This window comes from Squalius cephalus (assembly GCF_949319135.1).
Source record: "Squalius cephalus genome assembly, chromosome: 5".
NCBI classification, from domain to species: domain Eukaryota; kingdom Metazoa; phylum Chordata; class Actinopteri; order Cypriniformes; family Leuciscidae; genus Squalius; species Squalius cephalus.
In genome coordinates this window covers 31,649,983-31,715,831 of record NC_137126.1, presented here as the reverse complement: position 1 = coordinate 31,715,831, position 65,849 = coordinate 31,649,983, and the positions used below count along the sequence as shown (strand labels likewise).

At 39.4% G+C, this 65,849-nt stretch overlaps 1 protein-coding gene across 1 annotated transcript; it reads left to right on the top strand.

Annotated features, from left to right (window-relative positions):
- The first annotated feature begins 10,373 nt into the window (after positions 1-10,373).
- On the top strand, positions 10,374-53,172 carry LOC307159133 (uncharacterized protein). The gene is given in 83 exon segments (XM_079872345.1): positions 10,374-10,463; positions 10,594-10,633; positions 11,619-11,833; positions 11,921-12,064; positions 12,148-12,304; positions 12,411-12,438; positions 12,608-12,710; positions 12,888-12,980; positions 13,106-13,169; positions 13,263-13,361; positions 13,442-13,545; positions 13,628-13,766; positions 13,986-14,104; positions 14,201-14,350; positions 14,431-14,601; positions 14,694-14,994; positions 15,094-15,158; positions 15,257-15,344; positions 15,459-15,576; positions 15,659-15,782; positions 15,888-16,024; positions 16,113-16,368; positions 16,459-16,701; positions 16,808-16,984; positions 17,073-17,218; positions 17,309-17,399; positions 17,484-17,873; positions 18,579-18,705; positions 18,921-19,039; positions 19,132-19,328; positions 19,412-19,595; positions 19,701-19,866; positions 20,335-20,459; positions 20,578-20,886; positions 21,017-21,220; positions 22,047-22,172; positions 22,268-22,438; positions 22,523-22,630; positions 22,634-22,846; positions 22,947-23,078; positions 23,297-23,310; positions 26,892-27,119; positions 27,489-28,204; positions 41,348-41,562; positions 41,665-41,808; positions 41,892-42,048; positions 42,152-42,179; positions 42,351-42,462; positions 42,617-42,709; positions 42,823-42,886; positions 42,981-43,079; positions 43,161-43,264; positions 43,354-43,492; positions 43,644-43,762; positions 43,859-44,008; positions 44,093-44,263; positions 44,355-44,676; positions 44,679-44,735; positions 44,738-44,820; positions 44,911-44,998; positions 45,089-45,206; positions 45,301-45,424; positions 45,529-45,665; positions 45,771-46,026; positions 46,980-47,222; positions 47,328-47,504; positions 47,597-47,742; positions 47,828-47,918; positions 48,010-48,399; positions 48,475-48,601; positions 48,809-48,927; positions 49,141-49,337; positions 49,424-49,607; positions 49,706-49,871; positions 49,955-50,079; positions 50,184-50,492; positions 50,619-50,822; positions 51,894-52,019; positions 52,108-52,278; positions 52,390-52,494; positions 52,584-52,679; positions 52,796-52,927; positions 53,050-53,172. Coding segments are annotated over 83 exon segments (12,879 nt in total). The 5' UTR covers positions 10,374-10,388; the 3' UTR covers positions 53,065-53,172.
- Positions 53,173-65,849: the final 12,677 nt, after the last annotated feature.

Sequence of the window (65,849 nt, the reverse complement as noted above, 5' to 3'; positions counted from 1 at the left end):
AGCATTGTCTTAAGTTGCCTGGCCTTTAGGCAAGTTTACTCAATGAATGGTACAAAAAAAAAATTGAATAAAGAGATGTTTAAATGTGGCAAAAAGGTGTTTGAAACCAACATAGATAACATTGCTAGACAAAAAGCTTTTATGCAGAAGGGCTTGTCCTCTGTCCCATGACTCTGCTCAAATTATGGGAGTAACTTCTGTTAAACTGTAAACAATCAGCAAAAGGTTTGCTCTGTGAATGCAATAATATCCATTTTCAAAAACTGGGTACAATGAGATGATATTATTCTACTGACCCTTCAACCATCGAACATTAAAAATAATTTAAAAATATTTCACTGTATTGTGTAACATATGTTGCCTTAATCCAAAATGTTCATTACCTGGAATATTAAGTGATAATTTTGACAGTTAATAAATATTGTGTTTCCTGCTTTAGAAGCATTCCAGTAATCACTTCTCATAAAAATCAATATTATTTTTTGTATTATTATTATTATATTATCAATACAATTACATTTGAATGCATCTGTGAAAACAAACCTGGAAGGAGATGTGAGGATTTGTGGAGAAAAACAATTCTTAGTGCATTTCAGTGAATTATTCATGGTTATTTAATAAATCGAGGGAGCAGACCATGCGCAGTATATGTTGTCTTTATTCATACTGTTACAGTGGAATACAAAATAAAAAAAAATAAAAGAGCTCTTGCCATAGATATTCTTGTTACATGTCATCCTCAACTGACAGATAAAGATTATTTGTAGCACAACCTTATGATTTGAAATTATTTGTTTCAGTGTTTTTGAGTGGAACTTCTCCAAACCATAAGTGCTCCCATAATCTAACAAGTAGTAGGCTTATTAGGAAAAAGGTGCATAGCTTTTGTGACAAATAACCTCTGCTATAGGAATACACACACATGCATTCACTACATTTACATTTACATTTTACATTTAGTCATTTAGCAGACGCTTTTATCCAAAGCGACTTACAAATTAGGACTAAATTAACCGAGCCATCGTGAAGAGGCAAAAACAATGCAAGAAGTGCTCAAAATACAAAGGACAGGCATTGCTCAGAATAGCATAAGCCAGACAAGGGAGGATTAAGGGAAAAGGAAAGGATTTTTTTTTGTTGTTGTTTTTTTTTTAAGAGGGTAAGTGCTCCACTAGTAGCCACTTAGTATGTTCATTCTTAAGAAAAATGGTTTTAAACAGTACCCGATTAGGGTCCCTTGGCTTGTAACAATAGCAGAACTATTTTTGCAACTATTTTTTCCCCCATAAAGAATTATGTTTTGAACTGTGCTATAAAGGACATTAATGGTATATGGTGTAATAAGCAATACATTGTTATAAGCAATAAGCCCCAAGAAGCCATGGTTTACAATGAATTTAGAACAGCTAAGGGTCGTTGTTAAATCAACTAAAACACTCTGTTCTAAATTCACTGTAAATCACAGCTTCACTGTTCTTATTGCCTTTATAAAACTGTTATTTTGCATACCTGGCAAGGTTTCATAAAATAAACACGCAGACACAAAAATGTAAAACTATTGATAAACAAAATATTCTTCCACCATGCAGTGTAGTTCTTCAGAAGTGGAATGGTTGCCAAACAACGGACAGACGCTGCAGCACAACACAAGACAGTGGTGCAGTAATACTGATGTAATGAGGCCACAGGTATGTTTGTTGATTAATTTACAACGGCTTTGAACATGGCTCAACCAATTATATTAATCAAGGACTGGAGCTATCCATTTTGCAAAGAACCTTTTGAATAATACTTTATCATTTATTGATATTATTATTATTATTATTTATTGATAATGTTTTGATATCTTCAAAATCCTCAATAATGTCTTTACATCCTTCATTATGTGTGTATTTTGGTATAATTGAGTGCAGATGATAAGGTTGTTGGTCATCTCTCTGGGTAGAAATACACCTGTTTTTTTTAGTCTTTGCATCTCTTCCATTGTTTAAGTAAGAGCAGTTATTGTTATGATTGCCAGAAGAAGCAATTGTAAAATGACAGTATGTGAACCCTTCATGCTGAAATATCCCAAACAGTTGCCTCAATGTTGAAAGCGCAAAATTCTCTGGAATGGAATGCTGTAGTAGATCTGCATTTTTTTTTTTTTTCTATAATAGCCAAACCCATTATTTATAAGAGGATGTCCATATATTTCTGGTCAAGTGTACATTTTCCAGGCATGCATGCAAAACATTTTTGATGTCTTCTTTTTGTGAAGTTTTGCTGCTACAACATTGGAATTTTCCCACCCACAGAAATGAATAAAGATAAAATCTATTCACTTACACTTCCAATGAAAGTGTGCTTTAATGATTTTCATTATTTGTAACTTCACCATTATAACACAAGTATAACGTTCAAGCTGTATTTATATACTGTACCTGGTAGACAGACAGAAAGTCCACTGGAGAGTTCCTAGTCACTGCAGTACCCAGTCAGATCAAGAATGTCTGTTTTAACCAGTCTGAGGATTCTGTTGCATTTTATTGAAATGTTCACATAAATACACAACATAATAAACGGATTACAAATTATCATTGTGTCATTCCATCCAAATCATAACTAAACTTTTAATTTAGGCAAGCTAATTACTTTCCCTGATCATGTTCACAGTGTGTATATCTATTGGTTGTATAAGCTGAAGTTTTTTCATCAATGTACATAAAATCCTAAACCATTCTTTTGCCTTATAAAACAATGAATTAAAACAATAAATAAGAAAATGAAACACCAACATGAGTATCTTCCTGTATGTCTAAAGAAACAAAAGTGTTTTCCAAGCACATGTTTTTGCTAGAGTGGTAGATGAACTAAAAACACTTTACCATTTACCCTGGCCTCAAGTAATATCAGGTCATTTTTACCATCATGCAAGTCCATCATCATGCAAGGCCAATGTCCCCTTAATAGTCCTACTGATTACATTTCTTTCACATTGTTGATTTAGCTATTAAAAGACCCCTTGAATATATACATGACCCTTGATATTGTAATTACGAACAATAACTTAGAATTGATATTAAAATACTTTTTTTGTGTGGGTCCCATTATATTGTTAGTTGTATTAAGGTCATTGCACAATGAGTCAGAAATTTTCGCACATAAAAAATAAATACGACCTCACGTTGTGTCAATCACATTTGCACACTGCCTCCGAAACTTTCATCCGTCATAAAAAAATTCGGATCAGGTTCAATTTTCTGCGTTTTTCGCATCCGTAGCAAGCATTTTGAATGGTGTTTTGACAATTCAGAGCCACCGAATCACAAATACTCAGTGTGCAAGGACCTTTAGCCTTGCAGTTCAGTGCAAACTCACTAAGGGTATGTGTGCAGAGTTATTTACACCATGCCTATTCCATGTCACATTCAAAAATCCTGTAAAAAAACGGTAAAAGTCTGGCAGCAGAGTTTCCAGATGGATTCCAAAGTGACTTATACCAATTAAGAGAACAATAGCAACAACAAGTGCAGTGACAAGTCCCAGTTAGTCTAGCACAGTAGCCTACACATAGCAAGTTGTTTTAAGTTTTTTTTTTTTTTTATTAAAACAAAGATTTAGTATCATTGGATCAAGTGTTTACGAAGTGTTTATGATTTTGTGTCTCTTTGGGATGATGGCACCACAAGGCACCATCCACTTGCAGAAAACAAGCTTCTGGAGGACACATAGATCTGAAGTAGTGAGTATAGGTATAGGGCTACCTTTAAAGACCACTTTTGCTGCAGCATCTGGATCAGTTGCAGAGGTTTGACTGATGCTGGAAGGCCTGCCAAGAGAGCATTACAATAGTCTAGTCTGGATAGAACAAGAGCTTAGACAAGGAGTTGTGTCAGCAGCCATATCACCCTGTAGCCCAAGACTGGTCGCCCACTGAAGCTAAGCAGGGCTGAGCCTGGTTAGTACCTGGATGGGAGACCTCCTGAGAAAAACCAGGTTGCTGTTGGAAGAGGTGTTAGTGAGGCCAGCAGGGGGTGCTCTCCCTGTGGTCTGTGTGGGTCCTAATGCCCCAGTGTAGTGACGGGGACACTATACTGCCAAAAAAGAGCACCGTCCTTCGGATGAGACGTTAAACCGAGGTCCTGACTCTCTGTGGTCATTAAAAATCCCAGAATGTCCTTCGAAAAAGAGTAGGGGTGTAACCCCGGCATCCTGGCCAAATTTGCCCCTTGGCCTCTGTCCATCATGGCCTCCTAATCATCCCCATATACTGATTGGCTTCATCACTGTCTCCTCTCCACCAGTAAGCTGGTGTGTGGTGGGCGTTCTGGCGCAATATGGCTGCCGTCGCATCATCCAAGTGGATGCTGCACATTGGTGGTGGTTGAGGAGATTCCCCCATCTATGTAAAGCGCTTTGAGGTCTCAGAAAAAGCGCTATATAAATGTAACAAATTATTATTATTATTATTAGCTCCGATAGGAGGGGCCGGATCTTTCTGATGTTGTATAAGGCAAATCAGCAGGATCACACAGCAAGGATGGTTTGGCTGAAACCATAAGCAGTTCTGTCTTGGCAAGGTTGAGTTGAAGGTGAAGGTCATTGCAGCAAGAATTTTTCATCAGGTAGGCTGAGATGCGAGCAGCTACCGTCAGATCATCTGGCTGGAATGAAAGGTAGAGATGTGTCATTAGGATAGTAGTGATAGAAAAAGCCATGTTTCTAAATGACAGAGCCTAGTTAAAAAAACTAAAACAAAAACAATAGATGGGTGGAATCTAACACAATCATGGTCTTACTGTAGCAAAACCAAACTTTGTGCAGCCACAGTGGCCTCACAAGGATCAAATGAATATGGGAAAATATACATTATAAACGGATTAACTTTTTTGCCACTTTTAGTGCAATCATATGTAATCAGAAGACTCGGCCATTACGAATTTTTTAAGTTACTTCTTCCCATACCTTGTTTGCCATGATCACCTGCTTTCCACATGACCTGAAATCACACACAAAAAAAAAAAAAAAAAAAAAAAAAAAAAAAAAACATTTTTTTTTAAACTCAGTATTACATTTACACAGATCTGGAAGCTGAGCAGGAAAGGCTAACAGTTATGTTTTGAGCTGCCATGTGATTTTAGCTATACATTTATAGAAAGTAAATGTATATGATTTACTGTGACTTAGCTGCATCAGTTACACCTAGGTCATCAGTGTCCGTCTATATGGATCAATGCAATTTTCATAACCAATGATCAAAAGTATCCTATTATAAAGGGTGCCTATGATGACCCCCAGGCCATCCAAAATGTAGATAAGTTAATTTCTTCATCAGAACACAAGCATTCTATACATTTTTATTTGATAAGCCTAATATATGCACCTATATGCATTATATAGCTACGTGTTGGCAAGCAGATGTGGCCAGAATATGCAATTCATCATGCTGTGTTCTAGTCTTCATGTTCTAGGCTATCCTTATCAACAAATACAGTAGTTTACTGAATCCGATTTCTTAAAGCTCCAATATGTCATTTTTTTCACCGCTAGGGGTCGCTAACCTCTTACAATAACAAAGGCGTAGGTTGATGACGCATAAGCGGAATTATGGAACTTGTCGTCATTGGATGGATCTAATAATGTTTATGGATGAGTGAATACATTGATGTTTTTTAACATGACTGTGGTATGAAGCAGATTGCGATTGTTAATGAGAGACATATATCAGCACCACACGCGAGTCCCGTGGATATAAAGAAATAGTAGTGGTGGGCAGATCGAGGCTTCGAGAACACTGAAACAGTTGAAGCAAATGTGCCGTATTGTGCCGAGGCTTGGTGACCCCTAGTGGTCAGAACAGTGTAAATGCAACAGAAACCCGTGCCAAACATGCATAAAAACACCATTTCCAAATCTATTCCAAATCTATTTTTTTACTGAAAGCAAAATCTTTCAAATGCAATTATCTAATCATCTAATAAGATTATCAAGTGTATATTGTGACGTGCCTTTAGGCCCGTACTACTATAGCGGGTTGTGCTATAGGGGACTTTGAGGTAATCATAATGTGAAACACCTGCAGAGAATTATAAAAGGTGATGGTTCTTTTATCAATTAATTATTTTATCAATTGTCAGGGTTTAACAATCAAAATAGTTTTTTTTCCTATGAATGGCTCAGCAAAACAGGCCAATAAGACTATTAACTACCATTATTCATTTTAATTATACTAATGTCTAATTAAAACATCTACAAATGTATAAAACGTCTACAAATGACACTTGTTCATTGGTTCTCAGTGACTCCTCGTGATTTATGGGTTGACAGAGATCATCAAGTGTTTCGAAACAGTTATGACGTAACAAAGCCTCGTTTACTGAAATCACGTGACTCTGGCAGTTTGAAACACGCTCCGAACCATTGGTTAAGAACAAAAGATTTGTAAAGGCTTCAAAGATTTTTGTTTTGAAATTGCCATCACTAGGACATTTCACCTGTCTAATAAAGTACATGCAAGAGCGTCGTCTTTGTGAAGTCGAAGTTAGTCTCTGCATCTCGAAAACGCCATGCCAATATTGATCCTCGTTTTATTTCTCCTTTTGTCCCAAAGTCTGCTTGCCATGATCCATAATGTTGGAATGAAACAACAACAGCGTGAGCTTGCCGCTAGACGTTATGCAGTTGTCCACGTCTGTCGCCATAGTTACTATTGCAGTACAAGCGGAAACCAGGGATAACGTGGATATTACGTCATTGACAGGCGACAAGTGACCAGGGACAGCCATTATTTAAAATTGGAATTTCTCTGAAATTAAAAATCTTGGGAACTTTTGGGATATTGTGAGTACACAACTGCAGGAAATAAATCACACTGTGCAAGTGATTTTTGGATATTTTATCACAAAAATCTTACATATTGTACCTTTATCGGTCTTGATAGAGTTAGCCACGTTGACCCTTATGAAAATTAACCATGGTTTAACTACAAAGAAAAAAACTAAACAAAAACATGGAAGGCCTGTTTGTAGTAAAACTGTGGTTATTAAAATGGTAATAAATCCGCCAAAAACGTGATTACTACAATTTTACTATAATAAAACCAAGGATATTTTTTAAGAGAAGAGTTTTCAGCTTCCAGACAGTGTTTCAAAATGTCCTGCAATTTTAGAGATTGATTTACTGAGGGATACTATGTATTAACGAAGATTCTATACACATTTGAACGGACTTTGATATGAATAACAAGTCTACTAAAGCTTGTTTTTATGGAGGACAAAACCTGTTCAGAAATTAAAAATGAATAAATAAATGAAAAAATAAATAAATAGATAAATTAATAAATAGATCAATAAATGTGATAAATACAGATATGAATCTTAAGATGTGGAAAAGCATATTGAGGAGGCTGAAATTACAGCTTGGTTAACTGAAAGGTCAGGCTAAGGGGAATGACTCTGAGTATACTTGCATGAGGTAAGCTTTCCAGCAGGATCAGGGGAAGGTATCTGTTGGTATAGAGTGTTATGAGTGTTATTTTTTTTATGTAAAAGAAATAAATAAAAGAAAAAATCTTGCATCACAATAAGTGTATTGTGATTGTCAAAACATGATCAGTTCACGTGCCGCTAGGGATCTGTCACGTCACATTTACAAGCGGTAATACCAAAACGGTATTTATTGTTTGAATTCCGTAATAAAATTGACAGAATCTGAGAGCTGAGATAGAGACAGATTTAAAAAAAAAATGTATATCATAAGTAACCTGCTCTGTCTAGTCTGTCGGTCTCAGTGTCCTCTTTGCTTCGCGATTTTTCTGTGCATGAGAAAATGAATGTGTGGCGTGAGAGCGTGTGAAAAGTGTCAATTGCGTGAGTCTCACTGTGAATGCGTGAGAGTTGGCAGCTCTGGATCTGCTACGCTGCTGCTGCTGCTGCTGCAGAGCAAGTACCGAGACTTGCTACTGCGAACACCTTCACAGATGTTTATGTGAGCATGTAAGACATGCTTCTGCTGCTGCACACGTAAAATACACGAATTAACCCTGTAGCAGATTTATACAGGCCAAGCTGGGGAGGGGGGAGGGTTCTGAAAGACTGCAGACTGTAACAGCAAACAATGCAAACTATTTTAATGTTTGAGCAGCAAGCCAAGCTCATTGGCCGCTGATGCAACAGCAACCAATCAGCTGTGCTATGTAAATAACAACATGATTGCTACCAATTCACCTTATTCTTTGCCCGTTCTATTTCCCATGATTCATAGTGGGTTCAACTGACTAAACGGTTTTCTACTTCCGGTTGAAGTGTTTGTTTACATAGAATGTTAGTACTAGCGTAAAGGCTATGGTGATCGTTTGTAGTTATTAAAAGTAGTAGATAGGGCTGTAGTACTCGAGTCCGCTCTTGGACTCGAGACCGTTTTTCTATGGTCTCGGACTCGCTGGCATTCGGACTCGGACTTGTCTCGGCCATTGGTCTTGCCAAATATGGCTTTTGGTCTCGACCGAATCCAGGTGTCTTTATTATGTTCCCAGTAAGCACACATACGTCGCCGCGATATTAAAACAAAATATTATCGGAGGGAAAGTGAAACACTGGCCACCTAATAACTTGCGATGGGCATTTCGGCTCTTTTTCGTGTCTCGTTTGACTCAGCTCACTGAAAAGAGTCGGTTCTTTTGACTCACAAACGGCTCTTTAAAAAATAAATGTTTAAATAAACTCACTGAAAGTCCACCGCTAGTGCAACGTGAATATTCACATTTTTAATTGTCCATAACAACCCCAAAACTTGCCTGCTTGCCTTGCACATCTAATTAATGGGCAAAGTTTTCCGACTTTTTTTCTTATGCTTCAGTTTTAACGCAGCTAACCACTCTAAACGTTTACTCTCTGGCATTGAATGTATCTGATACGGAACCGGACATGGACATTATCTCCTTCTTATCTTATGCTCGAAACACTCAGTTTCTAAAAAGTTTGAAATCTTCTTTGAATTGTTAAAACAACCAACAACAGCACACGTGGAGCCTGAACTCATTCTCTAGCTGCTAGTACAGGTCAAGCGCTATGAACCGGAAGTAGGCAACCGGAGTCGTCGTTATGGCAGCGCGCATTGTTTAGAGCAGAATAAGGTGAATAAGTTAAAGATCTATCAGCCTGTACCATTCAGACTTTCATGCCAGAACTACGTAATTAGTAGTCACAGAGGAAGGCAAAGACTGTTGCCAGTGAGAGGATGGTTGTGGTCACCCTTTGACCATTGGTACTTTTAATTGAGTCTAGTGGGCTTCTGGGTGTTTAAATTATAATTTTATCAGCCATGGTTCACTTGAACATTCCATCAATGTAAGTCTATGGGATTTTTCTGAGTATTGATCATCATTTTAGGAAAACCGAAAGTCCAATCAGTTAGAAAAGATATAACAACCCAAGTCAGAACAGTCTGAAGGTCTGAGCTGAGTTTGGTGGATGTAGCTTTAAACCTCTAGAAGGAAGCTCTAAGGCCACCTAAGCACTGCAGCTAAATTCAGCTGTCAGTTCACCTTTTAGTGCTTAATCCTGTTCTGTACACACACAGTTTAGTAATTTAAGGTAGTGACAACTGCATTTACAAAAATTTTACAAAAACTGAACGTCTCGTGACGTACAACAAGAAATATGAGAGACAGCAGATGAGATATTCTGTTTACTGCATGGTAATTAGCATTGTTTGCTGGCTTTGACCACTCAAGGGTGAACATGTGGCTGAGGCTTAGACTGTAGCTGTTGAAGACCAAGAAATGTCTACAATCTTTGAATATTTGCAGAAATTATAACAAAGGGATTTTTGCAGGATGGGAATGTGCCATTTTTTATCAGAGTATACTGGCTTTCTTCTACAAAGAAAAACTGACACTTGTTGTGTGTTTTCACTGTATTAGACATATTTTACAGTGTTTTTCTATATTCTTGAACAATATATCTTGTCAGGTCTGTAACATATTTTATTGTTTAGCCCAATTGCTGCCATATTAGCCTTCTACAAGAACTTCCATGGGTGAAAAGGTGAAATGTTTTCTGATTCAAAAAAGGGGGAGGGGGGGGGGGGGGGGGGAGGGGTGGCTGAATGTGCCCTCATCCCAAAAAAGGATTTATTTACTCCAGTGTGTGTCATATGTCAAAGTAAGATATTAATAGACTAAAAATAAATAATTATAATACACATGCACTTTGAGATGGAAGCTGTGACCGATATATTTTGAAGCAATAAAGGTTTGACTTATAACTGATTTCATTGGGTAGGATGTCTGCTAGTCTGTCCATACATTTCTTGTGTCAAGAAAGCTCATGGGTCAAAAAAACGGGTCAAGAAAGCTCATATCAAAATATATGAGGCTGCCCATGTATAGATTCTGCTTAGTGTGCATGATCAGCTTCTATAAAAGCCAAGAGGGTAGACCAGAAGAGATGCAGAGAAGACCTCAGAAGTTCCATCAAGTGGTAAGAGCCTATGCTGACTGTGACTGAAAGGAATTTAACATCATCACTTATGCGTCTGTACTCAAAGTAATTGTGTTTTTATTTATATTAATACAATTTAATAAATTGATTTTTTTTTTTTAAATCCAAGGGTAGTGAACATTTCATCTGGTCTCAAGGACAAAAGGCAAGTAAGTTTATGATTCAGTGTGTGGATTAGGGTAGAGGAAAACAGTTGTTATAGTCTGTATTATAGACGGAAACTGGTGAAGCATGCTGTTTTTAAAAACCTGTAATTTATTTACAAAGAAATGTGTTTAAAATGTATTAGTAAGATGAATTTAAGGAAGGGGTCCCATTGACCCTTTATTTTGGTGCCAAATATACCAACTATTGTATTCGCTTTTATTGTGTTGTATTGTATTCTGTTTTTCTTCTTCCACTTTTGAGTCTATGAGAGCCCATATAACCCCTTGTGGGAAAGTTATACAAATTTGGCCCAAATGCAGAGGACATTTGACACATTTATGTCCAGACTCAGTCTGAGGAAACAGAAAAAGAAGCAGGAAAGGGCCAATTGATGATGCTATAATAGAGCAAAACATGAAATTGGTTCAAACTACAGAACTGATGGTCTGATTAAATTCAAACTTGGGATGCAGTGTTGCTATCATAATCCATCATGAGATTTGCATAAATATAAATCATTAGAAAAGTTAATATAATGAAACCAAATCTGTGACAGAAATTTCGTAATATTTGTCAGGAAATATTTGTCTGTTTCATACATACTCGTAGCAGGAGGATGCACTCAGGCAGAGAGACCACAAGTGAGACTCATAGTCGGCAGTGAAAATCTCTGTATTGTCCTGAAACTTCATATATGCCACAATTCATATTGTACTGTATGTGCCATCCCCTGACACCAGCATTTCAGTTTCATCACCAGAAAGACATATTCAATCGACATTTTTCCCATTAATGGGCCCCTTACCTGCTTTTCGCTTGCTATTTAAATGTTTATCTAGTATTGTTTTATGTGTCTGTATTCATGTGTAAGCCTACACTTAGGAATATGCCTCTTTCCTAACACAATTCATGTTTTTTATATTTTATGTGTCTTGCCTTTGTTGAATATTTATGAAATTTGTAATGGATAAGTCTCTCTTTAGTAAGCCGCCACCATGAGTACAGACGCGGAGATGGCCGCTTATGGCAAAGCTGCCATTTACCTTCGTAAGCCTGAGAGAGAGAGAATGGAGGCTCAGGCCAAACCGTTTGATGCCAAGGCTGCCTGCTATGTGGCTGATGTCAAAGAGTTGTACCTCAAGGGAACAATCAAGAGCAAAGACGGTGGCAAAGTCACAGTTGTTTTGCTTGACACTAAGGAGGTAAATTTGAATTTCCATTTCATGTAGATGCTCATTAAATTACTTATTACATTGTTTTCTTTTATATCTAATATATCAAATTTATAGGAGAGAGTTGCTAAGGAAGAAGATGTCTACCCAATGAATCCTCCCAAGTATGACAAGATTGAGGACATGGCCATGATGACCCATCTCAATGAAGCCTCTGTGCTGTATAACCTCAAAGAGCGTTATGCTGCATGGATGATCTACGTAAGTTCTGAAATGACATATAAAGCATTTAACTTATTTTTTTCTGTGTTGTTGCAATCTGACCATGTCTCTGCTCATTTCAGACCTACTCTGGACTCTTCTGCGCAACTGTGAACCCCTACAAGTGGCTCCCAGTGTATGATGCAGAAGTGGTGGCTGCCTACAGAGGCAAAAAGCGTATGGAGGCCCCACCCCACATCTTCTCTGTCTCTGACAACGCATATCAGTTCATGCAGTGTGGTAAGACATTATGGAATTAAATTCTACAGAATTAATTAAGATGAAGTAGATATTGCTGTTAATATAATAAATATTAACTGGATATTTTACAAATTTCAATCAACAGATAGAGAAAACCAGTCTGTCCTAATTACGTAAGTATTTTAATTTAATTTCAGACCATGACACAAATGAAAAGTATAACAGATGGAACATTTATGGAGATATTTACAAAACAGAATTTAAGACTGAACAAAGATTGAATATACTTTGATAAGTCTACATGTCTTTCAAACTTCTGTCTTCTAATCTCTTATAAACCAGTGGAGAATCTGGTGCTGGAAAGACGGTGAACACGAAACGTGTCATCCAGTACTTTGCCACAGTTGCAGTGTCAGGTGTCAAGAAAGAGGCCAGTAAAATAAAGGTATGATATACAAAACTATGTCATATATATTATTTTAAAAGATGATGATTTACACTCATCTCACTAACTATATGATTTGTGGATTTGTGAATTTGTGAAATGCCTATAAATTGTGTTTAGTCATGAAATAGAAAAACATAAAAAAAATAATAATTGAAAACCCTTCAAACATCACAGGGCTCTCTTGAGGACCAGATCATTGCTGCCAACCCTCTGCTTGAGTCTTATGGTAATGCAAAGACTGTGAGAAATGACAACTCCTCTCGTTTTGTAAGTTAAACACTGTTTATTTACAGTACAGATGATCAGTTGTGTTAAATTTTACTGTACAGAGTTTTCTACAAAGAGATTATAATAATTATTATTTATGTATTATACTATTATGATTTAAACAGGGCAAATTCATCAGAATTCATTTCGGCACCACTGGAAAACTGGCTAGTGCTGACATTGAGACATGTAGGTGGACATGATTTCATTGATCCATCCTGAACAGTTGTCTTTGTCTGTCACTCTTCAGATGATTGTGACTCAAGTACATTCTCTCAACAGATCTGCTGGAGAAGTCTAGAGTGTCATTCCAGCTTCCAGATGAGAGGGGCTACCACATCTTCTTCCAGATGATGACCAACCATAAGCCTGAGATTGTTGGTAGGTGCACATATTTCATTCATTCAGTGTTTCAGATAATATTGTAAGATGCTCTTTCATTAATGCTGTGTATTTGACAGAAATGTCGCTCATCACCACCAACCCCTATGACTTCCCCATGTGCAGTCAGGGTCAGATCACAGTGGCCAGCATTGATGATAAAGTTGAGCTGGATGCTACTGATGTGAGTCATTGCTATTTAAATATTGACATATTCTCTTTAAATATGGCAAATCATATATTTTATTATTCTCTGTCATTTACAGGACGCTATTGACATTCTTGGTTTCACAAGTGAGGAGAAAATGGGCATCTACAAGTTCACTGGAGCTGTGCTTCATCATGGTAACATGAAGTTCAAGCAGAAGCAGCGTGAGGAGCAGGCTGAGCCTGATGGCACAGAGGGTGAGACTTGTGTTATCCTGGGCTTTAATATAGTAACAATTGCACTGACTTTGCTGATAACAGAAACTGTGTATAAAATGTGTAAATATAAACTAGAAGTTGCGAGCATATCAATAAATCTACAAATAAAAGGGAAAGTACCTAGTGCCTGATTTATTATAATTTTACACAAACGACTCTATAGAGCAAAGATAATTTATTTTAAAATGTATTTAACAGAGGCTGACAAAATCGCCTACCTTCTGGGTTTGAACTCTGCTGAAATGCTGAAGGGTTTGTGCTACCCCAGAGTCAAGGTCGGAAATGAGTATGTGACCAAAGGCCAGACCGTGCAACAGGTATAGTAACATTTCCAGCATGCCATGTGTTTAACCTAAAATTCTGGCTAATTACTGCAGAAGCAGAATAAAATATCCACTCTATTCTACTTACAGGTGTACAACTCTGTTAGCGCCTTGGCCAAATCTATCTATGAGAGGATGTTCTTGTGGATGGTCATTCGTATCAACCAGATGTTGGACACAAAACAACAAAGAAATTTCTACATTGGCGTGCTGGATATTGCTGGCTTTGAGATCTTTGATGTAAGAATGATTCTTTTATCTCTTTTTATGTCAAAATATTCAGAAGGTAGTAAATGTTTCTGTCATTTTTTGCCCTCCAGTACAACAGCATGGAGCAGCTGTGCATCAACTTCACCAATGAGAAACTGCAACAGTTTTTCAACCACACCATGTTTGTGCTGGAGCAAGAGGAGTACAAGAAGGAGGGCATTGTTTGGGAGTTCATTGACTTCGGCATGGACTTGGCTTCTTGCATTGAGCTCATTGAGAAGGTTATCAATGGTTTATGAATTTATTAATTTCCATTGATCCTATCCTCAAAATCTCCAATTTTTGATAATAAACAACATTTTTTTATAAACAGCCCATGGGTATCTTCTCCATCCTTGAAGAGGAGTGCATGTTCCCCAAGGCTTCAGACGCTTCCTTCAAGAACAAGCTATATGATCAGCATCTTGGCAAGAACAAAGCTTTCGAGAAACCAAAGCCTGCCAAAGGCAAGGCTGAAGCCCACTTCTCCCTGGTTCACTACGCTGGAACTGTGGACTACAATGTCACTGGCTGGCTGGACAAGAACAAGGATCCACTGAATGATTCTGTTCTGCTGCTATACCAGAAGTCTTCTGTCAAACTGCTGGCTACTCTCTACCCACCTGTTGTTGAGGGTAAAGAAAAAATGTATTTAACAAAACTTTGATTCAGTTTTTAACTAACTTTCTTGTTTTTGCATTTATACATGTTCCTTTGCATTTTTATCTCAATAGATACTACTAAAAAGGGAGGCAAGAAGAAGGGTGGCTCCATGCAGACTGTGTCCTCCCAGTTCAGGGTATGTATAGAGATGACATCACAGCAATATTGCTTTATTTTAGAAAAAAAGAAAATAAAGAAATACAAAGCATGCCAAACTTTTTCTATTCTCCACAGGAGAACTTGGGCAAACTCATGACCAACTTGAGGGCCACTCACCCTCACTTTGTGCGTTGCCTGATTCCCAATGAGTCCAAGACTCCAGGTAAAGACGTAACGTACAGATATTACGTACAAAAAAAACGTACAGATATTTTGGTTCTAAATATATATGATGAAGTTAATTTACCAAGTTCATGGTGTAAACTGTTCGTTTTAGGTCTCATGGAGAACTTCCTGGTTATCCACCAGCTGAGGTGTAACGGTGTTCTGGAGGGCATCAGAATCTGCACAAAGGGCTTCCCCAGCAGAATCCAATATGGTGACTTTAAGCAGAGGTAAATGGGACCACATGAAAACAACATTTCCTACGAGGCTCCTAATTAAAAGATATGAAGTATTTTGATATATTTTCCACAGATACAAGGTGCTGAATGCCGCTGTTATCCCAGATGGACAGTTTATGGATAACAAGAAGGCCAGTGAGAAACTCCTGGGATCCATCGACATTAATCATGACGACTACAGATTTGGACATACAAAGGTTCATTATTTAGCTTTACAAATTTCAAAGATTCAGTGATCATGGTCATTTAGCTTATACAGTTTAAATCAATATATTTTGATTTACTGTTTTACATAAATTCAGGTGTTCTTCAAAGCTGGTCTTTTGGGTGTTCTTGAGGAGATGCGTGATGAGAAACTGGCTGCTCTGGTCACAATGACTCAGGCTCTCTGCCGTGGCTACGTGATGAGGAGGGAGTATGTGAAAATGACGGAGAGGAGGTGATTATTGTCATGAGTAAATATGACATCAATGATAACTGTGCAAACTTAATAATGATTATGCCATTTAATGATGAATTATTCACAGGGAGTCGATTTACACCATCCAATACAACATCCGTTCATTCATGAATGTCAAACACTGGCCATGGATGAAGGTTTATTACAAGATTAAGCCTCTGCTTCAGAGTGCAGAGACTGAGAAGGAGCTGGCAAACATGAAAGAGGACTATACAAAATGCAAAGAGGCTTTGGTTAAGGCTGAAGCCAAAAAGAAGGAGCTTGAAGAGAAGATGGTAGCACTGTTGCAAGAGAAAAATGATCTGCAGCTGCAAGTAGCATCTGTGAGTATATTTTATAATTAACTGAATTTTGACTACATTAAAAATGAGCAAGGTTGTTTCCAATGAAATAACAATCTATTTTACTAACAGGAATCTGAGGGTCTCTCAGATGCTGAGGAGAGGTGTGAGGGTCTGATTAAAAGCAAAATTCAGCTTGAAGCTAAACTCAAAGAGACAACTGAGAGACTGGAGGATGAGGAAGAAATCAATGCTGAACTGACAGCCAAGAAGAGGAAACTGGAGGATGAGTGCTCTGAGCTGAAGAAAGACATTGATGACTTGGAGCTCACCTTGGCTAAAGTGGAGAAGGAGAAACATGCCACTGAGAATAAGGTTAGAGATTGAGTTGGTTTAAGATTAAATTTAATCTCTGTTTTATATATTGATATAGAATATGAATTGTAATATTTAATCTTATTTGGAACAAAAAATCCTACAGGTCAAGAACTTGACTGAGGAAATGGCAGCTCAGGATGAGAGCATTGCTAAGGTTACGAAGGAGAAGAAAGCCCTCCAAGAGGCACATCAGCAGACACTGGATGATCTTCAGGCTGAGGAGGACAAAGTCAACACCCTGACCAAATCCAAGACAAAGCTTGAGCAGCAAGTTGATGATGTGAGTTGATTATGTAAATTAATTATATTAATTCATCAAATCAGCTGTTTTCTGCTCTGAACATATTTTATATATCATTGTCCTGTAGCTTGAGGGTTCCCTTGAACAAGAGAAGAAGCTCCGCATGGACCTGGAGAGAACCAAGAGAAAGCTTGAAGGAGACCTGAAATTATCCCAAGAGTCCGTCATGGACCTGGAGAATGACAAGCAACAATCTGATGAGAAAATAAAAAAGTAATTAAAGCAGGAAATCTTTGAAAACATTGAACATTTTTATTGTTGTGTTATGTTTTTTTTTTTTTACATCTACTTTTTGTTGAACAGGAAAGACTTTGAAACAAGCCAGCTGCTCAGCAAGATTGAAGATGAACAATCTCTGGGTGCTCAACTCCAGAAGAAGATCAAGGAGCTTCAGGTATTTTGAGATTTTTTTCAAACATCACATCATTACGATCAAATACAGATAACCAAAAATCTAATTAACTACTTACCACCATAGGCCCGCATTGAGGAACTTGAGGAAGAGATCGAGGCTGAGCGCGCTGCTCGTGCCAAGGTTGAGAAGCAGAGAGCTGATCTCTCCAGGGAACTTGAGGAGATCAGTGAGAGGCTTGAGGAGGCTGGAGGAGCCACTTCTGCTCAGATTGAGATGAATAAGAAGCGTGAAGCTGAATTCCAGAAGCTGCGTCGTGATCTTGAAGAGTCCACCCTCCAGCATGAAGCTACTGCTGGTGCCCTCCGCAAGAAGCAGGCAGACAGTGTGGCCGAGCTGGGAGAGCAAATCGACAACCTGCAGCGTGTCAAGCAGAAGCTTGAGAAAGAGAAGAGCGAATTCAAAATGGAGATTGATGATCTTTCCAGCAACATGGAGGCTGTTGCCAAAGCAAAGGTTGGGAAATATTCTAAAGAATATATGTGACCCATGCTAGCAAAATGTGTCGGAATACGCATAATTATGAGCTACAGGCAAATGTAAATTTTGGTCGAATTTCATTTTCATTCACAAAAATTGGTTCATTAAGCCCTCTTCTAGCGATCACAATGCTCCAAATTGTAATTAAACATCTAAAATGATCTTTATTTTTACGTTTTCTGAGAGGTGTACCTTCTTAAATCTTTTTTGTTCTAATAATCCATGAAAAATTGCCATTTTTCTTTAATCGCTTCTCAATGACTGGTGCTTCCCCTCAGCACAAGTTTTAATATTCATAGCGAATTCTCGATGGCTTAAGTCTGAACCAATGAAATATGATTTTCATGCTGATGTAAACAAAATGATCTTACTTGCACTGACTGACAGATAAACACAAAGCACAAAGACACCTCTCAGACAGCACGCAATCCCAATATACACATGTCCACAGAATTGCAGTATTTCAAAATATCTGTCTTGGCGAATATTCTTGGCGACTGTAGCGCAGTCCTTTTTTGTCTGATTCCAACAAATCATACATCATCATACATGAAGGTTTTTTGATAAGAATAAAAGTAAATAACAATAACAAATTTTTGAGCACGGCTAATTTGCCAGCACGGGTCACATACAACAAGTCTTGAAGTTCTTTCAAATATGTAATGACTTTTGTATTTACAGGGCAATCTTGAGAAGATGTGCCGCACACTTGAGGACCAACTTAGTGAAATTAAGTCCAAGAATGACGAGAACGTTCGTCAGTTAAATGATCTCAGTACTCAAACTGCAAGATTTCAAACTGAAAATGGTAACTCATGAACAAATTAATATTATATCAAAAGTAATTAATGTAAATAATTAACAATAATTATCAACAATACTTAATCAAAAATAATAGTGTATTAAGATTGTTCAGCTGTAAATTGCTGACTGTAACACTGATACAATCTTACATCTATTTGTTTTTAAATAAACTGAGAGAGACATAGAAAAGTCTGACACAGTGAATCTAAATCTATACAGGTGAGTTTGGCCGTCAGCTGGAGGAGAAGGAGGCTCTGGTTTCTCAACTCACCAGAGGCAAACAAGCTTCCACTCAGCAAATTGAGGAGCTTAAGAGGCATATTGAAGAGGAGGTTAAGGTAATACAGCATAATCAATTCATGCAAATACTTGTCAATTACTTTACTGTAGAGACAATAATACAATAATATTATGTGACTTTGTCCCTTAGGCTAAGAACGCACTGGCCCATGCTGTGCAATCAGCCCGTCATGACTGTGACCTGCTCCGTGAGCAGTTTGAGGAAGAGCAGGAGGCAAAGGCTGAGCTGCAGCGGGGAATGTCAAAGGCCAACAGTGAGGTTGCTCAGTGGAGAACCAAATATGAAACTGATGCCATCCAGCGCACTGAGGAGCTTGAAGAGTCCAAGTATGTATATTACTGTATAATATTCCTAACTCTCACAGCTATTTTATAGATTAGAATTAAAAATAATGTGTATTACTTAACAGGAAGAAGCTGGCTCAGCGTCTGCAAGAGGCAGAGGAACAAGTTGAGGCCGTAAACTCCAAATGTGCATCTCTGGAGAAGACCAAACAGAGACTCCAGGGTGAGGTGGAGGACCTCATGATCGATGTCGAGAGAGCCAATGGTTTGGCTGCCAACCTTGACAAGAAGCAGAAGAACTTCGACAAGGTAAACAGTTTTAGTCATATTATATTATCTTTGTAAAGTATTGCTGGAATGGGCTTTGTTCAACATTTTTTAAACAAACTCTATCCTAAAATATCTCCACCAAAGGTCCTGGCAGAATGGAAGCAGAAATATGAAGAAGGTCAGGCAGAGCTGGAAGGTGCCCAGAAAGAGGCTCGTTCACTCAGCACTGAACTGTTCAAGATGAAGAACTCCTATGAGGAGAGCCTGGATCAGCTGGAGACCCTCAAGAGAGAGAACAAGAATCTGCAACGTAAGAATGAAACTGTTAAATTAGAAAAAAAACTTAAAGGGATTGTTCACCCAAAATGAAAATTCTTTTACTAATTACTGACCCTAATGTCGTTCCAAACTCGTGAGACTTTTGTTCATCTTCGGAACACAAATTAAGATCTTTTTTATGAAATCTGAGAGCTTAATTCATATGGATTAGTTTTATGATCTGTTTATAACCTTTTTGAAGTGTCAAAGAATCAATTATGTAGCTGTCTATGGAGGGACAGAAAACTTTCAAATTTCATCAAAAAGATCTTCATTTGCGTTCCAAAGATGAACGAAAGTCTTATGGTTTTGTAATGACATGAGGGTGAGTAATTAATTAATGATAACATTTAAATTTTTGAGTGAATTGAGTTCTAATTCTCATTGAACATTAAAAAGTAAGCACATATGATTAATGCGTGTGCATTATGATACATATTATATGTTTTTCTCTCTATAGAGGAAATTTCAGATCTGACAGAGCAGTTAGGTGAGACTGGTAAGAGCATCCATGAGCTGGAAAAGGCCAAGAAGACAGTGGAGACTGAGAAGTCAGAGATTCAGACGGCCCTGGAAGAGGCTGAAGTGAGTATCTGGAGATCAATATGGAATTCTTGCTAGAACCATCATACAGTGTTGTTGTATTCATCAACACTGTGTGTATTTTCATTCTTATATTTAAATGTTGTTTTATTTTTCATAGGGTACACTGGAGCATGAGGAGTCCAAGATTCTTCGTGTCCAGCTTGAGCTAAACCAGATCAAGGGAGAGATTGACAGGAAGCTTGCAGAGAAGGATGAGGAGATGGAGCAGATCAAGAGGAACAGCCAGAGAGTCATTGAATCCATGCAGGGCACTCTGGACTCTGAAGTCAGGAGCAGGAATGATGCCCTGAGAATCAAGAAGAAGATGGAGGGAGACCTTAATGAGATGGAGATTCAGCTGAGCCACTCCAATCGCCAGGCTGCTGAGGCCCAGAAACAGCTCAGGAACGTTCAGGGACAACTCAAGGTATGCATAGGAATTCTTCTTTTTGACTTTGGGATGCATTCATATATTTTTTAAATAATCTAACATATGGTAAGTACAGCCTAGCAGAAATCACATCGAAAGCTCATTCTAAAGCTATTGTTATGTTCAGGATGCCCAATTGCACCTTGATGATGCCCAGAGAGGACAGGAAGACATGAAGGAGCAGGTGGCCATGGTGGAGCGCAGAAACACTCTGATGCAGTCTGAGATTGAGGAGCTGAGAGCTGCTCTGGAGCAGACAGAGAGAGGCCGCAAAGTGGCTGAACAAGAGCTGGTGGATATCAGTGAGCGTGTTGGGCTGCTGCACTCTCAGGTAAGGGCATATTGTTTCCCTGAAATTAAAGGTACAATGTGTGATATTTCTGAGGATCTATTGACAGAAATGCAATATAAGATCCATAACTATGTTTTCAGTGGTGTATAAAGACCTTACTTAATGAACCGTTATGTTTTTATTACCTTAGAATGAGTCATTAATATCTACATAACCGCGGGCACCCCCTTCTATGAAGGTCGACATATTGTGATGTCATATTTCTACCGTAGCCGACAGCGAACAAACAGCGCTACAGAGCGTGTTTCATCACTAACTTGAATGAGAAGCAGCAGAAAAAGACGCAGCAGAATACTCAGGTTGTCCCTGACTCTGCAAACGTGGAGAAAAACACGCTGTCTGAACGACGCCTCAGACATCGTAACGTTAGCTATTTCCTCTTACCTAGCTGCTTTGATGATCTTATCCATAGCTCTTATCTTATACTAACTAGCATGGAAACAGGCTATGGTAAAGTCAGTGAATAAAAGACTAACACAATGATGAACAAGTAAAAATAACAATCGCAATAACGTGGTTTTACTGAATAATTAAGCAAATATAATTTAATATAAAATATAATATAAAGAAACCTCATTGCTTGACTTGCTACTCTCTGCTGACTCAGACGATGATATCTTCCGATCCTACGTTGGCCACCGTAGCTTCTCCTTCGAGTTTGCAATTTGAGGGATAGGCTGTGAGTGACTGACTGTTTGCAATTCGCAACCTCACCACTAGATGCCTCTAAAAATTACACACTGCACCTTTAAGGGAATTGAAAGCATCATTCAAAATGTTCAAACTATTGCTTTCCATTTTGTAGAACACAAGTCTCCTGAACACCAAGAAGAAGCTTGAGGCTGACCTTGTTCATGTCCAGAGTGAAGTTGATGACACTGTACAGGAAGCCAGAAATGCAGAGGAGAAGGCCAAGAAGGCCATCACTGATGTGAGAAACAGTAGCTGCCAAATGTTTCATAAGACGCTTACATACATTTTACATAACAAATGTGGACTTAATGACTTTCTGTATTAATGCAAAAGGCTGCAATGATGGCAGAAGAGCTGAAGAAGGAGCAGGACACCAGTTCTCACCTTGAGAGGATGAAGAAGAATCTGGAGGTCACAGTGAAGGACCTGCAGCACCGTCTGGATGAGGCTGAGAATCTGGCCATGAAAGGAGGAAAGAAACAACTCCAGAAGTTGGAGTCCAGAGTAAGCCTCTTTATAGTTATGATATGGGCAAGGTGAAGTATGTTATATTATGATTTGTTTGAATAAAAATAATATGTTCTTTAGGTCCGTGAGCTTGAGGCTGAAGTTGAAGCTGAGCAGAGACGTGGAGCTGATGCTGTTAAAGGTGTCCGCAAATATGAGAGGAGAGTGAAAGAGCTCACTTATCAGGTATGACCATATTCCTCACAAGTTTGTTTGGACAAAAGAGTCTGTATAATAGTGTATGTACTGACAATGCCTATTTTTAGTAAAGGATCAATGCTTAATTTTGTAAATGTGTATTTTCTGAAGACTGACGAGGACAAGAAAAACATCACCAGACTCCAGGATTTGGTTGACAAACTGCAGCTGAAGGTCAAAGTCTACAAGAGGCAGTCTGAAGAGGCGGTATGTAAAATCTAATAGAATATTTTGACACTTTAATTATTTATATTGGAATTCTAATTTGATGAAACGTGATACATGAACCATATAAAAAAACCTTTAGGAGGAGCAAGGCAATGCTCACCTGTCCAAGTTGAGGAAGGTGCAGCATGAGCTTGAGGAGGCTGAGGAGCGTGCTGACATTTCTGAGTCTCAGGTCAACAAGCTCAGAGTAAAGAGCCGTGATTCTGGAAAGGTTAGACTAAGTAGATGAGTTTTTTTGCATTATTTATTCAACTTGTTTATCCAAATATATGAACTACCTCTTAGAAGTAGTAGTGGAACTATAATAATTGCATTTTGCTGATGTTACATATCCTGTATGACATTTGCACATCTGTATTCTCTTCATTATGTAAAGTGAAGAACATTTTTGTTAATAAGACTAATGTTTAACTCTTCCTTCTTTCCCAGGTCAAAGAAGAATGAATCTTGAGAAACACTTGAAAGGAGAATTTACTGAAGTCATATAATATGAATGTTTAATGTAAAAGTACCTTTCTTAATAAACCTGTTTATTTCAGCAAATAGTTAGCCTTTGTGTGATTTTTCAACAAGATACAATAGTACAACACTAATATCTAATCTGTATGATTACATTAAACCTTATTATTCACATCACAAGTGTGCTGAGTATCAACAGTGTCTTGAATCCAAATTTGAACTTTTAAAGGGTCCATAAAAGTTCAAAAGGTTTCATAAAATTGAATTCTCATGTTTACTGAATGCATTCGCTCAAACATTTCTGCTATAAAGTTTCCACCCCGGACTGATGTTATTGACTATTGCAATATTCTGTGAACTAGCCTTCCAGTTAGCACAATTAAGCCTCTACAGATGATCCAGAGATCTAAAAAGTGAATATAATACCTGGAAAAAGCTATCACATTTATCATTTTCATTATAATAAATTATATTATATTATATTATATTATATTATATTATATTATATTATAATTAATGAATTAATGGTTCAATAGGGGGCTGGAAGAACACGTCCAGAACCACAGATAAATCCCAGGATGGGATCAGAAACTTAGTGACCGGAAGTAACCGTCTCACCCCTTCATAAATCATTATACTGTATTAAAGGAGAACTCCGGTCAATTTTAACATTGAGCTCATTTTTTTGTACATTTGGAGTGCTGTCAATACAGAGAACAACGACAAAAATCGGTGTTGCCTACACCGAGTTATTCTATTTTTAAAATTTGCACCCTGTTGACTTCAATGGGGCAAGTACTAAACCTGCTTTTAGCCTCTTAACATCCTTGATGTGTCATTACAAGTGCACAGAAAATGTGAGTGATTCCTTCTGAGTGAACACGAGTGAGTCTGACTGCAGTAGATGTGAAAGAAATGTATAAAAATGATGTTATTTAAGCCAGCGCAAATACCTTTGTTTACATCCTGTTTTTCGGTTGAAGTCCAAAGTAGTCGATTGCCGAGTTCACGCGCGTAGGCAACACCGATTTTTGTCGTTGTTCTCTGTATTGACAGCACTCCAAATGTACAAAAAAATGAGCTCAATGTTAAAATTGACCGGAGTTCTCCTTTAAGGGGTGCTGGCTTATTGTTTCTGAATCCAGCCCCACATGACAAGCTGAGATGAACTTTTACTGTTGAAAAGGCTCTACCTTTATCTAACAGTTCCTGCAGAAAGCAGAGAACATCTGATACAGAGCATAAGAACGAAAGGATTTGTCTTTCTGCACACCATCATTCAAAAACGTCTCGGGTTACGACTGTAACTCTTGTTCCCTGAGAACAGGGAATGAGACACTGCGTGCTGAGACACTTTGGGGAACGCCTCAGCGTGACTGATGACTGAAGTTTAATCACTCTAATCGTATTGGCCGGCGACAGGCATGACGTCACTACTAGTGTTACCAGGAAGTTTAAAAGGGTGCTTAGAAAACATGTCATCTATTTCTTCGTCTGAAGGGACTGTGCAGGCAGCCTGGAGGCATGGCGACGAGACGCACTGTGTTTTCAGATCATCCGCGCTTCTTCAGCAGTGTAGAGAGAGTGCGAGCATGGTTGCCAGATACTATTGAAAAGACTGGGAAAAAAACGTGTTCTATTAACAGAAAAGCTCTGACTGGGGGTTTAAATGATTGAAATCTGGCAACCGTAAGCATGAAGCTCGTAAAAACAGTCAATGTGTTGTCGTGTCCTTTATATGACAAAAATGTCTCGGTTACGTATGGTAACCCTCGTTCCCTGAGTGAGGGAACGGAGACGTCACGTCGGTAGGAGTTACCAACAAATTGGGATCACGCTAGGGAGACCAATTGCCTTCGAGTGAAACTAAAACGAGCCAATGAACATTGGCATGCAACATTTGCATTCCGCGCCCTGCCTGCCAGTGCGGGTATAAAGGCGGAAGCGAGCGCATACACAAATCGCTTTACGCTGAGGAGCCGAACGGTGTCCGGTCCTCCACGAAGGTACAGCAACCATGGCGACGGGACGTGACGTCTCCGTTCCCTCACTCAGGGAACGAGGGTTACCATACGTAACCGAGATGTTCCCTGTCGTTCAGTCACTCCTACGTCACGTCGGTAGGAGTTACCAATGAATTGGGATCCCTAACAAAACGCCATGGTGCTGGCCCCTTCCAGCGCCCTGCCTAAGCTTCAGCCAGCAGTTTCTTGAAACTTATCTTCTTATGTGCGGAAGCTTAGCTGGGAAGAGGTCACACTGCTATTGGACCAATTATCCAATGTCAGTGGACATTGGATAACACTGGGAAAGCGTGCCCATGATGTAAAAGGGAACGTTGCGGATCCCAAAACCTGCCCGAAGGGAGGCACTAGGAAAACACATGTGCACTAGCCCGGTAGGGTAGTGAACACATGGAAGTCTCTTAGGTAGTCCCAGGGTGGGAGCATACTCAGCAGAGACGACAGAGCAGACTCTGTCGAGGGGAAGACACTGGCTAACCCGGGGGGTAACCGTATCGTGGAGAGAACACATATGGGGTCGCCGTAGGGACCGCAACATAAACCCCAGCCTGAACTCAGCTCATAGTGAGAGGTAACAGGTCTGGCGACCGGCGATCCGCCTCGCCTGACGCCGCGGGGTGACGGAGGAACTCACGAGGTTAGCCGTTTGTTGGGTAACCAATGGAGCAGGAAACGCACGTATCTGGCCCCTGGGGCTAGAATGGCGTAGCAAGCCGACACTAACCTAATTCCTCACGCTACTGGCCGAAGCGAGTACACGGGAAGAAACAGATTCTACACGAAGGCTATAAAACCTAGCGAACGTGTTAGGTGTCGCCCAGCCCGCAGCTCTACAGATATCTGTCAGCGAGGCACCTTGAGCCAAAGCCCAGGAAGAGGCAACATTCCTAGTAGAGTGTGCCCTCAACCTAGGTGGACAAGGCACGTCCTGGGAATCATAAGCCCGGACGATAGCATCCACTAGCCAGTGGGCTAACCTCTGCTTGGAGACAGCCTTCCCCTTCTGCTGGCCTCCGTAACAGACAAAGAGCTGGTCTGAGGTCCTAAAGCTTTGAGTTCTGTCAATGTAGCAGTTCTGTACTGCATCATGATGTGCGGCTATCGCGGCAACATACACTTTGAGGGTGGAGGGAGACAGCCTTCGCTCCAACCCATCTTGCAGGAAGGAAAGCACGACACTGATCGGGCAAGTTCGGGGGTCTTCCCTTCGGGAAGAACACCAACCGACGAATAGGTTCCACTTCAACGCATAGAGACGCCTTGTAGAGGGGGCTCTAGCGGAAGTGATGGTGTCTACCACAGCCTGTGGTAGGCCACCTAGAACCTCCGCGTCCCGTCCAGGGACCAGACATGGAGTTTCCAGAGGTCTGGACGCGGGTGCCATAGAGTGCCCCGTCTCTGAGAGAGAGGGTCTTTCCTCAGAGGAATCGGCCAAGGAGGGGCTGTCGCGAGGAGCATGAGCTCTGCAAACCAAGTCCAGTTGGGCCAATACGGCGCAACGAGCAGGACCTGCTCCTCGTCCTCCCTGATCTTGCACAAAGTCTGTGCGAGAAGGCTCACTGGGGGAAACGCATATTTGCGAAGGCCCTGGGGCCAGCTGTGCGCCAGTGCATCCGTGTCGAGGGTTCCTTCGGTCAGGGAATAGAACAACTGGAAATGGGTAGTGTCCGGAGAGGCAAACAGATCTATCTGAGCGGCTCCGAAGATTTCCCATATCAGCTGGTCTGCCTGGAGATGGAGTCGCCATTCTCCCGGAAGGGGCGGCTGCCGTGAGAGCTCGTCGGCTGCACGGTTGAGCACACCAGGGACATGAATGGCTCGAAGTGACCTCAGATGCTTCTGACTCCAAAGGAGGAGATGGTGGGCGAGTCGTGACATACGACGGGAGTGTAGACCACCTTGGCGGTTGATGTACGCAATGGTCGCAGTGCTGTCCGTATGGACCAGTACATGCCTGTGACGAAGTAAGCCTTTGAGGCAGCACAAGGCTAAGCGTACTGCTTGCAACTCTAGACTCGATCGTGAAGCCAGCGCTGAAGCGGTCTCATATGGAGCAGACTGAGCTGTTTCAGTGGGACCGCTGACCTGGCTTGAAAGGACTTGAGGCAGTTGAGCACTGACTGGACGCGCTCCTCCAGGGGCATCGCAGCTCCGCAGATGGGTGAAGTGGACGCCCCTGAACTTGGGAGGCCGGCGGGCAAACTGAATTGCATAGCCGAGCCGGATGGTATGGGTGAGCCACCGGGGACGGCCTGGGAAGCGCTAGCCAGGCTTCGAGGAAGAACCGTACCAGTGAGCCCACCCGGACCACCGGCGTACCCGGGGCTGGGCAGCAAGGTGGTAGGCAGGGACTCGACTCCGGAGGCACAGAAGCAGCCGGAAGTGGAGTCTGGGTGTGTAGTGCAACACCAACCTGCTTCCACGCGGGGGCAGACGGCAGGGAAAGCATGGAGGCGTTCGGCTGCTCGTCACCCCGAGGCGAAGAAAGGAGGGGAAACGAGGAGTGACGCCGGGGGGGTCGAGCCCAGGTTTCTGAACCTCCTTGCCAAGCGGGAGATGAGAGTGATGAGGCCGGGGCAGTGTCACTGTCATCTGAGCGCTGGGGCGAGGGGAATGAGAGCGGCGAGGCAACGTGGCAGCGCACACTGTCACTCTGGCCCTCTCGAAACAAAAGATTCTCCTCCCGGCCCTCCTCCGGGGGAAGGAGTGGTGCAGTCACACACTCCCGAAGAGCAGCAGGCATGTCCCCTGGGTCGCCTGTCTCAGGGTCTCTTCCCTCTCCTCTTGCCTGGGTGTTTAGAGAAACTCCGAGCGGGCTGGGCAGCTCTCTTGCGGCCGGCACCCTGCTGCCTAGGTGAAGGCTGCTGCTTAGGCTGAGCAGGGGCGGAGGCGGCGGCAGGAGGGCGCCCTCGGCGACGAGCAGTCAAAGGCGCAGCCGGTGAAGACTGGTCAGCAGCAGCCTGTCTCCGGGGCATGATGTGTTTTATCACCTCCGACTGCTTCTGGGCGGCGGAGAACTGTTGGGCGTAGTCCTCCACCACGTCGCCAAAGAGCCCACCCTGGGATATGGGGGAGTTCAGGAACCTACTCTTGTCCGACTCCTTCATATCAGCCAGGGTGAGCCACAGGTGTCGCTCCTGGACCACAAGAGTGGACATCGCCCGACCCAGGGAACGTGCGGTAACTTTCGTCGCCCGGAGGGCGAGGTCCGTCACCGTACGCAGCTCTTGCAGCACCCCTGGGTCGGTACCACCCTCCTGCATGTCACTGAGCGCTTTCGCCTGGTGAACCTGGAGAAGCGCCATGGCATGCAGGGCAGAAGCAGCTTCTCCACATGCTAAAAGAGGCTTTCTCCACATGCTAAAAGACACAAACAGGGCTTTCCAGTCAGACTGGAAGAGAACCTACAGGCGCGGGAGGGGAGCGTGGGGTTACCCCGCCAGATGGACGCGGTCTTGGGACACAGATGCATCGCCACAGACCGTTCCACTGGGGGGATGCCCTCGTATCCCTTCACTGCCCCGCCATCGAGAGTGGTGAGGCAGGAGGAGGGAGTCGACCTGTGTCGGGCCGCCAGAGGGGCCGTCCACGATCTCGTCACCTCCTCATGCACCTTCGGAAAGAATAGCACTGGGGCGGCATGCTGAGAACCAGCATGGCCCGCCCTGAGATACCAATCGTCAAGCCGCGAGGGTTCTGGGCACGGTGGAGGATTCCACACGAGCCCAACACTCGCGGCCGCCCGGGCAAGCATAGCGGCCATTTCAGGCTCGGACAACGCTACCACACCCGAAGGGGGCAACGCAGCTGAGTCGTTATCCCCAGAAGATGACCGCTCTCCTTCCGATGCAGTGATCGACATCTGGTCCTCCGGTGTAGCTCCGAAAGAAACAACCGGAGCCACACGAGATGGCCCGGCTGTCTCCAACGAAGACTCCGATGGCTACGACACGGAGGATTGAGGAGCCCGTGGGGGTCTTTCACCCGGCGGGTTATTCCTCACAGTAATCCTCAGACCACCAATGGGATTAGCTGAAGTAGCCTTCTTCTGAACTGAACCAGAAGAAGAACTAGATCGGGGAATCGCCAAAGGGACTCCCCCTCGTCTAAGGGATCTCAGTCTCGATCTCAGTCTTGATCTCAATGTCGCGATGGTCATGTTCCCGCAATGAGAACATGACTCATTCACTAACGCTGCCTCAGCGTGCGCGAGGCCCAAACACGTGAGGCAGCGACTGTGACCATCAACCGGTGGCGGATATTGACCACATCCAGAAACACACGGGTGAAACGTCATCCTGAAAAGGACGCGATCTTCACTCGTGTTGCTCTTTCAGAAAACGCTCTCTTAGTGTGCTGAAGCACGCAGGGATCAACGCGGCAACACAGCGGGGAAACTGCAAGCCCACTGTGTGCACTCAACCAGATACCAGCTGTGACAACAGCTCTTTGAAAAAAGCAGATCGCGTGAAGTGACAGTTGATATCCGGGAGATAGTGAAGATCACTGCCGCGCCATAACACCAACACAGAGAGGTCTTGAAACAGCAGACTCGTTGAGCTCTCATGGAAAAACACAATCCAAACGCTCATTCACTCAGAGAACACAACCGGTCGGCTCCGAAGCAGAAAGCGATTTGTGTATGCGCTCACTTCCGCTTTTATACCCGCACTGGCAGGCGGGGCGCGGAATGCAAATGTTGCGTGCCAATGTTCAATGGCTCGCTTTAGTTTCACTCGAAGGCAATTGGTCTCCCTAGTGTGATCCCAATTCGTTGGTAACTCCTACCGACGTGACGTGACGTGAACGAACGAAAGGGAACAAGTAGTTTTGGTCAAGTTTTTATTTTTTAAACACATTTCAGTCTCGTTTTTTTTGTGTAATCGATATTGCATGTGTTGATATAGTCACAATTATAGTTTAATGACGTGGGTGTCGTCTCTCATCGACTTGTCTTAGTCAGGGAAAAACAGGTCGTCAACGAACAATTTCCGTCATAGTTTTCGTTAACTATGCTCTCAGTGATATGTGTTGGGTCCCCGCTATGATAACAGTAACTTTCTCAAATGTTTACAGAACAAGCGGGAACCCAGTGTGCCTTTATCTTTCTCTATTGCTGTTCTATTACAAGATAGAAAGTCTAAGGCCTTCAATAGCCGTACAGCAAACCCAACTAATCTGTTGCCTATTACACGTCAAACTAAGATTGATGTGGGGACAAAAAGTAAGACTGTTAAGTTAGCACTTTTAAACATCCGCTCACTTAAAAATAAATCACTTCTAGTCAACAACTTAATAACCACAAACAACCTGGATTTTATGCTTCTAAAGGAAACCTGGCTAGAAGACAGCTGCAGTGCAACAGTCCTCAATGAAACATCCCCTCCTAACTTTACTTTTATGAGTGTCTGCAGAGCGGGTAGGAGAGGTGGGGGTCTAGTTGCTCTTTTTAAAGATATCTATCAATGTAAGCAAATATCATTTGGGAATTACCCGTCTTTCGAATATCTGGGTATTGTGTTAAACAGGCTTGTGCACAATTCAGAATTGAATTGAGAATGACTCCTTAATTCCAATTCAATTCTTGAATTTGAATTGAATTTGAATTGATGTCAAAAACGGGATCAAGAATTACAATTCGAATTTGAATTAAAGGAGGCAGAATTGCAATTCAATAAAAATTCAAAGAAATTCTATATTTTAAGTGAAGTGTTTAACAATTAAGCTTTACAGTATATGTCAGATATGATTGCATTATAAATGATATTAGTTTGAACTACTTGTACAGATTACATTAAAAGGATATGTTTTCCCCCAGCAATGAATTTTAAAAGCTCTAGTCACAGAACAAATAATTAAGTTTGATTTATTGTAATTGTAATTTTGTGGAACATGATGGAACATAACTCCATTTCCCAGAATGCTTTACTTTAACCAAGTATTTAACCCTTGTGTTATGTTGGAATTCTGTGCACTCCCCTTATGGTTCGGGTCAAATTGAATTGGATTCAATACAATTCCTCAAAAATCACACTATGAAAAACAACACAGATTCAGGTACAAACTGTAAACTTTTAATATCAACATTTGTCAAATATTCCAAAAAATAATATATCTGAAGATATGATTTAATGAAAATGTTTTTTAACCATTTTTTAAAACTGTTTTGTTTTGACAAAATTTGAATATACATTATATTTTTATATATTTGAATATACATTTTTTTAAATTATTTTATTTTATTTATTTTTTGCTTAGAACATCATAACTGTACAATTAATCTGAGCTAATTTTTCCTGCTGTCTATGTCAAAGTCTCAAGATATTTCATATATCTTGAATATATAAATGAGAGCTTATTTTACTATCTGTGTCTGTCAAAGATTTTCATTTGTAATTTGCAATTAATTCTGAACACCATGATTTAGGTTTTCAAATGTGTTTGGTTTGGGTTTGAGCACTTTTAGATACACTTACACTTTAGAACTGGAGTTGATGCCCTGACATACATAAAGAAAATGTTTTTATTTTGCGTCTGTACAGTTGCTTTTGAATAGCTGCCTATGATGGTCACTGTATTAAAATAAGTGTGGAAAACCTATTTTTTTAGGTAGTAAAAAAATAAAATAAAGTATAACCAAGAAATGTTATTATTTTGGGTCCGTACAGTTGCCTTAGAGCGTTAAAATATGCAGGTCAAATTGACCCGCAAACATCATGAAAGTAACAGTAATTTTGTTTGTAAATGTCAAAAAACACCAGCATGTTGAAACTTTGCATGCATGTTCGTGATGATAAATGAGAAAAAGTCACAAAATATCAAGAAAAAAAACATAGGTTAACCAGTATTTCCAGCAACTATAAAATCTAAACGGGTCAAATTGACCCACAACATAACACAAGGGTTGCTAAACAATTTGAGGTGGACATTTGTTTGAAAGCACAATTTGATGGGCAACACTGGACTTTTTAAGTTTCAGAAGTCCCTTACAACTTCACTCTGCACCTGTTGAGAGAATCTTTAGTGTTGCAGGAAAGATATTCAGACCAGAACGGTGCAGAATCAATGAAAAAACATTTGAGGAGCTATTGAGAATTAGATGCAACAGTGTTGCTCAGTAATTTTTTGGATTGGAATAAATGATAACTGCATTTACAACAACTTTGTGTTTGTGTGATTACTTTGAAATGAAAATGACATTGGAACAAAACTAATTAAACAACACTGAGGGGGTAATTTATTTCAAGAATTTGATCTATATCTATTTTAGAACAAAATGTATGCAGGGTTGAGGAGTAAGTAGTTACGTCAAATGAAATATCTGTTATTAAATTACAAAATTAATGTAATTGTATTTAGTTGTATTACTGAGGTAAAATGTTTAATTCAATTAGTTACTAATCAACTTAAAACGAAATTGCTTTGCATTGATAAAGTTATCCAAATAAAGTAATCCAAACCACATCTATAATGGGTAACTAAAAACAGTAAGCAATAACATTTCCAAAGTAACCTTCCTAACACTGAATGGATTCGAGACTCAACCCAATCTTTCTGTTGTGTGACTGTGTGGAATTGCTTTGAATTGCCGTGAATTTAATTCCACTTCCTGTCATTCCAATTCAAATTCAATTCAACGTCCAGTGGGGCGGAGTAAATTCAATTCAAATTCCAATTCATGAATTGAATGGAGGCCAATTCTGAAATTCTGAATTTTGCACAAGCCTGGTGTTAAAGGGGTCATATAATGCCATTTTTGTACAAGCTAATATGATTCTTTAGGGTCTAAATTAAAAGTTTGTAATATACTTTAAAGCAGCACTAGGTAACTTTTCAACCTTCATAATATATTTCCAAGACTCTTGTGATGGTACATCAACTTACAATAGGTTGAATGACACGTCTGCCATAGCCTGACGGGGTCTGTATCGTTTTTAATCGTACTTTTAAACTTTGGGTTTCGGGTAGTAACCCGAGAACAAAAAGAACTACAAAATTCGACTGCTTTACGGCATACCTCACTTCCCTCAACACGTCCTCACATGCTGTTGGACTTGTAAGTAACGTTATATTGCTTATATTGTATATCACTCGGACAAGCTTTCACTTGTTAGTGTGAGCTAAAAAGCACCTGGCGTTCTTGTTGATGGATTAGTAGACATCTTCGGAGGCTAGCTGTGCTTGTTCGATGTCCGACGATTTGTAACGCGTTGTGTTTATTCCCCAATCGAATGAGCATCAAACACAAGAATGAGCATCAAACAGAAACAACCTGCTTACGGGGTGTTCGAGGTGCACATACAATACAGACTGCGACAGTTCAACAGGGTGCGCGCAGCTCTTAAAGGGGCCACACCTTATTTCCACTCGTTACAGTTTCCATCCGACTGAACAGGGACCGGTATACAGGGGGAAGGGGATCAGGCCGTGAGTGAAGAGACTGCTCTGCGTGAGTGGTATTTACGACAGTAACGTTAAATACAAGTAGTCCACAGCGACTCTAGGGGTCGTTGTTTGACCAAAACGGAATTCTTACCTAGTGCTGCTTTAACTAAAAATTCTCATTAGTATTGTAAGAAACCACTCATTTTACCTGGTCAAAAACAGCTCTGTTTTCAGCACGCTGTTTAAGTGCATGTGTCTTTAAATGATAATGAGCTTTACTCACCCCGCCCCTCTGTTCTGTGCGTACACCATAACACAATAACACAATAACCATAACACGTTGTTCATTATAAACGTGGGATTATGAATTATATTGAGAATGTCGTATATAGAAAACATGCCGTAATGTACCCTGAGTGTAAACAGCCGCATTCATCATGAAGCGTGCAGCAAGCGATTTGCAAAGATTAATATAAATATTAATATAAAGGTTAATAAAACGTTACACTCACTTCTTCTGGAGGTGCAGCAGGAACACGAATAGTTGGTACCGATCCTTTTTTCAGGAGCAGCTTCTTAGCAAAACCAGCTTTATATTGACCCTCGTTTATAAAGCAGTCTGGTGTGTGAAATGATTCGCGCAAACATGAAAGCATTGACATTGATCGTGGGGAATATTCCCTTCGAAAACAAACTCAGCCACTGCGTCTTCAGCGGTTTGGATTTAGGAACATCAAAATGACTGCTGTGTTCGTTATTACACCCAAGAACAGAACACCACAATCGCTTAGATGCCATTCTGCTCATAGGCAGTGCTCCTCCAGCATATCAACAATGACCGCGCCGGTCCGCCCCGGACTATGATTGACAGCTCGCTCACGAGCGAGGGCAGGTCTGTGTTGAAACGCTGCTGTCAATCAACAATCGTGGGAGGGGCGTCGATTTTGTGACGTCACAAAATCGAACGGCTTGATTTGAGATTGGGGAAAACATATAAGAAGATTAAAAAAACAAAACACTGGATGGATTTTTATCATTTTATGATGGTTGTGTACAGGCACTGCCAACACACATTTCAGTACAATCAACTTGTAAAAGTGCATGTACCATTATATGACCCCTTTAAAAGGTGCTCCACACATTTTACTTATCATTATTTACAGGCCTCCAAAATACTCTCCAGCCTTTGCTGATGATTTTACAGAACTTTTATCAACAATTACCTCAGAGTTTGACTGTTTTGCCATTGCTGGAGATTTTAACATTCACATAGATAATGCAGAAACCAATATGGCAAAATAAATCAAAACTGTTTTAAAAACTTTTGATCTGACTCAGCATGTACATGGACCCACACACAATCGTGGACACACTCTAGATTTAGGCTACTTATCAGTAAGGGTCTAAACATTTCATTGACTGTTATTAAGGATGTAGCACTGTCCGATCATTTCTGTATTTTCTTTGATATATTGATCTCTCCTGCCATTGAAGCTAGATCAGTGTCTGTCAAGAAGAGATGCTTAAATGAGAACACTAGTGTACTATTTATGAAGGCTATATCTTTAACACCAAGCACATCTGCTGACTCTGTTGATTTTCTCCTTGATTCTTTTAACTCAAAAGTTAAAAGTGTAACTGATGATATTGCTCCTGTGAAAGTCAGGCAGAAGAGTGGCAGACAAAAAGCACCTTGGAGAAACTCAACAGCAGTGCAAAATATGAAAAGACAAGGCAGAAAAGCAGAGCACATGTGGCGGAAGACAAAACTTGTAGTCCATTAACATATACAAATACAGAATCCATGCTTTCAATATGGAACTAGGCAAAGCTAGTCAGACTTTCTTCTCAAATATTATAAACAGCAATTTAAACAACACGTGCACTCTTTTTGCTACTGTAGAGAGACGCAGGAACTAGGAACGATTTTAGTTCTAGGAACTCCATTTGGAGGAACTAATTTAGGTCCTACTTCAGAGTAGGGCCTACACTACCTGTGACGTTAGTGTACGCTGATTGGCTGAACACACGCGGAACACCAGCACCCGTCATTTTTAAAACAGCTATAATGTAAACACACAGATTATAGCCTATATTTACTCCAGAAACTAACTATACAAACATGGAAAACAGTGATAGATGGGTCTCTAACCTTTATGCTGAAGAGAAAATCCAACGCAACTTTGAGGGGACCAAGTCAAACATGATTATGTATTTCTGCTCAGCTAGCAACACTGGACATCAACCACACGACATAGGCTAATAACCTTTTTTTCATATACTGTCTACTTTCTATAACAGTTCTATCTAATAACATATTAAACAGTACTGTTAGACAGATCTCTAACTAATAAACACAGAGAATACGAGCATTGTTTGCTCTGGCGTTCTCAGCGCCGCCAAAATAAAGGTCCGTCGCGCTATCAAAATAAAAGTCACCGTGCTTGCGTCACTCCCTTACCCTTCCTACCAGTTCCTATGGCCACTTGGCCAGTGCAAACGCAAACAGCAAAACCGAGTTTGGGGGAGAGTAGTTCATAGAACTGTTTAGAAGTGGACAGTTCCTATAACTAAGTTCCTGTAACTACTTGGTCGGGAAGCGGCTTATGTCTGTTTTCAAAGAAAGTGATGGCAAAATTTTGGGAAGAAAAGCCATTTGGGAACATCAACCTGTGCTCTTGACACACTTCCCACATCCTGTTTCAAAAGTGTGTTAAACAGTTTAGAAGCAGATCTTCTAAAAGTGGTAAATGCCTCACTTCTCTCTGGGAGTTTTCCAAACTCCCTTAAAACTGCAGTTGTCAAGCCCCTCCTGAAAAAGAGCAATCTGGATAAGACCATATTAAGCAACTATAGACCGATCTCAAATCTTCCTTTCATAGGCAAGATCATTGAAAAAGTTGTCTTCAATCAGCTGAACAAATTCTGACAATTTTCAATCTGGTTTCCGCCCACACCACAGCACAGAGAGATAATAAACGATATTCGCTTAAATACTGATACAGGCAAATTATCAGTGCTGGTACTCTACCTCAGTGCTGCATTTGACACTGTCAATCACAACATACTTCTTGAAAGGCTGGAAAACTGGTGGGGCTTTCTGGCATAGTCCTAAAATGGTTTAGGTCATACTTAGGAGGGAGAGGTTATTATGTGAGTATTAGGAGACTATAAGTCTGAGTGGACATCCATGATATGCGGAGTCCCTCAAGGCTCAATTCTTGTGCCACTCCTGTTCAACCTGTATTATGCTCCCAATGAGTCAAATAATGAAAAAGAACCAAATTGCTTACCACAGCTATGCAGACGACACTCAGATCTACTTAGCCCTATTGCCTAACGATTACAGCCCCATTGACTCCCTGTGCCAATGCATTGATGAAGTCAACAGTTGGATGTGCCAAAACTTTCTTCAGTTAAACAAAGACAAAACTGAAGTCATTGCATTTGGAAACAAAGATGAAGTTCTCAAGGTGAATGCATACCTTCACTCTAGGGGCCAAACAACTAAAAATCAAGTCAGGAATCTTGGTGTGTCCCTAGAGTCAGACCTTAGTTTCAGTAGTCATGTCAAAGCAATAACTAAATCAGCATACTATATCATCTGAAAAATATTGCAATAATTAGATGCTTTATTTCCAGACAAGACTTAGAGAAACTTGTGCATGCTTTCATCACCAGCAGGGTGGATTATTGTAATGGACTCCTCACTGGCCTTCCCAAAAAGACCATAAGACAGTTGCAGCTCATACAGAACGCTGCCGCCAGGATTCTGAGCAGAACTAGAAAATATGAACATATCACATCAGTCCTCAGGTCTTTACACTGGCTCCCAGTTAGATGTAGGATTGATTTTAAAGTATTATTACTGGTATATAAATCATTCAATGGCCTAGGACCTCAATACATTGCAGATATGCTCACTGAATATAAACCCAACAGATCACTCAGATCATTAAGATCACATCAGCTAGAAATACCAAGGGTTCACTCTAAGCATGGCTAGTCCGCTTTTAGCTATTATGCTAGCCACTGCTGGAAACAGCTTCCAGAAGAGATCAGACGTGCTCCTACAGTAGTCACATTCAAATCCAGACTCAAAACACATCTGTTTAGCTGTGCATTTACTGAATGAGCACTGTGCCATTGTGCGTCCAACTGTTTGTACTGTACTGTATTTTATTTTATTTTTCTAAATTGTTTTAATTATTCTTATTTCTTTTTATTATTTTTATTTCTTCTATGTAAAGCACTTTGAATTGCCATTGTGTATGAAATGTGCTATATAAATAAACTTGCCTTGCCTTGCCTTGCCTTAATGAAATTAACACTGCAGCTTAGCAATGAAAAAGTACATGCAGCACCTTGGGAAGAAAAACGCCTTGGCAAGAAATCTAAAATGTAAAAATGTTTAAATTTCTGAGAAAGCCAACTTTAGCTGCACAATAAAAGGGAGAGAAGCTTAAAAGGCTGCTGGATCAACGATGGACTGGACACCTTGAGATGGTGCCTGTGGTGCTGAAATCGCACGACACGCTTGTGGATTTTCTGAACGAAACAAGGCCATCACAGAACCGACTTTCAAATTTCTTGCCTGTGTGATGTTCAAAGTTTTGGGCCTGATGGATCCACCGAATAGGATGCAGCAAGCTGAACAAACGGCTCTATTGATGGCAATTCGGCTCATTGGCAGCGCTTCTTGCATTGAAAGTCTATGATCAGATGCAGAGTTTGCGAAACTGTGTGCTGAAAGTATAGGTGCAGATGATGCGGTTCCTGCCCCTCCAAAATGGCAGTGACAGCCCAGTAAGACTCTGCAAGACTACACTGTGGATGAAAGTGTTGGTCAGCGTGAAGTGAACATTGAACAGGAGTGCGAGCGGCAGTTTTTTAGCATTATTGACTCTGTTTTGGGAGAAATGTCTGTGCGTTTCAGTGAATGTAATAACAGCTACATGGCAGCTTTGGATGCACTGGACCCTGGTAGTGAGAACTTTTTGAATGCGGGGAAAGTGCATCTACTACTGGATTTAACGAACACCAAAATGGTGGAGTCTCAGTTCACCGTTGCACGTCAGTGTTGGCAAACACTGCACAGGCCAGGATGAGAAAGTGACGTTGTTCAAAGTTCTTTCAAATAACTCCAGTGTTTTCCAAGCCATGCCAGTGGTGCTGACTGCCTCGAAACATGCATTAACATTTGTGGCCTCGACTGCTATGTGCGAGAACTCTCTCAACGCTGAAGAATGTATTTTCTGAGCACAGACGCAGCATGTTGTATAGACAAAAAGCACATTTGATCCAGCTGGCATTTGAAAATGACCTAAGTAGAAAATTCAGAGACGAATGGAAAGAGTTACTGCTGAGGAGGTTTCACTCATCGAAGAGAAGATTGCAGCTCTACTGAGGCTAAAGGTACGATTAAATATTTTGCTCGTGATTTAAAATGTTTGATAATTAGTCGCAGTTGTCAGCGTTATATTGTCTTAGTAGCGGTTCATGTTGTTTTAATCGTAATATTCTGTTAAACGGGTCGCAATAAGCTGAGCATGTGGGTTAAGCAGGCATACAATGATTTTGGTGGTGGTGTTGTCCTGTGGTAACGTGATTGTGTAGGCCTTATACACACTGCATATCTGGTGATCGCCCCCTCTCGGTATTTCAGACACCCCCTCATCAGCGGGTGGCTGGCGCCAGATCTGCATGCATGCCTTACTTTTTATTTTTTTATTTTTTTATGTGATATAATCACTGTCTGTCTGTATGTTCATGTTATATCCTGATTGTATATTTGTTACTGTCAATATTATGTAAAGCTCTGGGCCCCTTGTACTCATTCCCAACTTTCCCCCTACAAGCAATGCCTCTGGCTGTGATGCTGGAAAGTAAGATTGAATAGATTAATTCAGTGTTTTTAATCAAATACAAGTGAGTCTTTAAAACCTTAAAATGAACAATTATTTTTAAAAAATCCTTTAGTTCCTTTTATTCATACACGACAATATCTTTGGCATTTGAGGTTAGACGTTCTTTACTGTTGTGATGACTAATTGCAACAATACTTTGTCATTTGTTCCATGTTAACTTAAAATTCATGTTAAAGTATAAATTTTGAATGAGTCCAAATTATTGTACCACTTCTAATTAAGTTTAAAGATGTCTAACATTAAAATATGGAAACATTGCAATAAACAGAAATGAAAATGGAAACACAGCAGTGTTCACGACAAAGCAAATGGAAAAATCACTGAATCTTTCCCCTCATCGAGTAATACAGTCTACCCATCCCAATCATAAAAAGCATTAGGTATAAATAGAAACTAGACTCATACACTGGGAGTGAACTATTATGGTATTTTTTTTATGAGCCAGCTTGGATGGCAATCTTCCATGCAGTCAATCACTTATATGGCCATTTCTGTTATACGTGCTTGTCTTTGTAAAAAATATTAGATATCAAATGTGTCTTTATATGTTTGTTGTAATATTATTCCAATTTAATCTGCAACTGAAAATAATTCCTCACAAATTAAAATCAATAGATTTTTTTTCTTGTCAGTCAATTAAAAATGAAATATTTATGAAGTATAAATATAAAAATATATTTAAAAATATGTAAATTTAAAAAATATATGATTATGACTATGAATATCATGTAATTTATTCAAAATATGGACATATTATCAAACTATTGCATTGTCAAACATATGTGATACCTATAACTGATGTGTAAAATGATGTTATATCTGTTGATGACTGAGAATAGGTGTAGCTTCTTACCATAAATTAGGACTCTAAAGCTTATCCATTTATAGCCTCTGCTTAGTGTGCAAATTGACCTCAATATAAGTTTTGAGGAGAGCACAGCCAGTCTCATAGGAGCCTAGAGGAGTTCCTGCTTGTGGTAAGAAGCTGAAATACTTTGCATTTGATGTTGGTATTAGTATGAGATTATACTAAGTGAATTGATATGACAGAAGAACTCTTTAAAAATATATTATTACCATATATGCCTAAATGTATTTTTTTTTAAACTGAATTCCTTTACAGGGTGTTAAAATTTCATCTGGTCTTCAAAAGGAGGAAGGTAGGTGGTAGCAACACACTGCATTACTGAATTAAAAAGACGTGGTTTAATATTTGCATGTTTTCAGATGCACGTAGACTCTAGTTTATCGTAGATGTGCTGTTTTTTTTTTTGTGATAAATTACTTAAGAATTTTATACTTGTCTATTGGCAGATTTTAAGTGGGACTCTTGACACTTTTTATAAATATGGACACTGTGGTATATAACTGATATAACATGTGGTACATAACTGAAACAAAAAACAAGTGCTGAAAAAGTTTAGTTTAATTTATTAATGCAGTTTTTTATGTATTATAATGTATCAACAAAATGCATATTGTGACAGATGATTTAATTAGAGACGCCATAAATTAAGGATTATTGTGTTCACACTTTTTACATTTGAATAGGCCTTTTCACTTTAATATTCTATAAAGACCTTAACTACATGAGACCCTCTACTGTTTGTGGACAGTATGATTATCAATACTTATTTTATTGATTAAAAAAGCATGTCAATGTTTCTTATCCAAATTTTAGTAAGCCGCCACCATGAGTACGGACGCTGAGATGGCCGTTTATGGCAAGGCTGCCATTTACCTTCGTAAGCCTGAGAAAGAGAGAATCGAGGCTCAGAGCAAACCATTTGATGCCAAGACTGCCTGCTATGTGGCTGATGCCAAAGAATTGTACCTCAAGGGAACAATCAAGAGCAAAGAGGGTGGCAAAGCCACAGTTATTTTGCTTGACACTAAGGAGGCGAGTTTTTAATTTTTAATTTCTACTTAATGTAGATGCTCATTAAATTACTTATTACATTGTTTTCTTTTATATCTAATATCTAATTTATCAAATTTAAAGGAGAGAACAGTAAAGGAGGATGACGTCTACCCAATGAATCCTCCCAAGTATGACAAGATTGAGGACATGGCCATGATGACCCATCTCAATGAAGCCTCTGTGCTGTATAACCTCAAAGAGCGTTATGCTGCATGGATGATCTACGTAAGTTCTGAAATGACATATAAAGCATTTAACTTAATTTTTTCTGTGTTGTTGCAATCTGACCACGTCTCTGCTCATTTCAGACCTACTCTGGACTCTTCTGCGCAACTGTGAACCCCTACAAGTGGCTCCCAGTGTATGATGCAGAAGTGGTGTCTGCCTACAGAGGCAAAAAGCGTATGGAGGCCCCACCCCACATCTTCTCTGTCTCTGACAACGCATATCAGTTCATGCTGACTGGTAAGACTTTATGGAATTGAATTCTATAGAATTCATTAAGGTGAATTTGATGATGTTAATATATGAAATATTTATCGGATATTTTACACATTACAATCAACAGATAGAGAAAACCAGTCTGTCCTGATTACGTAAGTATTTTCATTTAATCTCAGACCATGACAAAAATTAAAGTATAATGTAAATGGCAAATCTATATGGAGATATTTACAAAACAGAATTTAAGAATGAACTTCTGAATATACTTTGAAAAGTCTACATGTCTTTTAAACTTCTGTTTTCTATAATCTCTCATAAACCAGTGGAGAATCTGGTGCTGGAAAGACTGTGAACACCAAACGTGTCATCCAGTACTTTGCCACAGTTGCAGTGGCAGGTGGTGAAAAGAAGAAAGATACTCCTGGCAAAATGCAGGTATGATATATAAAACTACATACATTTTATTTTGAATGGTGGTGATTTACACTCATCTCACAAGATATGTGAATTTGTGAAATGCCTATAAATTGTGTTTAGTCATTAAATAGAAAATAAATGAAAATAACTAAAAACCCTTCAAACATCACAGGGCTCTCTTGAGGACCAGATCATTGCTGCCAACCCTCTGCTTGAGGCTTATGGTAATGCCAAGACTGTGAGAAATGACAACTCCTCTCGGTTTGTAAGTAAACCACTTTTTATTTACAATATAGTTAGTCAGTTGTGTTGGATTTTTCTATACAGAGTTTTATATAAAGAGATTATTTATCTATTGTGCCATTTTGTTTCAAACAGGGTAAATTTATCAGAATTCACTTCGGCACCACTGGAAAACTGGCTAGTGCTGACATTGAGACATGTATGTGGACATGATTTCATTGATCCATCCTGAACACTTGTCTTGATTCTGTCACTCTTCAGATGATTGTGACTCAAGTACATTGTCTCAACAGATCTGCTGGAGAAGTCTAGAGTGACATTCCAGCTTCCAGATGAGAGAGGCTACCACATCTTCTACCAGATGATGACCAACCATAAGCCTGAGCTGCTTGGTAGGTGCACACATTACATTCAGTGTTAAATGCCAGATAATATTGTAAGACACTGTTTTTAAAAATCTGTGTATTTTACAGAAATGACGCTCATCACCACCAACCCCTATGACTACCCTATGTGCAGTATGGGTCAGATCACAGTGGCCAGCATTGATGATAAAGAGGAGCTGGTTGCTACTGATGTGAGTCATTGCTATTTGAATATTGACATACTGTATGCTTATATATGGCAGAAAAGATCCTAGAGTGCATTCTTCTCTGTAATTTTCAGACTGCTATTGACATTCTGGGCTTTACTAATGAGGAGAAAATGGGGATCTACAAGTTCACTGGAGCTGTGCTGCATCATGGCAACATGAAGTTCAAGCAGAAGCAACGTGAGGAGCAGGCTGAGCCTGATGGCACAGAGGGTGAGACTAAATTGTACTAATACGTGTCATAAAATGCAGTGCTTTGAATGGAAAGATCCTTATTTCTATTTTCACAAAGAAAAGGGTGGTTTTCATTTAGTTTTCAAGGCAAGAAAAGGGATGGATTTTTGTGCAACTTTTTTAATTGCAGAGGCTGACAAAGTTGCCTATCTTCTGGGTTTGAACTCTGCTGATATGCTGAAGGCTTTGTGCTACCCCAGAGTCAAGGTCGGAAATGAGTTTGTGACCAAAGGCCAGACCGTGCCACAGGTATAGTAACATTTCCAGCATGCCATGTGTTTAACCTCAAATTCTGGCTAATTATTTCAGAAGTAGAATAAATTATCCACTCTATTCTACTTACAGGTGTACAACTCTGTTAGCGCCTTGGCCAAATCTATCTATGAGAGGATGTTCTTGTGGATGGTCGTTCGTATCAACCAGATGTTGGACACAAAACAACAAAGAAACTTCTTCATTGGTGTGCTGGATATTGCTGGCTTTGAGATCTTTGATGTAAGAATGATTCTTTTATCTATTTTTTAATGGCACATTGAGTGATATTCAGAAGTCAGTAAATGGTTCTGTTTCTTCATCCAGTTCAACAGCATGGAGCAGCTGTGTATCAACTTCACCAATGAGAAACTGCAACAGTTTTTCAACCACCACATGTTTGTGCTGGAGCAAGAGGAGTACAAGAAGGAGGGCATTGTTTGGGAGTTCATTGACTTCGGCATGGACTTGGCTGCTTGCATTGAGCTCATTGAGAAGGTTTTTACTGGTTTATGAACATATTCATTTCCAATTTCTATGCTTGAAATCTTAAAATTGTAATACTTAAACAACATTATTTTATAAACAGCCCATGGGTATCTTCTCCATCCTTGAAGAGGAGTGCATGTTCCCCAAGGCTTCAGACACTTCCTTCAAGAACAAGTTATATGATCAGCATCTTGGCAAGAACAATGCTTTCCAGAAACCAAAGCCTGTCAAAGGCAAGGCTGAAGCCCACTTCTCCCTGGTTCACTACGCTGGAACTGTGGACTACAACATTTCTGGCTGGCTGGACAAGAACAAGGATCCACTGAATGAGTCTGCTGTGCAGCTCTACCAGAAGTCTTCTGTCAAACTGCTGGCTACTCTCTACCCACCTGTTGTTGAGGGTAAAGAAAAAAATCAATTTAACCAAACTTTGATTTAGCTTTGCACTTTCTTTCTTGTTTTTGCATTTATACATGTTCTTTTGTATCTTTATCTCAATAGAGACTGGTAAAAAAGGAGGCAAGAAGAAGGGTGGTTCCATGCAGACTGTGTCCTCCCAGTTCAGGGTATGTATAGAGATGACATCACAGCAATATTTCTGTATTTGAAGAAAAAAAGAAATACAAAGCATGGCAACCCCTTTCTATTCTTCACAGGAGAACTTGGGCAAACTCATGACCAACTTGAGGAGCACTCACCCTCACTTTGTGCGTTGCCTGATTCCCAATGAGTCCAAGACTCCGGGTAAAGTATTAACAAGTTTACAGATATTCTGCCACTCAATTTATATGATGGAATTAATTTACCAAGTTAATGGTGTAAACTTCGTTATAGGTCTCATGGAGAACTTCCTGGTTATCCACCAGCTGAGGTGTAACGGTGTATTGGAGGGTATCAGAATCTGCAGAAAGGGTTTTCCCAGCAGAATCCTCTATGGTGACTTCAAACAGAGGTATAAATGACACCACATGAAAATACAATTTCCTGTTGGAGACTCTTTATTAGAAGATATAAAACATTTTGATAAATCTTCCCATCTCCCATAGATACAAGGTGCTGAATGCCAGTGTTATCCCAGAGGGACAGTTTATGGATAACAAGAAGGCCAGTGAGAAACTCCTGGGATCCATCGACGTTAATCATGACGAGTACAGATTTGGAACCACAAAGGTTCATATTTAGCTTTACAAATTTCAAAGATTCGGTGATCATGGTCATTTAGCTTATACAGGTTAAATCAATATTTTTTGATTTACTGTTTTACATAAATTCAGGTGTTCTTCAAAGCTGGTCTTCTGGGTGTTCTTGAGGAGATGCGTGATGAGAAACTGGCTGCTCTGGTCACAATGACTCAGGCTCTCTGCCGTGGCTACGTGATGAGGAGGGAATTTGTGAAGATGATGGAAAGGAGGTGAGTATTGTCATTAGTAAAGATGACATCAACAATAACTGTGGAAACAAATTATAATTTATAAAATTATAATGATTATGGCATTTAATGATGAATTTTTCACAGGGAGTCCATTTACACCATCCAATACAACATCCGTTCATTCATGAATGTCAAACACTGGCCATGGATGAAGGTTTACTACAAGGTTAAGCCTCTACTGAAGAGTGCCGAAACTGAGAAAGAGCTGGCAACCATGAAAGAGGACTTTGTAAAATGCAAAGAAGATCTTGCCAAGGCTGAAGCCAAAAAGAAGGAACTTGAAGAGAAGATGGTAGCACTGCTGCAAGAGAAAAATGATCTACAGCTACAAGTAGCATCTGTGAGTATTTTTTGAGATGCACCAATACTAAATTTCTCTGCTGATACCGATAGCTGATTATTCAGAATGATATCGGCCGATGCCAATACTGATACCAATAATTTGATTTTTCTTAAGGAAAAAAAATCTCTCCCAAATAATGCTGCAAACAATTCAGGGAACCTTCTCATTTGGTACACTATAATATTATAATTTTAAATGAACAACAGAGCTATTATATTCAGCTGCTATTTATATCCAGATATAATAGGCTATTTACACTCAAATAAAAGCTGAAATGTTTGTACAACTCAGTTATAAGGTAGTTTTCATAAACACTTCATGGTGAATTTATTCAAACATACATATATAATTAACAGTAAATAAGCTCTTCTCTAGTGTTTTTATAGCTAACTAACAAACTGTGAGTGACAACTTGATAACTTTCCTGAGGTAAATGTAACATTAAGTGATATTGTTCACAAGCTGTTTTATTGACGTCTTTCCACGGTTGAAACACAGATTGAGTGATTATGAGTCATGATACGGATTTCGGTAAGTTGTATACTGTATCTTTCATATATATATATATATATATATATATATATATATATATATATGAAATCAGAATACCTTCTGCGATTCATGCATGTTTTTCAAGATATATTAAAGTGAAAGAATATACTTATTTGGTCTATTATTGGACGGGAGGAGCTACAAATAGTGTTTGATATAGGGAAAAACTGTAGATCTGGCAACCCTGGCTTGACCTACGGGTGATTCATTTCATAGCGTCAAATAAAGCCTACATTAACGTCACTATTTTTTTTAACTGTTAAAGCGTTATTGTCGCGTTAACTTGCCCTAAATTTAACACAAGAGAGATTTTCTTCACACACAGTATGAGTTGCAGTCTGACACGTTAAAATGAGCAATGTGGTTTCCAATGATATAGCAACCTATTTTCTTAACAGGAATCTGAGAATCTCTCAGATGCTGAGGAGAGGTGTGAGGGTCTGATCAAAAGCAAAATCCAGCTTGAAGCTAAACTCAAAGAGACAACTGAGAGACTGGAGGATGAGGAAGAAATCAATGCTGAACTGACAGCCAAGAAGAGGAAACTGGAGGATGAGTGCTCTGAGCTGAAGAAAGACATTGATGACCTGGAGCTCACCTTGGCTAAAGTGGAGAAGGAGAAACATGCCACTGAGAATAAGGTTGGAGATTGAGTTGGTTTAAGATTAGATTTAATCTCTTTTTTATGTGTTGATATAGAAAATGAAGTGTAAAATATAAGCTTATTTGGAACAAAAATCACACAGGTGAAGAACTTGACAGAGGAAATGGCAGCTCAGGATGAGAGCATTGCCAAGCTTACGAAGGAGAAGAAAGCCCTCCAAGAGTCACATCAGCAGACACTGGATGATCTTCAGGCCGAGGAGGACAAAGTCAACACCCTGACCAAATCCAAGACAAAGCTTGAGCAGCAAGTTGATGATGTGAGTTGATAATGTAAACATGTTATTAATTCATCAAATTAGCTTTGTTTTTTTTTAGCTGTGAACATATTTTATTTATCATTGTCCTGTAGCTTGAGGGTTCCCTTGAACAAGAGAAGAAGCTCCGCATGGACCTGGAGAGAGCCAAGAGAAAGCTTGAAGGAGACCTGAAATTAGCCCAAGAGTCCATCATGGACCTGGAGAATGACAAGCAACAATCAGAGGAGAAAATAAAAAAGTTATTAAAGCATAACATTTCTGAAAACATTATTATTAAGTTTTGTTTTTGTTTTGCCAAACCACTTATTGTTGTACACCCACAGGAAAGACTTTGAAACAAGCCAGCTGCTTAGCAAGATAGAAGATGAACAATCTCTGGGTGCTCAACTCCAAAAGAAGATCAAGGAGCTTCAGGTATTTTGAGATTTTTTCAACATTACAATATCACAATCAATATAATTAAATGCTGAACAATAAAAATCAAATTAACTACTTACCACCATAGGCCCGCATTGAGGAACTTGAGGAAGAGATCGAGGCTGAGCGCGCTGCTCGTGCCAAGGTTGAGAAGCAGAGAGCTGATCTCTCCAGGGAACTTGAGGAGATCAGTGAGAGGCTTGAGGAGGCTGGAGGAGCCACTTCTGCTCAGATTGAGATGAATAAGAAGCGTGAAGCTGAATTCCAGAAGCTGCGTCGTGATCTTGAAGAGTCCACCCTCCAGCATGAAGCTACTGCTGCTGCCCTCCGCAAGAAGCAGGCAGACAGTGTGGCCGAGCTGGGAGAGCAAATCGACAACCTGCAGCGTGTCAAGCAGAAGCTTGAGAAAGAGAAGAGTGAATACAAAATGGAGATTGATGATCTTTCCAGCAACATGGAAGCTGTTGCCAAAGGAAAAGTAGGAAATTTTATGTTTAAAGAATACATAACATGTTGAAGTTTTTCAATTATCTAATGACTTTTGTATTTGCAGGCTAACCTTGAGAAGATGTGCCGCACACTTGAGGACCAACTTAGTGAAATAAAATCCAAGAATGATGAGAATATTCGCCAGTTAAATGACCTCAATGCTCATAGAGCAAGACTTCAAACTGAAAATGGTAACTAATGACAATCATGAATAAATTAATAGTATTCCAACAGTAACTGAGTGTGGGGTATTAAGATTATATACTGTATAGCACTGAATTTCTGACAGTCTTATCAGAAGAAAACACACTTATTTACATTCTGCTTTCAAAGAGTTTGTTTTGATAGTAACTGATAGAGACAGCACAATCTGACACAGTGAATTTAAATCTATACAGGTGAGTTTGGCCGTCAGCTGGAGGAGAAGGAGGCTCTGGTTTCTCAGCTCACCAGAGGCAAACAAGCTTTCACTCAGCAAATCGAGGAGCTCAAGAGGCATATTGAAGAGGAGGTTAAGGTAATATAGCATAATGAAAACAAACACATAATTTCCACTTACTACACAACAAAGCTAATATAATGCAAAAAACTTAATACAACACTATACAACAAAGCTAATGTAATACAATAAAGCTAATATCAGATTTTGTATTGTTAATTAGTAAGTCACTTTGGATAAAAGTGTCTGCTAAATGAATTAATATAAATATTATGTGACTTTGTCTCCTAGGCTAAGAACGCACTGGCCCATGCTGTGCAATCAGCCCGTCATGACTGCGACCTGCTCCGTGAGCAGTTTGAGGAAGAGCAGGAGGCAAAGGCTGAGCTGCAGCGGGGAATGTCAAAGGCCAACAGTGAGGTTGCTCAGTGGAGAACCAAATATGAAACTGATGCCATCCAGCGCACTGAGGAGCTTGAAGAGTCCAAGTATGAACATCAAAAGAAGTGATATGTGTTAATAATTTGTGCAATTGCATGTATCTTCTGACTAAATGTTACAAAAAATATAACAGAAAGAAGCTGGCTCAGCGTCTGCAAGAGGCAGAGGAACAAGTTGAGGCAGTAAACTCTAAATGTGCATCTCTGGAGAAGACCAAACAGAGACTCCAGGGTGAGGTGGAGGACCTCATGATTGATGTGGAGAGAGCCAATGGTTTGGCTGCTAACCTTGACAAGAAGCAGAGGAACTTTGACAAGGTACAATCAATTTCTCTTTGAAAAGCATGGCCAGAATGGGCTTTACCATGTTCAACATGTTACATATGAAACCTGACCCTGAAATATCTGGACCAAAGGTCCTGGCAGAATGGAAGCAGAAGTATGAGGAAGGTCAGGCCGAGCTGGAAGGTGCCCAGAAAGAGGCTCGTTCACTCAGTACTGAACTGTTCAAGATGAAGAACTCCTATGAGGAGAGTCTGGATCAGCTGGAGACCCTCAAGAGAGAGAACAAGAATCTGCAGCGTAAGATTCAATGTCTTACGGTGTTAAATCTGTAGTGATTCACAATATATTTATGTTGATAATATTTTCTTTATAACTTGTAGAGGAGATTTCAGATCTGACAGAGCAGTTAGGTGAGACTGGTAAGAGCATCCATGAACTGGAAAAGGCCAAGAAGACAGTGGAGACTGAGAAGTCAGAGATTCAGACTGCCCTGGAAGAGGCTGAAGTGAGTACCTGGAGATTAATATGTCATTCTTGTTCAAACCATTTTACTGTGTTGTTAAATATTATTTTAATTCTGAAATTACATGTTGTTTTTATATTTCATAGGGAACACTGGAGCATGAGGAGTCCAAGATTCTTCGTGTCCAGCTTGAGCTAAATCAGGTCAAAAGTGAGATTGACAGGAAGCTTGCAGAGAAGGATGAGGAGATGGAGCAGATCAAGAGGAACAGCCAGAGAGTCATTGAATCCATGCAGGGCACTCTGGACTCTGAAGTCAGGAGCAGGAATGATGCCCTGAGAATCAAGAAGAAGATGGAGGGAGACCTTAATGAGATGGAGATTCAGCTGAGTCACGCCAATCGCCAGGCTGCTGAGGCCCAGAAACAGCTCAGGAACGTTCAGGGACAACTCAAGGTATTTGACTTCTGTTCGACTTTGGAATGTAGTAATATGTTTGTGTAATCTAACTTTTGTCAGGTTATGGTCACCAGAAAGCACATTGAAAGCTTATTCTTATTCTAAAGCTATTGTTATGTTCAGGATGCCCAACTGCACCTTGATGATGCCCAGAGAGGACAGGAAGACATGAAGGAGCAGGTGGCCATGGTGGAGCGCAGAAACACTCTGATGCAGTCTGAGATTGAGGAGCTGAGAGCTGCTCTGGAGCAGACAGAGAGAGGCCGCAAAGTGGCTGAACAAGAGCTGGTGGATATCAGTGAGCGTGTTGGGCTGCTGCACTCTCAGGTAAGGGCATTTTGTTTCTTATAATTAGGGATGCATTGATTGATCAGCCGCAGATCGCTATCGGCCGATAGTCTATCGGTAGTCACTAAATTTGGCCGATTTCACAAACCGATCGCAATTTATTAACATAATAAAAATGGTAAACAGTAATGTTGTAAACATGTAAACAGTATACAGAAGAGGCTTTTGTGCCACGCTTTGTTTTGCAACTTCGCGAAACATCAGTAAAACATAGTAAATCACACATCTTTATTGAGAACAGGCTGTCTCGATTCAAATGAGCCCACACAACATAACATGATGCATAGCTCTTAAGAAAATCCTAATGGAGTAACATGACATGTTGCTTGGCTAAAGCTATAGGACTTCCAGGATCTGATCATGTCGCGATAATGACACAGTTTTTCCAATGTCATTTGAAAGTTCAAAAAATGGAAACTGGATCTTCGGTGGTAGGTAGAGATGATGTGGAGCACACTTTGTTTGGTTTGATCGCTCAGATTGACAGAAGATTTACTGTGTGCCATAGAATTGGAGCGCACAGCTGAAACAGCGCTGGAAGATCATCAGTCATCATTCGGGATCTTATTGCTTGTTACTTATTCTATGTTATTGTAAATATTTTTATGCTTTGTGGCATTTACTCAATGTAAGTAGTTCTTATGTTCAGTAAAACACTCTGATCACTTGTTTGGAGAGGTTTTTGGACTTTTGATAAAAGGCTACCATGGTTCTAAATGCCATCACTTTTGATTGCTTTGAGATTTCAACACAGAATTTGGATCAGATGCAGTTGACATGATTGTGAACAAGCTCAAACTTGATTTCATGACATGTCATGTATAATTTCTAATAATCATCATGTCAAGCATAAAAAAGTATGCCACTTAGATGTGAAATCATTAAAAATGCCTTTCAGGGTGTAAGGAGTCAACAGAGAGCTTACATTTTATGTAAAGCCTGAATGATCAGGATCGGCTGCAAAAATCCTGATTGGAGAATCCCTACGTACAATGAAGGAAATTGAGAGCATCTTTCAAAATGGTTAAACTATTGCTTTTAATTTTGTAGAACACAAGTCTCCTGAACACCAAGAAGAAGCTTGAGGCTGACCTTGTTCAGGTCCAGAGTGAAGTTGATGACACTGTACAGGAAGCCAGAAATGCAGAGGAGAAAGCCAAGAAGGCCATCACTGATGTGAGCAACAGTAGCTGCCAAATGTTTCAAAAGATGTTTCCATACTTGAAAAATGTGTATCTAATGACTTTCTGTATTAATGCAAAAGGCTGCAATGATGGCAGAAGAGCTGAAGAAGGAGCAGGACACCAGTTCTCACCTTGAGAGGATGAAGAAGAATCTGGAGGTCACAGTGAAGGACCTGCAGCACCGTCTGGATGAGGCTGAGAATCTGGCCATGAAAGGAGGAAAGAAACAACTCCAGAAGTTGGAGAGCAGGGTGAGAACTTTTAAGGGATCACAACAAACATCATTTTAAAATTAAAGCATTATCTCAGGTTCCCAATGACTACACTAGTACTTGTCTGAGAATTTTTATGTGCTATCAAAGGTCCGTGAGCTTGAGGCTGAAGTTGAAGCAGAGCAGAGACGTGGAGCTGATGCTGTTAAAGGTGTCCGCAAATATGAGAGGAGAGTGAAAGAGCTCTCTTATCAGGTATGACCATGTCTGACTAAATCCATTGAGTCATTCATACATGCATTTATAGTCAAATATTTAGAATAAATCTATGAAATTGTTTTTAGACTGAGGAGGACAAGAAGAACATCAACAGACTTCAGGATCTGGTTGATAAGCTGCAGCTGAAGGTCAAAGTCTACAAGAGGCAGTCTGAGGAGGCGGTATGTATATATTTTTGCACATTGATTATTAATTAATTAGTAATTTATTTACTGGTGAGATATCACTGCTGCACCACAGCTTAGTGAACAAGCATGGTAAAAATGTTACTCTTTAGGAGGAGCAAGCCAACACTCACCTGTCCAAGTTGAGGAAGGTGCAGCATGAGCTTGAGGAGGCTGAGGAGCGTGCTGACATTTCTGAGTCTCAGGTCAACAAGCTCAGAGCCAAGAGCCGTGATACTGGAAAGGTCAGTCTGTACTCAGTAGATTTGTTCTCACATTTACAGAGTAGAAACATATGTAGTATTCAGCTTATTCTTGAAAATGTACTGATTTACATGACTTATGAATGTGCTTCATTTTGTTTTAGGCCAAAGAAGAGTGAAACCCCCAAACCCAAAGGGAGCCTCTACTGAAGTCATATAATATGATTGTTCTGTAGAATTACTTTTAAAATTCTTTTTGAAATAAATCTGTCCTTACCATGTGCAAACATTTGTTTTGGAGTGATCTTTAGAGGAATGTTACTCACAAATAAATAAAAAATAATAAATTGATCAAAATAATGACATTATCACTTAAGTACTGAAATATTTCTAAAGTTATAAAAGTACATAATAGCTTTGTCAGGAATAACACGATATCTTCCGAACATTCACTTTTTTACTTAATATTAAAATAAATATAGAACACTGCGCCTTTTTCATTTATCATTTAAAAAAAAAAAGATTTTGGCTTGATATTTCGTTTTTACGTTCTGGGGTTGAAAACAAATAATCAGCTTGAATATTCATCTCTACATGTGGGCGGGAGTGAAACACCCCTTTTTCCGCTGATTGGTCAACCAGACATCAAACCGTGCCGTCAGTTGTTCATCAGTTCCTCTCTATGGTTCCTCTCAACAGAATAATAGTCCTCCTCCGCTGCAACAGCTGTTCGGATTCTTAACACGTTTATTTCAACTACATTTCATCTCTTTCTCATCAAACAACCAGTCTTGCAATGGCTTAACACAAACTGTACTAGGGCAGAGTCAGGGCTTCACAGAAGTGTAGACATAAATTCACCTAGGTAGGCCTACACGTGGAATCGCCGCTCCACCCACAACTACCCCCACAGCTTTGGCACACCACCTGTTTTATTTTAATTAAAAAAAAAAATTCCAGGTTTTTTACAGTATATTGATTCTAAACACAAATAAGAGTGTAAACAGTGACAAAAAGTATAGACAAACACAGTGTGTACCAATATTAATAAACAAAACAAAAACAGAAAAAAACTAAAACCACAGTCAGAATAAAAAGTCAGTTGTTCAAGCTGTTTATGACGTAATACAACCATCAGAAACCAAATCTTATGCCGCGTTCCAGGCAACCTGTAACCCGTGTTTTTCCAACTCGTAACTGGGAGTACATCGATCTAGTACGAGTTCACGGGTGGGAAGTCACGGGTTTGACTGCCGTTCCAGTGCACTTTCACGGGTATAAGGTTGGAAAAACACGGGTTACAGGTTGCCTGGAACGCTACAAAGTCGTGAGTCGTGGTTTGAAGTCGTGATTTACGTGCTCAAAAACCTGCCTGGAACGCAGCATTACTCCTAACCCATCAGGCCCAAATGTCCTAATTAGAACTGGTTAAGAAATTTGACTTTTTTAGATGCTATGTGTACATTCTGTGAGTGAGATCCCACCTCCTATGGGCGGGTTGAAAACATGCGGGACAGCCCCTACTACTGGCTGTAGTCTTTAGCCTCTGGCCAAAAAATCCTCCGATGACGCAAAATGATGATTTTTGTGACATCGGAGGATTTTTTCCAGACAAAAAATACATAAATCTCTCGTCTCAGGGGGATGTGAGGGTGGAAAGCATTGTAATTCGAAAATACTACAGGTTTTCTACTAATACAAAGCTTAATGCTAAATCCTGAAGTATCCCTTTAAGTCCATGAGACCGTAGGGTGTCCCATTGGTCTTTCAGGTTTCGCGATCGCGCCCTTTGTGGTCAATATATGCGCCCTCGATGTGCACTTTTGCCGAGCCTGCACTGATGTGAGCTCCACAGCAGACTTCTTCCCGAGAGTCAAAGCGACGAGAGCTGTATCCTTTGAAGGCCATGTTCTTCGAAGTGCGCGGCAGACGCGGCCGACGCGGCCTTCGAAGGACGCACTGAGACTCATTTAAAGGGGAAAGTATAGCCAACTGCATCACCATGGCACGATGAAGGCTGTCCCAATTCGAAGGTCCTTCGAAGGCTCCTTCAAAATGCAGCCTGCAAATGCGTCCTTCTTTTCCCGTGAATGCAGGATAGGTTACATCCAGAGGCGTTCCAATAGGGCAGGCAAGCCAGGCAATTGCCTGGGGCCAGTGGCGTCATGCCCATTCAAAGTGAGGGGGCACGTGCCCCCTCAGATTTTTCCTCCCTGATAATTGTTTTGTCACAACTTTATTCCTATTATGCTCCATAATATACCAGAGCCTATAACGACTCAAATGTATTCTTCTGGATGTGTAATAAATCGGTCAGCATCAGCCCGCCTCTTTTCACATTAACTAATAATGGTGTCTGTGTATCAAATCTAGAGCGCTACGCGCGTAGCGCTCTAGAATCTTTGCTGTGTATGTTCAAGCAACTCACTCGTCTCGCACGTTGAGCTGGCAATGTTTTACAGATGGTCTTGAAGTGGTAAGTGGGCAAAGCAACAAATCGGCTTTGAATTAGTTATCGGATGATATTAAAAGGTAGTGGGATTATTTGTGGTTGACCTGGAAATTTTAACTTGATCAAAAAGTTATGGATTTGATATTAGCTGCGAATTCAGAGCATTAACTTAAGTTGTGTCAGTGTAACGTTATCGATAGCTAGCCTAGTCTAACCGTAAATTAGTTGGCTAACGTTACTGCCATACAAAGCCATAGTAACGTTATCTGATCGGTTTTGAAACATCTGTTCTGTTTTGTCTTGTGTCAAAGTCTCCAGCTGGTTCAATTGTTTTCAGTTTCATAGAAATGAGGGTGTTAAATTTGTTGTAGGCTAACTGCAAAATCCAACCTAACGTTATCAAGGCATCGTTGATTACTTTTTTACATTTCTGTCAAATATGAACCATTTTCAAATAAACGCGGTAGTGTTAACCTTATTCAGCACTGAAATCTGTCAAACTTCTTTCAAAGTCCTTCATCACATATTAATATTAAAATAACTTAATTTCAGAGCACCACAAAGTCAGACCTCAGCACCTTTATGTACATTTAATGTAAGATCGTTCTTAGGTCACATACCAATTTAAAATCATAACATAAAAACTGCAATGTTACTGTTTTTAAAATCATGTGTAGTAGGCCTAAGTGTACAGTAAGTGTGTGTGTAAACATGCTTTAATGAAGTAGACTTCAAAAGCTTTTGAATTTGAGCTAACAGTTCTTTCATCAACCTGTCTTTTACATAAACTTAAAAAATAGATACTTTAACTTAGTCCTCAGATAGAGGAGGGTTGCTGCTAGCTCCGTTAAGGTATTTCTGTCCCTCCCAAACTGCATTAAAATGGTATGTTTAGCAGCCAGAATTAAAAAAATTTCAGGGGGAGAAACCCCCTGACCCCTCCTAACATGATCCATATCACCCGTCAGAAAACAATTGCAACGTCTCAGATTGTGCCCCCCCAGAATTTTGGCTTGCATGACGCCCCTGCCTGGGGCCCTGCATTTTAAGGGGGCCCCTGAAGGCTGATCATTCAAACAATCAGGAATGTTAATGTAAATAAGCAGCAACATCTCTGCATCCCCCTTAGTGGGGCCCCTCTCTCGTTACACTGGTTATGCTTTTACCGCCTCGCTTTTACCGCATTACCCTTTTTGAAACTGGCGCAGTGCTTACTCGCTATAGGTAGAAAATGCATGATTTGATTTGTTAAACATGAAAATGACTTATCCGCCTGGCTTTATTTAACCTTAACTTTAACCTAGATAAATGTTCGTTATTATTAGGTGCATACCCAAGTGTTTGTGCGGAGTGACAAGTATATACAAGTTTGTGTGGAGTTGACACTGCATGACAAGGAGGCGCCAACGCGATTACTTAATTTGCAACGCAATTTCAGCACTCTCACGAATGCTTTCACCAGAGGTGTAAAGTCCAGGGGTCAGAAAGTAAAAGTCCTGCCATATATTTATTCCACCCATGAACTCAGCCAGCTGATTTCACTAGTTAATTCTGTCTCCTGGCTAAAAAACACCGATATAAAGTTGGTTTGACGTTGTAAGTTTGACATTTGTCAGAGATTCAGCTCCAAAACACTTTAATACATCAATAACGATTTGGCAGAACGAAAAACAGGTTGTGTTCAAACTGTTTTAACTCTTCCGCACGTACACACCGGTGTGATCAGTCTAGGCTGGTCCCTGGAGCGTACGCTCACACCGGTGTGATTAGAACGGTCAGTGCATCACATGATCAACTGCTAAATTCAAATGTGCTTTCCCAGGTTGGCTGGCGCTGAGCCAGAGATTGGCGTGCTCGGCCCTGTCATATATCACAACTTTTCAGTGTTTTCAACCACATAATGTTTATTTTATTTTTAAGTTTAGTTAAGAAAAGTTTGTTTCAGACGTATAAATTCACATAAGTACTAAAAAAACAATACATTTGTGAAAGGGTTTTTAAATGTTGACGAGAACACAAATGCTGCGTCCAAAATCGCGTACTACGTGAGTAGGTACTACATTTAAATTAGAACGTACTTCACGACAGTTAAAAAAGTACGCTCTATATAGTATGAATACGTAGTATGAATGGAGTCCGGACGTAGGCCTACTACATGCGCCATGTTGGTATTGTCACGTAACATGCGCGGTCACATCAGCGTGAAAATTTAAAGAGCCCATTGCACTGACTGCACCAACTTAAAGCAATGTTTTTAGTTCTTCTTTACGCTTTCGTCTGCGTTTTTTTGTCGTTCGTGCTCACAATTCAGAGGAGTCGTCGGTCAGCTGCTGCACGCCTTTGTCGAGAGCTTTTGTGTAATTTCTCAAATAAGGTAAGTAGTATCATTTGGTCAATACATTTGGCCAATACACACACAAACCTGTGAACAATGACAAATGTTGATTTTTGATAAGGAAAAAGTAATTCATTTGCTTGTGATATTACCATCAATAAATAAACATGAATGAATCAATAGTATGCGTGTGTGTATCTCTGATGATTCATTCATTGATGGCAATATCACAAGCAGTGTGTGTGTGTGTGTGTGTGTGTGTGTATACATGTATATATGTATATATGGGTCATTCCAGAATTGGAGGACATTTCATGTCCCACCTATGAAATTTCAAATAATCTATGTACAATATACAAAAAATGCAGTCACTGTGTAAAAAACACTTGTCCTGAGACTAGATATAAATAGACTAAAAAAAAGTCTCTAGTACCCACTTAAGTGCCATTTTTCTCTTGTCCCACCTTCTAGATGACCAAATTGAATGTTAAATACAACTGTTAAAGTTCATTTTAAATATCCCTTTTTTGTATGATTTTGTTTATATATGTCTCTTTTAATTGTTAAAACATTTTTTTTAAATGATAGAAGTATTTAAAATAATAGAAATGTTGCAATAAAGTTATGTCCCACAACATACCTGTTACCGAAACATATTTAGCCTGGCAGAAGAAGAAAAAAACAGTGAGTGACATGATTCACAGGAAATGACATCACTAAGCAGTTTGCTGCCAGAATGGGTAGAACAAAGGTATGTTCTCTTTTCGAACTTTTAGAATTGTTGAATGTGTCACTCTAACCAATGCAACCCTGTTACACTTATTATCAGAATAAGACAAATTAATTTAAAGTTTTTGTTTTACATAAGTAAGTTTGTCCTAAAGATGACAGTAAGAGCTAGCTAAACAGCTAGCTTCTATTCATGAGAAAAATCTAACATTAGCATTAATTTGCAACCCTGTTACCATAATTAGAGTAACAGGTTTGAATCTCCTTCAATCCACTCATAAGGGACAATCTATTATCAATAGTTCAGCTAAATACTGAGCATTTGTCACATTATTGACCTGATCTTTAATCAAAAGTAATGTATCTATCCAACCCCTGCAACTTTTCGCAACCCTGTTACCATATCATTTTTATTAAAATAAAATCATAAATGACTTTTTTTTAGCTCACAGGGACTTAAGCTATTGTTCTTACCGTAGTTTGAAAGATTATATGCATTATGCATTTGAGCAAATACTTGAAAATATATACTGAAATCAATCAAAATTAAACATGTCACAGTTTAAAACTTGGCAAAGATGGAACTCAAAAGTTATTGAAATGAATTTAAATCAAGTGATATCTGAAATTAAATAGGTATAGAGTGATTGTGACTTTCTTTACTTAATGGCAGGAAATTATAAAAAAGATCAATAAATATAATTTTTCAGGTTCCTGAGTAATGGTTACATGGTTGCACCGAGCACAAAAAAATAAAAAAATGTTTTTTTATAAAAATTGTGCCTTTGATACCTGAGCTGGACAAATCAAATTATTTAATGGTATATTGCCTGTTTTTATGAAATACACAATAAAAAATAGTAAAATAAAGGGCCAATTTTTCTAAATTATGGATGCCTAAATTGTCCTCCAATTCTGGAATGAGCCATATATATATATATATATTCACACACACACACACACACACACGCACACACACAGTGAACGATAGGGTAACACACTGAGGTCAGATCAAATACACACATATATATACACACATTCATATACATGTGTATATATGAAGACTTCAGATGTAAAAGAAAAAAAATTCTTCTAAAATTAGCATTTTTATCAAGCTTGCATATTTAGGTTCTGTAATTTCACTTTAATGACAATTAATAGGTCCTTTTCATTGCCATTAAAGTGAAATAACTGAACATAAACATACAAGCTTGATAAAAATGATCAAACTAGAAGAAAATTTCAGATGGCACTTAGAGGCTTTTACATCTTAAGTATTCATATATGTGTGTGTGTGTGTGTGTATATATATATATACACACACATACATAAGAAATGGATCATATACATATAAATAAATACATACATACATATTATATTTATAAATACGCCAACACAGAAAACAAGTGTCTTGTCGATTCAAATTGTATTCTAAAATAAACTATAAACACGTTTACAGATTGTGAACCCTACAACCTACTGCGCCAATTCTTCATCTATATTTTAAAGATGGAGCTGACCTCCGCCCCAACCTCCGACTTTCACGGTAGTCCATCCAGTCACTGATTGCGACCATGGGTGGAAAAAAAGGACATCGAGGTTCTGGTGTTCTAGCTACATATCACATATTTGAGCTTAATTTTTTACAAATTATTTACATTAAATTTGGGAAGGAAAAATTCAAGTGGAAATCCAAAAATTACCCAAGGTGTAAAGTTCTCATCTTGTACACATGCTTTTAAAGAAACAGATTTTGAATTATTTTAAAGTGATGCCCTACAAATTAGATTGTTAGTAAGAAAGTCCCTTTAGATCTTTTAGAAACCTGTGAAGGTTACCTTACTGAAGCTGCTGACGTTCATTTTCTTCCCTCAAGATGACACTTTAATAAAAAAAGTTTTAAAACTTTTGCTTTTGGTGGTGCTTTAAGCTTTGTGCCAAAGTTTTGTGATTTTGTTTTAAGCTTTGTATTCTGTATCCATTTAAAAGTTAAATAATATACAAAAATAAAGCAAATACATTTTAAAGGTGTCTGGAGTGTGTGGGTATTTCTCTATAGTGCGGCAGTCATATTCAGACAACATTTTTCAGATATACCTATTTGCCAGTTTCAAAAAACATCTGGAATCTGCCTCAAAATAAGTGCACACACAACACACTTTAAAAATATGAATTACTCAATGCCACATAAGCACTTTACAACGACAATCTAACTACTGTTAATCCCTGGGAATGAAGTGTTTTGTAATAAAACTTGCTAAGACTGCATGACAAAATGAACTTACAAATAAATGGAAAGAGAGTGTGTAACATTTGCTTTCTTTATTATTTTTTTTATAGCAATTATTTCTAAAAGCTGAATGAATCTTTCCTCTCTCTCTCTCTCTGGCCTCCTGTTCTTGTCTCTCCTCATGCTCTCATCACTCTCTTTCTTTTCTTTCCTCCCTTTCATTAGCCACTCTCCACTCTATAAGAACACAGGTGTGTTCATCAGCCCCCTGCAAAATCAACACAGAATTTAACATTAGTGATGAACCATGGTCAATCTATATTATTATATTAATATTAATGTTACATGGACAAGTTGAGGTACACTTGATACCAGTAACGTTAGCTTGCTACGTAGCCAACACATATTACATTATCAACACTGGTAAAGGAGAAATAAAAATGTAAATCGTTGTAAAATAAAAAATAAAAGTTTTGTAACTATCTCATTTAACTGCGAAACAACAAACGTCGTTGTTTAAAGAAAACAGTGTTAACTAGCTGACAGGCATTAGCTCGTTCTGTTCGGTAATAATAATGATAAAATTGTCATTTTGCAGGCAATTCACAAAATTGTACCCTCGATTTACATTATTTAAACTTTTAACAAGTCAATCGTTTACTTATATGATGTTAAACAAATACAATTTAAAGGACAAGTTCGGTATTTTACACTTAAAGCCCTGTTTACAGATCGTTTCTGATGAAATAGAACGGTTAAGATTAAAATGTGGACACATGCTGCTGTCCCGAGAATTTTAGGTTTATTTCGCTTTCCCCCCCACCTACACAATGGCAGCCTATGGGCACTGGAACAATCCTTCATAAAACGCATTAAACTTTCGTTTACAAAGACGTGAAACTCACCGAGTGGTCAGGGGTGTTCAATGATATGCTCACAAAAAAATCGCTGCAAAAGATGCTTTCCAACAGGTGTTTTACCATTCGTTGTAAAACCGTGGACCTATTTTTCCAAACGTCTCACACCCGTAGATTCTTCCGTTGAGAGCTTGAATAATAGACACTCCAGCCCAGTTGGTGGCGATAATGCACCTTTGCCAATTACAAGCAAACCACTGGCATTTAATTGAATACACAGAAGAAGCAGAAGAAGAAGCGGCGGAGTAATACCGTACCGCACACAGCCCATCCAATTCAAGTCTGGAGTTGGACAAAAACTACGATAAAACCTGTTGGAAAGCATCTTTTGCAGCGATTTTTGTGTGAGCATATCAGTGAACACCCCTGACCACTCGGTGAGTTTCACGTCATTGTAATCGAAAGTTTAATGCGTTTTAGGAAGGATTGTTCCAGTGCCCATAGGCTGCCATTGTGTAGGTGGGGGGGAGAAGCGAAATAAACCTAAAATTCTCGGGACAGCAGCATGTGTCCACATTTTTATCTCAACCGTTCTATTTCATCAGAAACGATCTGTAAACAGGGCTTTAAGTGTAAAATACCGAACTTGTCCTTTAACCACAAAGAAACAAAAAGTGTTTTGTAAAGTACTTACACTTGAAAAACGTTTTCCGTACGGTAAATTTCTTACTTAAGTTAATTTTTCATCTCTATTTCTGATATTATTTTAATCTTTAATCTTTAAACCAATATGTTATTTAACAGTTGTAGTTATTTAATGCTTTGCTAACTAGCAGAAGACACTAGCTGGGTTTAAATTCCAGTTGTGCAGGTAGGGCATGTTGTCACACTGCGTTACAATGAGCCCTATCAGAAATATGCTATTCTATTCTATACTTTTATGAATTCTATTGAGAAAACATGAGAAAAAGGTGAATAAAGACTGAGAGTCAATGTTCATAAATTACTAATTAATATGTTTTGAACTATGTTGTATAGCTGTGTTTTCCTGTGTTCATAGTCAAAACTCAAAAATGAGTTTATATTTAATTATTAAAAAAATGCTATTATTTTATATGAAAAAGTTAATAATTTTAGTTTGTCTTGTATGTTTGTTTGATTAGATCAGATAGCATTTTAAGCTGTTATATGTCATGTTACAATGTACCCTTCACATGTTACAATGAACCCCACCTGGGGCATGTTGTCACATTTCACTTCCATTCTTTCGGGGTATATCAAGAAAAAAGTATATACTGTATTAATAAAACAAAATCACATAATTGTACTAGACGTGTGAAATTAATGTGGGAAAAAAATAAATACTCTGAACCCTAAGTATAGATTTACACAAACTGAGAAAGTCAAAAAGAGTTACTTTGTGCACCGCTCTCCCCTAAATGTTATCTATTGGGAAGAATAAAATTAGTGGTAATAGTAATGTTATTAAGACAAAGAAGTTTTACATTTTGAGTAAAAACCTTAATATTCAATCCCAAAATTTAAATAGTGTGTTATATTGTTAAAATAACTAAATAACTGCTTTGTTTAACTGTCATAAGTGATGCAAAAACATTGCTACTGAGATTCAGATGTGCAAATAAATTTGTGTAAAATACTTTTTTCTGAATATAGAGCTGGTAAGTCCCGCCCATCCGTAAAACCCCAAGTGGACCTCTAGGTTGAAAAACCGTCAATGCAAGTGAATGGGAGAAAATAATTATTTTCTGGTCCCGTTTGAATTGTGCCATGAATGTGAACATATGTTGTCTGTGAATTTTTTATATAATCTTTCATGTTACGAGTTTGACAGTATATGGTATGATTCTTCGGCTAGCAGTTGTGGAAAAGACATAACGAGAAAGACTACATGTCGCCTATGTGACGTCACCCCATAAAGTTGACTTACCCGTGGTTTTCGCCAACCTCAACGATTTTGTCCTCTCCCTGAAAGAAGGCGGTGAAGTGCACCAAAGACACAGCCATGTTTAGCGGGATCCGTGAGCTAGTGTCCGTGTGCGAGTGGTGGTGACGTTTCAAACGCGTCGAAAGCAGCGAAGAGTTGTAGTCCACAAAGTGCTCTCACACAAAGTCTAACCGTATCAAACTTCTACCCGCTAAATTGTAGCATTCTTTACACGAAAAGTTATATAAAAAATTCACAGACAACATATGTTCACATTCATGGCACAATTCAAACGGGATCAGAAAATAATTATTTTCTCCCATTCACTTGCATTGACGATTTTTCAACCTAGAGGTCCAGTGGGGTTAGCGGAAGGGGCGGGACTTACCAGCTCTATAGAGGGTGTATGTTGTTGCTGGTTCCTTGAAAAACATTTTGATGAACATTGTCTTTATTCACAGAATCACAGCACAAGGTATGCTATTGATATTCAAAGAAAGACATAAGCTCATTGAAAATAAATTAAGTGTTCTAACTCAACTTCAAATGCTGTGTGTTGTTACTGGATAATAGAAGAACAATTTTGTGTTTGTGTTATTCATAAAACTACAGCACAACACGTGTTATTGTAAGCAACAATTGGGAAAAATCTTAAAAAGCCTCCTAAAGAGTGTGTGCGGTATTACTTCCCCCTAGAGGAACATGTTGTTCATATATATGAAGAGTTCAGATGCAAAAGCCTCTAAGTGGCATCTGAAATTTTCTTCTAGAATGATCATTTTTATCAAGCTTGTAATTAAGTTCAGTAATTTCACTTAAAAGACAATTAATAGGTAATTTTTTATTCTTTTAATAATAATTTTATTCTTCCCAATGTATAACATTTACGGTGTTTTACCAGGTGAGATTGAGTGTGTGTTTAAAGGCTTTGTGTGCACAGTTTGAGCACCTTTTTTTAAGAGTAAAGCATATGGATGGAACAATTGAGCATTTTTCCTCTTCGTTTCGTACTTTGTAGACAGTCCCTATCTACTGTTTTACATTACAAAATGTATAGGTTGCGATACAGTAAAGCTAGCCGTAAAGCCGATTAAAACACATAGGGCCCTATTTTAACGATCTGAAACGCAAGTGTCAAAGCGCAAAGCGCAAGTAACTTTGTGGGCGGGTCTTGGCACTGTTGCTATTTTCCCGGCGTGATAAATGACTCTTGCGCCAAGCGCAAATCTAAAATGGGTTGGTCTGAAGTAGCTTCATTATTCATAGGTGTGGTTTGGGCGTGACGTGAAATAAACCAATCAGAGCGTCATCTCACATTCCCTTTAATAGCAGACGCGCTTGTTCTAAAGCGGATTCCTATTATAACAGCGGATTTGTCACGCACGCGCCAGGATCGGTTCACAGCCAAGGAGAGCAACGCTCTCGTCAGGGACGTTGGGGATGGAGAAACCCACCCAAATTAACTTCGGTTAAAAAGGCGTATGATAATTTGGGTAAATGTGTAAGCTAGATGTATGCTTTTATAATAAATTGTCTATCTATCTATCTATCTATCTATCTATCTATCTATCTATCTATCTATCGTAATAATGTATGATTTGCAAAAATGAAAACTGCTGCTTCTGTGTAGATGAGATAATCAAAGTGTATGCGCGTTGTGCACACGCTACATTGATTATGGCCAAGCATGCGCCCTTAAAATAGCATATGAATAACATGCGCAACGCGCCACTGACTTTAAACTATTTTTTCCTGGTTAGTGGCGCAACTGTTTTCTAAACCTGCAAAATAGCATGAGGGAACGTTTGTGCCTGAACACGCCTCCTTTTTTGCGCTGAACCGCCCAGGGAGCGCAAGTTCATTCCCTAGTTTAGCGGCGTGCTTCTGTGGAGGGAAAAACGCGCTTTGCGCGGGTGCAAAATAGGAATGATACATGCGTCGGTGTACAAAGTCAATTGCGCTGGGTGCAAGATAGGGCCCATAAACTTTACTTTGTGTTCTCGTCTACATTTTAAAACAGTTCGAACACAACCTGTTTTTCTTTCTTATGCCAAATTGTTATTGATGTATTAAAGTTTTTCGGAGCTGAATCTCTGACAAATGTCAAACTTCCAACGTCAAACCAACTTTATATCGGTCTGAAAAACGGTGTTAATTATCAAATCAAGGGGTTTGGAACAATGGAGAATGAGAATGTGACGTCACGCGTTTCACTCCGCGTTGCATTCCAGGAAGGCGCCGGTGTGGTGAACAAATGAGTCCTACTGAAGAGATGAGTCCCATAGACAGTAAAAGAAATGGACACAGCGACCCCATTGGATTCAACGGAGAAAAGTGAAGTAAATTAGAAGCACTCACATCCTGATGGCTGACCGTACTGCACAGACTCAAACTGAGCTTGATGACGTAGATGTGA